The sequence below is a fragment of the Camelina sativa genome, chromosome 1, assembly GCF_030686135.1.
Source record: "Camelina sativa cultivar CO46 ecotype springtype chromosome 1, ASM3068613v1".
Lineage (NCBI taxonomy): Eukaryota > Viridiplantae > Streptophyta > Magnoliopsida > Brassicales > Brassicaceae > Camelina > Camelina sativa.
Window position 1 is genome coordinate 13287571 of NC_141880.1, and position 54125 is coordinate 13341695.

Genomic DNA, 54125 nt, shown 5'->3' on the forward strand with positions numbered 1-54125 from the left:
CCTAAACCTTCATGCCATAATATATAAGGGAAGTCTAATATTCGTCTCTCGGGTTGCCACCCTACAGCGCGCCCCCGGATCTCAATTCCATCGAGATGACTAAAAAAAACATTATCTCGAGGGGGCGTGACGGATTCTGTTGAGATTAATGGCTAGAAGAGCCATTATCTCGAGGGGGCGTGACGGATTCTGTTGAGATTAATGGCTAGAAGAGCCATTATCTCAAGGGGACATGTGGAGAAAGATCCCACATTGGAAGATGTGATGTGACTTAAGTAATATATAAGGGGTGAGGGTCAATCCACTCATTGTCAATTGGTTTTGAGTTGGAAGTCCACCGTAAAGTCCGAATTTAACATTTGAAACTTTATAAGTCTCTTGCAAATCCAATTACAATGGAGATTCTTAAAAGTCTACTCGATCTTTTGAGTCGTTTTCTTGGCTTGATATTATCAGCATCTTTCTGTAACACTCCGACCACCACCTTTTAGTTGGCCCCATTTCTACTCCCAGTCTATATCCAACGGTCGGTTTGCTACGTCCAATAGGGTTTAAAGACTTGTTTATTGTCCTTACAAATCATCACATGATCTTTCCCTGTCTTTTGTCCTCACTCGCACAGTTCCAAAAATTACTTCCCGGAAGATCACCCATCCTGAGACTACTCCAGCATAAGCACGCTTAACTGTGAAGTTATCTGAGGAGCTTTGACCGAAAAGACAAGTGCACTTTGGTGACATAGGTGACCAAATCAATTCTTCTAAACCTCTCCCTAAGACGAGGTGTCAAGACTTTGTTATAAAAAAACATTTGAGTTCGAATCCATTCATTCATTACCAAAAATAACTCAAGTTTCTCTCAAGGTTTGTCTCTTCTTTTACTCACATTTGAGCTTTCCAGAGAGACATTGTGTTATGTTCATAACATAATATTCTTTCTTTCTACATCATGGAACTATGGAAGGTGGAACTCAGGAGACCCTTTTACTTCAATGGGAATAAGAGAAACAACACATAGGTGTTAAGGTGAACTTGACAGAACCAATGACTGTTGAGCATTTTGTCTTAGCACTGAGGGCTTCACTTGTGGAATGGAGGAATCTGGTTGGTATTCATTAACAGACCCAGTTTAGATTTAGAGATGTTATGTTTAAAGCTGGTTAATGGGCTTGAGAATCTTATTCCACCTGCGAAAGCGATAATTAAGATGTTATGTTGAAACCTTTTTGTTTGTTTTGGATTTGATTCTTGTTCAGTTTTGTTGATTCCAGTTTTTGTTTGTCAGCAATGGTTTGAATACAACCATACCGAGAAGGAATACATAATGCTAACATCTTGGCTCGGAGAGTTACCTAGCACTCTTCCTGCCAATGCGTCTCATCGTATTGGAGTCGGTGCTTTTGTACTAAACTGTCGCCCTATTACTTTGAACCTGAACTGAAAAAGATCCAAATGGCTAAAGGTGTTAGTTATTATAATTTCATATCTGCTAGCAAATAATTGGACTAGACCACTGGATTAATTTCTCTTTGATGTATGTATCACTTTATTGAATAGCTAATTCTTGCCTTGTTCTTTGGTAGTTACCATTTTTTTTCCAGTTGCAGGTGCTCGTGGTTTAGGAGACTAGTGGATATTTCAAAGATAAAGATGTGTGGAAAGCTGCTTACCGGTGTTATTAAAGAGGTGAGTTTGTGGAATCTATGTTGTGTGTGTAATTTGATCGTTATTTCCCTAAATGAATATTTACAGTCAGAAGAAGTGTTAAATCTTAGTAAGAACAATGATAACACCAATTTTAGTACAAGTTAAGATCAAAGCAGACTAAACAAAAGAACCCTTTTACGTATATTTTCTACAATAGTTGTCTACTAGTATTTAAGTAGACTTGGTATGTATCGAAATACGTCACTACTACATAGAAGTTAATGAATGCTATAACTTCATTGCGATATAGCCATCTAAGCATGTCAGCTTAGTATAGAGTTATATTATGATCACATGTTAATCCCATAGGCTTAATAATATCAAATGCGATCCATTAGCAATTAATTAAATCTTCGTTTGGTTAATTTGAACCAATAAGCCTAAGTTTCTTAAGAGAACCGTAATGATCTTCTTCTTGGGACGTCCGGGAAGGTGGGGGAGGGGGGGGGGGGGGGGGGGGGGGGGGGGGGGTCGCAGCCACAAACGAGAAAAAAGGGAAAAAAGAGATGGATTCGTGGTGGTGGTTGTTGCCTCCATGTGAGCCGTGAAAAGGTTCGGTTGTGATGAGGGAGAGAGGGAGATGAATTTGGCATGAGAACGAAAAGCAGAGGCGAGCTTGGTTGTGGGGATAAAATCGTAGATGCTGTTGGTGAGAGACAAGATTGCCGTTTTGGTTTCTGGGGGCGAGCTGTTACATCGCATGAGAGGAGAAGGAACAGATTGGAGATGAATGGATCTGATCGTGTTCCATGGAGGAAGATAGAAAAAGAAAGAGATTATAAAGATAGAAGAAGTAAGACGTGAAGGATGGAGTCGTGACGGAGGTGAGAGAGAGAGAAAGCGGTAGAGGTGGGGAAGCCTCTTGTGGGTCTGTTTAGTCATGTTATGGCTGTGGGAAGCTTTGTTAGTGGTAGGAGAACAAAGGTGAAGAGGAGAACGAAATTGGAGGCAAGATGGAGATAAAGGCAGTGTGCAGGAGCCAGCTTTGAAGGCTCCTCGGCGCCGGAGCTAAGGATGTTCCAGAAATATGAAGATACTCCGATAAATTCCATCAAGCCAAGAGTCCATAGAAACTGATAGAACTCCATTAGAAGTTAATCTCGAAGAGTTATGAGCGTTGCTTCCTGGCCAAATAATTGTTGGGAACTGATATGAGGAATAAGTATAAACCCTCGCTCTTTCTAGGCGACGTTTGGAGGTCCAAAACTAGTCTGATCGGGACGGAATTTGGTGGAGAGACTGGTGGTAGTACACGATCCATATTCAACGGCGGGATTGCAAGTTGAACTGTTAGTTTGTGTTATATTCGAGTGTTATTATGAAGACATTGTATGGATTGAATGGTAGCAATTTGTATTGTTGGGTGAGCCAACGAGTTCGGTTTGAGGTGGAACATTGCAGGAGCTTTCATTGCTTATGGTGTTAGGTCATGGGGGGGTTGGAACCAAGACAAAGCTCAAGGGTGCGGGGTTAAAGGTGAGATGGTGAATCGGTGAGTTCATTGGAGAAGTGTTTCTCTGGCTGGACAAAATAAAGTATTCTACCCCGCTTCTTTTGTTACTTGGTCACTAGGGATGGTTGGTTGTGCGACACAGTAACTAGTTAGATGAGATGGTGTTTGAGATACGTGGTTAAGTGAAGTTTGTTATGGAAAAGGAGTCAAGTGTTCTAGATGATATTGGATGTTAAAGAAAATTTAAGCACTGTCATCATATTTTACGAATGTAAGGTGCTTGCGGAGCTTAAGTATGTTCGTATGAATGTGTTTGGTAGCTGTAAAGTATGGGTTACGCGTGGAAGTTTTAGTAATGAGGAGTTTACGCTAGTTGTTTTGTTGGAATTATGGAGTTTCGATGAGATCGTTTCCTGTGTGTTCTATAAGAAGATTGGAAATCCGGATACACTCGTTTCACATCTTTGTGCACTCTTGAGTTGTGTTTCTATAACTCACAAAAATAAAATCTTGTGTTCACTTTCTACCCACACGTAAATAGGTGTGGTTTTTAGAAAACCGCTTCAACTGAGTATTTCAATAATAAAACTCATTTATATATGTATATATACATAAGTGTTAGAGTTTTTACTTAGTATATACGTTTGTCATCTATTTGTAAGCTAGTGTATGGTAATCGGTACGTCTAGAAAGAGTTTGTACGTACAAAAGATAACATATAATAATATTATACTAATGTATGGTTATTTTTTTTTCTAAAACTTTTTGTTGCTTGCATTATATGTTAACTTTTTTTCAAACTCTTAAATATATTGAAATTCTTATATAATTATGTATTAAACTGTTTAGCAAATATTATTGAATAATTTTATTTTATTTCATATGTAAAACCGCACTTATCCTGCATAACGCTTTCCCCGCAGTTGAACCGTACCGCACTTTCAATTTACATTATCCGCACTCTAAAAAACGCAGTTACCATTTGAAGCCAGATCTTTTAAAATAAATGGTATAGTGGGGTCATTACTTGATTGCTTAGGTATAAATAATATGACAAGAATATGAACTAATGGCTTAAACCTATAGAAATACACTAATTCAGCAATATCCAAAATCAAACTTGACTAATATGGACTAAAACAAATTTACACTAAAACCATATTATATGAGTAATTTTTTACTGATTATCAATACATTATTATACATCAAATATTAATCTACCAATATTTGTTGTGACTTTATGTTTTTATTTTTATTTTGTTGCTTAGACAATTTCTGATCTTAACTGAATATTTTATATGACGACATGTTTTATTATATTTTCAAACAGTGTATACACTACACGAAAACAGGTTATTCCCGACTGCGGTAGTAATCGTTAGTTAGTCGCTAATTTTCTGTTTACGACTCTGTTACGACTAATACTTGTAGTCGTAAATTCTTAGTCACTAAAAGAATTAGTGGTATAAATAGTCGTTATTTAACGACTACTGTACGAAAAAACTAGGTAGTCGTAACAGAGTCATAACTTGTTACGACTATGATACGACAAGGTTACGATTAACCAGCAGTTATATAGGCAGTTGTAAAGGAATCGTGGTGTAGTCGTAACCTATGGAGACTCGGTTACGACTGATTTACGACTAACCATTATGTACAGTATTTTCGCTTGTAGTCGTAAAGAAGTCGTAAAATACTTGCTATTGATTTACGACTATTTGGCTACTATTGTTTTATGCCCCATATTACATCTGTTTAGCAACTAATGTGTTTTGGAAAACAAATTTGTGAATGTTTTAAATTGAAATTGGAACCTGTTTATCAAAATATTATGAAACCAATATTGTAAATACAACAAAAACTAAGAATTGAGACAGTAACGTCATATTAACCGAAGATTCATAATAACAACCAAAAAGATTCAAAATGCATACCAAGTTTCTCACAAGTCATATTTAAGTAGAGAGAAACAACAAAAAATGATATTGGTATGTAGCTCAACAAAAGAGACAAGTTCATCATGAGTTACGTCTAAGAAATTGGAGAGTGAAAATAGAACCTAAAAAGCATCCATGTTTGATGTTGGAGAAGGATCCGGATTTGAAGGTGGAGCTGTTGAAGGAAGTGTGGTTGAGGGTGGCTCGGTGGTTGCTTCAGCTGATTGAGAGTTCAAGAAGTCCATAAAGGCCGGGTCAGTTTTTTGCATGTACTTCTCCACTAAGGACAAGTGCTCTAGCTTGTCCTTCTGCTCAGCCACAGCTTGGAAATGAAGTGCTTCACGGGCAGCAAGCTCTGCATCACGAGCAGCAACCTCAACATCACGGCGAGAATTCTAAGCAGCCTGCTCTTCGATTTTACGTTGAGTTTCCTCAGTTGCTCTTGCAACGACTGAAACATTACTGACTCATGTCGTTGGTTGTCCTTGCCATTGAGAACAGGTTGAAGAGTATACTTAAGACTTCCAACTCCATACAAATTTCCTCGTGAATCCTTCTGAGTAGACTATGAAAACAAAGAGACAATCACTAAATAAAGAGGCTGTAAATATCGCAAGATAATTCAATGTGGGTTGTGAAAAGTGATACTTTACCTGAATAAAGATGGTTGTGTAATCATCTGCTGTGAGCTTTGGAGGCTGTGAAGTATCTTCTGCAAGGTCGGACAACTTCTCCTACAAGTTCTTCTCATAATTGAGAGTGATTTTCTGTGCCTTCCGATCAACATAAGTACCATCTGGCTTGGTATGTGTCTTAATAAAAGCCTCACCAAGACTCACCGATCTTCCTAATTCTGTTTCCTGCAATGTTACAAGAGAAGCAAGGATTAGGACATCATTTAAAGCTCCACATGTAAAGAAAAGCAAAATTTATGGATATATAAAACTTACTAACCATTTTGGTTTGGATTTGTTGATAAGAATTCTGCCCTGAAAAGTGGATGTGAGGACCAAGACCATTACGATCAGACAAAAGAGCTTTAGAGTAGGTGAGACTCTGTTGTTGTGTTCGCCAAATAGTATCTCCGATCCATTTAGGTCGCTCTCCACTTGTCTTGGCATTGCTAATCATGTCTTTCATCCGGCGTTGATAGATGAGCTCGAAAAACTGTTGAACTGTCCCAGTAATCAAAGGATCCCATGTGTGTGTTTTCTAGAAAGCAAAGAGAATAGAATGATGTTAGTGGAAACTCAACAAGTTAAGCTATATGTGAAAAGTTAAAGAGAGAAAACTGTACCGCAAACTCAATGAAATATCTCTCTTGTCTCTCCCGAGGCACACATGACCAGCTGTAGTATGGACCATCAAATTTATTTGTGAAAACTTTAGTAATCTTCCTTACCAGTCTCGATTTGTAATCGCTAGTAAACCTGCAAACACATGAAACAGATGTCAAAAAACGAGTATGCACAGAACCAACACAAAACAGAACCTATTATGAACAATCAAAACAGAACCTATTAAGAACAATCAAAGGTAGATTGAAAAGTAACTTCAGCAAAACAAATATCAATGCTCTAAAACTAACGATCACAGACATCAATGCTCTAAAACTAACCATCACAGACAAAAAATTAACAACCACTTAACATAAGTAATAATACCAGGTCGTGTTTGGCATCGGTGTGGGGGAGAGGACGGTGGTAAACTTCTCACAGTTTGGCACTCTAAGCAGGGCATTTAGAGTGATAATTGAGTCCTGGAGTTCCAGATTTGAAGCCGCATAATCATCGTGGTAGTTGTGACCGTGAGAAGATGGACGACTCTGAGCGTGAGAGTTATCAGCTGGAGTCGGTGGAGTGTCTCGTACACTACAAGAAAATCGTGTATTCTTAGCATTGGAAAAACGCTATCGAACGATATTATAGCATTTTCGTAAATGCTCTATCATCGCCCGCGATAATAGGTCCGACACATTAGATAGCGCTTTTTAGTGTGCTATTTATTGGTAATATAAAATAGCATTTGTACACGTGCTATATTCCTTTTTATAATAGCACTCTTGTTTTGTTATTTTAATTTTTTTAATAGCATTACTTTATGTTATAATATTTTTTAACTGATTTTGATTAATTTAACTGATTTTTCATTAATTTATTATTTATTATTTATTGTATTTAAATAAAAAAGGTTAAACCTTTGAAATCCTGAACACATTAATTGAAATCAAAGTTTACAATGTTCTAAAGGCATAAACTAATAAATCAAAATCCAACCACACAAGCTCAAAGTACACCACAATTTCACACAAATACAAGTTTATCATTAGGCCACGCAAATACAAGTTTCGATTTGTAAATCCTTCTTCTTCTTTCACACCGTTTCCTTTGTTGGCCCACTTACACCTAAATAGAGGAACATGAAACTTGTGGTAGTCCAGTATTATGATCTCTTGTATCACTCCATAGAACGCAACTATGTCCGCCATAGGTTTAGTGTCTCTCGCACTAGATCTACACATGCTAAAGGCTTCATATGTTACTCCACTGTTCTGAGTCTTACGCATTACATCCTCAGTGTGAAATCGATGCCCATTGATGACAAACCCTTTATATGTTTCAGCTGTATGTCTTGGTCCATAAGCTAACCATCTCAGTTACGCATTAAAAGGCTTAGTAAATATTTACCTTCCAATAAGGTAACTCGAATAGGATGGACCATTTCTTCCACCTCCAATTATCATTGTCTTCATCGTCTTCTTCGTCCAAAGGCACCTCATCTTCAGATACTCCTTTTCGTTTCTTTCTACTTTTTTCTCAAAATGGTTTGCCAAACTCATTTTTCAAATCCTTGAGTATGTTAAAAATTTCTGCTCCACTTTGAATTCTACTCGAACTCCCTTCCTCCACAGTGTTGTCAAACCATTTTTTTCTTCTTCTATAAGGATTTCCAGGTCTAAGTCTTTTTCTGTTTCCCAAATAAACATGCTTCCGACTGAATTTCAACCACCTGAAGGGTGTATCCTTTCCACACACATGTTTGCCTTTCACCTTACACCCAGCTAATGTTCCTAAAGCAGGATAATCAGTGATACTCCACAACAACATTGCTTTAAGTGTAAAATTCTCCTCGTAAACCACAAGCCCTTCATTCCACAATTCCTTAAGGTCATCTATCAATGGAGCTAGATAGACGTCAATGTTGTTGCGTGGTGATGTAGGTCTTGGGATCAACAGACTCAGCATTATATTCTCTGTTTTCATACACAATGTTGGATGCATGTTATAGTTAACTAAGAACACTGGCCATGTGCTGTATGTGCTAGACTGAATGCAGAAAGGATTCATCCCATCTGTAGAGATACCAAGGCAGAGGTTTCTTGGTTCAGCTGAAAACTCTGGCCATTTATCAGTCACATTCGCCCACGTTAAAGAGTCCACTGGATGCCTCATTGTACCATCTGAACTATTATTGTTGAAATGCCAACAAACCTCTTCAGCCGTCCTTCTGGATCTAAATAGCCGTCTCAATCTGTCTTTGATTGAAAAATATCTTAATACCTTGGCTGGTATCCCATTTTTCTCCTCACCAGTTTGCTTATCCCTCTCCCATCTTGAAACACTACACCTTGGACAGCTTTCCATAGCCTCGTATTCCTTCCGATATAGAATATAATCGTTCTTACATGCATGAATCATATCATATCGGAAGCCAAACATCTTCAGGAACTTCTTTATCCCATATGTTGATTGCAGGAGAACATTATCCGTGGGAAGCATATCGTGAATCATTGTCAGCAGCTGATCAAAATAGTTCTCTCACATTCCACTCTTCACTTTGAGGCGGTAAAGCCCCATAACTGCAGACACCTTCGTGTAGTTGGGAAATTTGGAGTATAGTGGAGTTTTTGCATCATCGAGCTTCTTCCTAAACTCAGACTCTTCTTCACTACCACCATCAACAACATCTGCCTGATCTACAAAGTAGCTCGTCGATTGAGAACAACCATCAAAGAAAGCTGTCCTAATCAAGTCATAAGCATCTAACTCAACTTTCAGATCTTCAGCTGACTTACAGTCTTAATATCCCCATGCTTACTCCAACATGAATTTCTCTTGTATTTCTGATCCACACCCCTAATCACTAAATGATCCAACACTGTAGCTATCGTTTGATGGCACATATTAGGGCAATCTATACAGGGACAGAACATGTCACTAGGATTACCCAATCTCAGTGCAGATGCATGCACAAAATTAGTTGCCCATGTCTGAAACTCAAGGTTGGCCCTTCAAGTGGAAAAAATTTCAATGGTTAATTCTTAGAAAACGAAAAACATATAACAGAAAAAAAAAAAAAAAGACAAGTTCATACCTTGGAAGCCAGACCCAAGACTTGTCCATCTTACAAAACCACCAAAACTCGACCACAAAAACAATGTTGAATCGACCACAAACACAGGGTTGTCAAACCATATCAATCAAAAACACAGATCGAAGAGAACAAGAACTTAATAAAAACTTAAACTCCTAAATAATTACTCACCAAACGAAAAGATCTAAGTCTTTGCGAACTTAAAAAATTCTCTGTAAAATTGAAAAAAAAATGCTAATTAGATCTATATTCCCACACATAACGCAAATTTAGAACAATATTAAGAACGAAAACGCAAATTTACAGTACCTTAAACACAAACGAATCCTGAAATCTGCATGCAAAAGAACAAAAGAAACGAATCACCTTCGGTTTGATAAGAATACCAAACAGTGATAACGATTTGATAAACGAATCGATTAAACAAAAGAAACTGACGAGAGAGGCTTCGAGTGAGGCTTGACAGATTAGATATGGAAAACTGAGAAATCCGACGAGTGAGGCTTCGAGTGAAACCAAACGAATGAGAAATCGACGAGTGAGGCTACGAGTGAGGCCAAACGAATCCCTTATAAATTGCGTGAGATTAGAGATTGAAAACTGACAGATTAGAGACTGAAAAAAACGGAGAAGGTGAGACGAGTGAGACGAAGTGAGAAGGTGAGGCGTTTGGAAGTGACTGAGTCGAGAGAAAATTCTGGATCTATTCCTTTTTTTTCGTAATGGCGGGCATTAAAAAAATATATTCCCGCTTTCCATTTCAATAGCATTTTTTAATGAGATATGCTATTAATTGATACCCACAAAAACTAAAAACTTTCCGCGTCAACATTTTTAAGTTTGACCGATGCATTTATAGCGTCTACTTATAAATAAATGTTATCTATAATTTCATGTTTATTTAACATAGCATAAAGGCGTTAAAAGACTATCTTCTTATGCTATAAATACACGATTTTCTTGTAGTGGTAGTGGAGGTGATAACTCTCTAATTTACATGTTTTTAGCATCCTTTTTTGTCCATATTTTGCATTGTTTATACCATAACCTTAGCATTTTTAGGTGATTAACTGTAGGAATTCACTTTTAGACCATTAAGGGTGTTGCATTCTTGCATTTGCATACTTTGGATGAAAACAGGTGATTTAGAGCCTAAAATGGGGAGAAACAAGGACAAATCCGAGCATCTACCCGAAAGAGCCATCGAGCTGGAAGAACAGTCCGAACCCCAACACGATCGAGGAGGATCCAAGAACAGAAAGAACAATCCGAGAGCCTACCCGAAGAGCAACCCGAGCATATCCTCGTGCACGCCATCGAGCAGACCCTCAGGCAGGACTGGGAAGCTAGGGTTAATGGGTTTCCATATATAACCCCCTCTTCTTCCTCTCGCCCTAGCACGCCGCAGACCCTCAGAATAGAGAGCGAGAGCTTCTGGGAGAGAACTGAGCGACTCAAAACTCTTTCTACACTTTTTTAGGATTTTATTTTCATTTCTTTTGCATTTTCGATTCTATACTCTTCTACTCTACTCTATATTTAATACAATGCAATTTTCTTTTATCTATACTTTTATGTTTTTTGCAATGAGATCTGAGTAGTGTAGTAAGGTTTCTAGGGATGGGATAGACAATTTTGTGTTCTTGATCGGTTAGGATGTCTTAGCTTTTATATTTATGTTTTATAAATTCCCTTATAGATTGGTGTTCTTAATGCTATCAACAGACTGAGAGGTTGATATCAGATCTAAGGTGTTTTACCACCAAGAGGTGTAGATGAAATGCTTGAATCAATCAATGCTAGAGATTTACTCACTTAGCCTAAGAGATTAGATGAGTAAGGGGTTTACTGACAATAATGGGTCGGTTTGTATTGCCTGCTTGGTCATGTTTCTCCAACGAGAGTTAGGTAGGGAAGTGATCAAGGTTGATTGTTTCTATCACGAGAGTGTTTAAACAAGATTTTAGAGATTCATTGTCTAGGGAATATCCGCTTGAGGCATGTAGGACATCCGTACTGGTTAGGAACACTTAGGAGTCGAGTACCCCATCCTTAGGAGCTTTCGTATTTAGATTGTTTACATTTAATTCATCACTCGATCCCTTACCCGAACAGGTACACGATCACCTGCTTCGAGTATACCTTCGAGCTGTTCTTGTTCATCTTGTTTACTCGATCACCCCACCCGATCGTGTGCTTAGGTCGTGTGGTTCTTGTTCTTTTGCTTTCTTTTTGTTTATTTTAGGATTGTTAGATCAACCCCAACTATTGCTTGGCTTGACTTGCTTGTTTCTGACTGCATCCTATCTGCTAGCATAATAACCATTTCGATTGATAACCCTTTGTACTACAACTGCATAGGGAATTGATATCTTGGGTGAAAATCCTGTTATCAGGAGGCTCAGCATCAAACTGTCGAGGATTGTTCTGGACCTCTTGTGACAAAAGAGCCTGTCGAGTCTGACGTTGTTGGTTCACCAAGGTCTGCAAAAGGGTCTGTGGCGGTGGATAGTTGCAGATCTGTGGTGTTGCTGATGGTGAGTGTCTCGGGAAAACGTTGTCTTGCTCTTGGGGTGACTCGGTAGAGGATTTGATCTTCTCGCTTCCTTGATGGGGGTCGACCCTTCGGTTCTTTGGAATACATAAGGAACCATTTTCCTCTTTCGTCCTCGCTTAACTAGAGATTTGGTTGGAGCCTTCGTTGGAGCCATCGTGAATGTCGGGAATCACCGAAGAATAGAGACGAAAGATGGGAGAATATATATGAGAGATGGATGAGAGGATTCAGAAAGCGAGATGGATGAGAGGATTCAGAAATTCTAAGAGAAGATGATAAGAAGATGGATTCAAAGATGATAAGAAAAGAGGATCAGAGAGGAGTGGAAAAGAGGATCGAAAAAATTAGGTTAATGAAATTTAGAATTAAAAATTAGGATAAAAGGGGCAAAATCAATTACCCGTAAACCAAATTAATTTTGGTTTCGTGGAACAATAGAAAATTTATGGGATTAATTGGTTCCTGGGTTTAATTCACTCAAACCATTGGGATTAATTGGTTTCCTATGTAAAATTAATTCATAATTTTTTAATTTAGTCGCTAATAGTCGGTAATTAGTGTCGAGGAAGAAATCTTCGATAACAATCAAACCAACACGTCTTCCTTCCATTAGGGAGATAAAACAACTTTGTATCTTCCATGCAAACTGGACAAGACAATTTACCATGGATTGTCCATCCTGATAACATGTCATACGCTGAAAAGTCACTTATCGTCCACAATAGCGCTGCTTTTAGATTTAAATTTTTATTCAAGGACACATCGTATGCATCGACTCCAGTAGACCACTCGAGACTAGCTCGCGGATGATTTGGCCCAGAATTCAAAATTGTAAGAAACAAGAACTCTTCATTCATGCACATACCAGGGGGTAGATTGTATGGATTCAAGATCACAGGCCACAATGAATAATTTCGAAACATGCCAAATGGATTGAACCCATCTGTGCATAATCCAAGATAAACGTTACGGGGTTCTTCCGCAGATCAAGGATTTTGTTCTTGAAAATATTTCCACTCCGCCACATCTGAAGGATGACCCATTTCTACCTCCTTTGATTTGTGCTCAGCATGCCATCTCATTGCCAATGCAGTCTTGTGGCTCTGGTACATCCTCTTCAATCTATCAGCAATAGATAAATACCAAATACGACTATATGGTACTTTGGTTCTACATCGGGCTTTCTTAGGCTTCCATCTTTCAGCACCACAAAACAAACAAGTCTTTTCCTTTTCGTCATCTTTCCAGAAGATCATACAATTGTTAATACAAACATCAATTGTATTATATGGGAGACCTAATTTGCGCATTAATTTTTCCGTCTCGTAATGTGAACTGGTTTCCTGGTTTCTTTCTGGTAAATACTCATTCAAAATTTCGCACACCGAATCCACTAACTTCTCACTCATATTATACTCCGCCTTATTTTGCATGACTTGAGCAGCTAACGATAATTGTTAGTGACCTTCATGGCAACCATCGTATAATGGATTTTTTGCGCCTTCTAACAAGTCGTAGAATTTCTTTGAATGATTACGTATTGGTTCTTCAACATTTTGATAACCCTCATGATAGTTATCATCTAAACCCATATTATAACGAAATGCATCATTCACCATATCCACATATGGATTTTCTACTACATTATCCACATCTACATTACCCACTTCTTGATCACTACCAACATAACTTGTTCCTATATCCATATTGATTTCTTCCCCATGCTTATACCAAATATAATAATCAGGCATATATCCTTTGCTAAAAAAATTATTCCAAATTATTTTTCCCGACATAAATTGTTCGTTCTTACAACTACTACAAGAACAGTGGAACATACCCCCCCCCCTCCAATTATTATGTGCTAGAGATTGCCTATTTACAAATGCCATGAATTGCTCCATCCCCGTTGTAAACTCCGTCGAACAATTGTCCGTCTCTTCATCGAACCTCTTATAAATCCACTCTCGAGAATTACTAATTGTAATTCCCAGACATTATATATGAATTTTTTTTCCCTTTTGACAATTGTGTTTGTTTTGAATGAGTGAGGAGAGAAGTTAGGGTGAAGCTGGTATATATAGAGCCAAATGTGGCGACTACTAAGCGACTAACCAAAATCAGTCGCATTATAAAAGTATACCAACCCCCGCCCCAACCACCAAACGAAATAAATGTGATTTTTTATACCGCCTACTCTACGACTCTGCTACGACCCGCCGAAAAGGTCGCTTCGTAGTCGCCAAATGACGACCACTATACAATTACCATTATGACACGCCAAAAATGTCTCTTAGTAGTTGCCTAGTTGGTGACTCATATGCGTCTACAACATTAGTCGTATATGAGTGTCTATATAACAACAATGCTACGACTACATATATAATTCTATATAATAGTCGTACGTTAGTCGTTCAATTGCGACTACAGTTACGATTATTTGTTGTTGTCGTAATTTAACGACTACGTTACGTTCGATTATATTTAGTCGTAACCGTGTCATATCTTAGTGACTAAATAGCCGGTATTTTTAGAGACTGCAGAGTAGTCGTAAAATGTAGTCGGGAATTGCCGGTTTTCTTGTAGTGATAATATTTATAAAAATAAATAAAAATTCAGTAACACATGCATGTATACTCTACATATGATTTGTGTATTTCCATTATCACTCGCTTTGTTTATTTGATAACACGCATGCAAAATATACATGTCAAATTAACTATCAGCTTGGGGTTGATTTTACAGCTTCAAAATTCAAAATATATATTTAGAGACGTTAAATAGAAGGTAGTGCAACATTTGAGTAATTCTTGATGCTCCTTCTAGAGCTTAATACTTCTACAAAATTATCATAAATGGGATACAAACTTAACTTACTGGTTGCAAACATTCACAGATTAAATTAAGCTATTATTTGCATCAAATAAAATAAACTTACTCCAAGATCATATTATTATTATTATTATTATTATTATTATTATTATTATTATTATTATTATTATTATTATTATTATTATTATTATTATTATTATTATTATTATTATTATTATTATCATTATTATTATTATTATTATAACTTTAAAGACAACATGTCCACAATTCAATATCTTAATAACATTATTATTTAAGACTTAAGAGCAAGCGCATGTTTTTTCAGGGGAATCGGGTGACACTTGATAACATCTTCCGTGATGCAAGTTTACCTTAAGGCATTTTGTGATGCACTCTTGAGTTGTCTTGCAAGAACCTATCCAATAATCGATATTCGGTGTAACATCAGCATCCGCAACTTCTGTAATATTTAATAAAACAAATTAAAAACAGTATATATCATATAACAATAAGCATATCATATAGGTTAAAATTAAGAATGTAGATTTCTTTTGTTGCATACTTGGGATCGAGAGAACAACCAAACACAAGAATACAAAACAGATAGATTGGTATGAGAAAGCCATTTTTTTTTTAATTATTTGTTTTGTGAATGAAACAAATCTAAACACTTACGAGATATATATATATATATATATATATATATATATAGATATTATCTCTCCATAAAATACAATTCTTAGTATCTTTTTAAGAATAATTATATTAAATATTTTGTCAACTTTTAATTTCTAGATATTGTGGGATATAATTTCTAACATATTTGGATTCACAGCATAAGATATGATCATTTTTTGTATGGTAGTAAAGGATTGGAAAAAGATTGGTTTTTAAAATCTCCTATTTTTCATATTTAAATGGTAAATATAATAAGAAATTTTTCTATATTGAATAATTGGTCAACCTTTTATTTATGTTATAGATCTATCTATACTATTAAAAAGGACTATATATTAATAGCTTTTTACACTTTTTGTAAGTATTTATATCAAATTTCATTGGTCGTAAGACTATTTTAAAATTTCTTGTTAAGGGTAAATATATATATATATATAGATATATATATATATATATATATATTAAATTTATTAAAAAATTTAAACAATCATTTAGAATTAATTAGTTTCCAAAAAATAATAATTCACTTTCTCTTTCCCATTAAATACTGAAAAATATACTAATTAATTTTGAAAAATATGAACTAATTATACATAAAAACAAAGATTTAATACTATACTATATTGTTTTTTAGTTATTATACTGGGATAGATTTTCATTTAGAATTATGACTCTCTTAGCCATAGTGTATTGAAACTATGATTTTTGAGAATTTGATGGGATTTAGGAAATTTAGAATTTTAATAGATTTTAGGAAAGTTAATATGATTTTCTGTAAAATTCTTTCAAATCCCACCTAAAATCATGAGATTTGGATTTCTGTATTTTTAACTTAACAAATCCCCTCAAATCCTCCAGAATCCTAGAAATCATTAAAATCCAAATTCATAAAACTGTTTTGAATAACAGTGGATTTTAAATCATCAGTTCAATAACAGTGAATTTTAATAGATTTTTTAAAATCCATAATTGAATAACATAGGATTTGTAAATTTTACACAAATCACTTTTAGCATATTTCTTTGATTTTAGTTACAACTTATTCTTAATTATCATATAATACATATGATTAATAATTATATTGATTTTTTCTGTATATGTTGTGGTTTGATTTTTTTTTTTAATGAAGATATTACGTAGTCTATGAAAAAAATCGGTGTTCAATGTTCCACATCAGTGGATTGGTCAAACTAAAACTTTCGGGTTGATAAATTAATAATTTTATTTGCTCACAATTACAATAATATAATTGCTACTTTGAAATAGTTTTACAATAAGTTTTTTTTACAAGTAAAAAAGATGATGCAAATATGAGAAGAAAACATTATAGGACAAAAGCATACATCAAATAAATTAAAATACTCTCATCTTCTAAACCAAACGGTATAGTGGGGCATTATTTGATTGCTTGGATATAATCCGACAAGAATATGAACTACCGAGTGATTAAACTATACAAATACAATATTTCAGCCATATCCAAAATCAAAATACACTAATATGGGTTAGGATCAACTGCTTGTATAAGTGGAAAGATCGCATGAACTATGATAGACTTATGGTTCAAAACATAAGTATCCTCGGTAAAAAATAAGGTGCACAAATTAATATGGCACCGAGGAAGCAAAAAGTTATAAAAAATCTATAGAACAGATCTAGAGACGTAGACATGAGTAAGAAAGAGATTCAGGTACCTAAGTGTAACATCCGCGAACCAAAATCCTAAAGTTTGGGGGATGCATCGGTCGATGCAAGGTCGGTTTTTGCGAATGAGTTTAAGTTTAAACGTTGCGTTTTGGGGTTAGAAAAACCCTAAAATCACTTATAAAAGGGGGAACTCGAGGGTTTTGTATAATTTGGGCGTTTCTGGAGAAAAAGAAAGAGAGAAAGAAGTTTTTGGTTTTTCTTGAGAGTTCTTGGTGTTTTGAGGCTGTTCTTATAAAGATCTGTAGCTGGGATCGTTGTACGAGCTTCCTAGGAGTGTAGATCTTCTTGTTTGAGTTTCAGAATCTTCTTGAAAACGGTGAGTGCATGACCATGACTTATCTAAGCTTGAGATTTTCACTGATCTGCTTGTTTATGTGTTTATTTGGCTTGTTAGAATGATGTTGTGTCGTTGAGGCTTTGAGAAGCTTATTGTAGATTTGGTTTGTGTGTTTTGTTGGTTCAGGGACGGAGATCTGGCGAGAAGCTTTTGGGGGAAAACGATGCTCGGCATATGCATCGGTCGATGTCATGTGGAGACGTCGGTCGATGGAATTAGGGATTTTGTGCAATGTTAAGCATGCATGGGTCGATGCAGTGTGAGTGTCTGTCAATGCAAGTCAAGCTTGCATCGGTCGATCAGAGCTTGTGTCGGTCGATGCATACCCAATTGGTGTCGGTCGATGTGTGGGTTGGTGTCGGTCGATGTAGTTGTCTGGTTTGTGGTTTGGTTATTGATTGTTGTTTGATGGTTAGAGATATCTCAACTGCTTGTGTGTATAGCCAGTAGATGGGAGGATTGCCTCACTGAGTGTTTATGAAATACTCATGCATCTCATATGTGTTGTGGTGCAGGTAAAGGCAAAGTGTGATAGTGGAATCAAGGCGATGAAGAGGAGGATGTTCTAGTGGCTCGTTGTTTGTGGTCTGACTTCCGTTAGGTTGTTAGATTTGGGTCATTAGAACATTGCTAGGTTGCTGGTTTTATGTTTTATATGAATCATTGGTTATTGGTGTATTATTTTTTGGTTATTGGTTTTATGGTATTTGTTGTTCTTGTTCTGCTGTTTGGTTTTTTGTGGTTAGGCGGCTAGTGCGTATGGGACCACTATCTAATTAGCTAAATATTATGATTATTATTATTATAAAAAAATGGGCCGGTTCGTCTCACTAAGAATCATAACAACAGGAAATCTCAACAAGTTGAGTCATGTCTAGATTGAAAAGGAACCAAAAAGCAAATCGACGTTGTAAATATGTTTGCATGCAGTATTGCAGTTAATGATGTTATAGATAAACATTAAGGATCATAAACCGTGTTTAATCAAAAAGTTTTATTGAAAAGTGTACACAAAGAATGATTGGTTAATCATTGAAAGCAATTAAACTAGCTATAAAATAGTTCAAATCTCTTGAGGAGATAATATTTGGACTTGTAGTTCTTACACTAGAAAGTGTAAAATGAGTGGAACATAAGTGGATGTGTATGAGAAAATTAAGTACGCGTAGTATTACAATGATTCTCAAAAAATACTTATGCGAGATGTACTCTGCTTTGGTGGAAGCAACTACTCTAGATCCCTTATGAGTGTTACAATAAGAGTAAGAAATAATTTAGTCTAGAGAGAAGGTTTTCAAACTGTTAGAATTTTCTCTTAAAGTGATCATATTCCTAGAAGCACTATTTTATAGTTTTCGAGAAAAGGTTTTGTAGATTTTTGACACCTTTGAGGAGAAAAGGGTGAAAGTTTATCTCTATGAGAGAATCTTGGGTGTAGATCATCGTTATTGATCTTAGGGATTACATATTGGGTTGAAATTAGATCGGGAACAAGCTAATAGAAGATCTTAAAGTTGTGTAAATCCAAGATTGAACATTGACTGTAATTGTGTTCAAGAAATATTTTCAATAAAGTTTAAAGATGTATAAAAGAAAAATTGTATATGTCTTTTCTGCACTTACAAGTGGTTCTTATTAAAAGCAATCTATAAGAAAAAGTGCAAAATATGTTGATGATGAAAATATCATCTTATTTCCGGTAGAGATTTCACATACCAATGAATATATAGAGAAATAATCAAATGATGAAATATTACTCTTGGAAGATGGAGAAATCAGATTGTATAAGATCAGATATTTTATTTCACGAGGTTACAGATTTGACATCTGATGAAAGAGATGTTATCTCAAGATGCTTACATCATCTTACATAGAAAAATGTTCTTTTAGTATCATACTAAGAAGAAGAGTTGAAAGATAAAGTTTTACAAGGATAGTATGAATAACTTCTATGTATAAGATGATTGTTTGGATGATTGTATGTTAAAAATATTTGGGTTTAAAGTTCAAATAGATCTTCTATATGAAATGGGTTCCAATGACATGAAGTTCAGCTACCTAGTAGAATATATGATGATCATATGAGTTTGTCCCTTAAAGGACTGTTTATGACAGTCCAGAACGTTGATATATGATCATTAATACATAACCTGAAGATGATGCTTTCATGGGGAGATATATGATCATTTGTGTGGTTGTACTCTTTTTCCCTTATCATGATTTTTATCCCATTAGGTTTTTCCGTGAACCGTTTTTAACGAGACAACAAAAGAACACGCGAAAGATAAACACTTGAAGAGGAATATTATGTTTTCAATGGTGAAAAACTATCATCTTCAAAGTATTTTACATACATTGATGAGATCGTGAGAGACAAAGTTAATGGTCAAGATGAGTAATTTAAGATACTGATAGCCTACAGAAAAATAGTGATGTACGGTGATATACATATCCTACAAATTTGTTCAAGTGGAGATTTGGCGAACCATTTACCAAGACGTTTTCTACCACTACATCAAGAAGTTATTTCTTCATATTGGACTGTGACATTTTGAAGATTTCAAGTGATGTACTCAAGAGGAGGAGAAAAAGCGCGCTGAACTGTTTTTCCCTTAACCATGGTTTTTCCCACTTAGTTTTCTTGGTAAAGTTTTTAACGAGGAAGCATCTCATATGTAAATTTGGGACTACATTTTTATAATGGTCATCCAATGGAGAATGTTATAAATCATTATATTGTTGTATGGATGCCCATTATTGGTCCATTAGTGTAAATCTTACATTCTAATATTGTATCCCTATATATATTTTGTATCCTATGGAATAGAGAATAATACAAGAGAACAATTCTCTAAACCTCTTGTTTTCTAACAAATAATAATTTGTTTTTTTCTGTTGAAATATTTAAAAAAAAACAAAAAACAAAATAGTAAGCAAAATAGTAAGCAAATATTGATGCTAAATTATGTTGGGACTATTATAGTTGCTTAATTTAGGAAAACACTAGAATTGAAGCAATTCACGCAAAATTTCTTTTATTTCTACTATCTGAATTATCTTGTATCCAAGGTGCTTGATAAAACGTTTAAACTAATTTTAATTGAGATTTTTTTTTTACCACCTCGCCTAGTGAATTGATATAGAGTAAATCACTCAGCGTCAGCGATGTGACAAAAGTCTCAGATTAATGAAGTTTGTAATTGTAATGAGCGAATGGTGGATGGATTATATAAAGAAGTCTCTAGTTTTTGTATACACTAGACTGATGCTTTTATTGAACAAAAGACATGAAACAAAGAAACAAAAACATGTTTCTGAAGAGGTTTTCAACGAGGTGTGGGAGTGGAGGTCGAGGCTAGGCCACGCGTTGCGTTGAGGAGGTTGGCATGATCAGAGCTACAGTAAAGATAGTTCTCCCTACCCTTTGTTCGGACAGTGGAGAAACCCATGTATTCCATCTCCTGCGATCTGTTCAAGCAGATTTTAGCCATGATGTATGAGGATGTTTGAAGCTGTTGGGCTGCTGAAAACTGTGTCTGAGTTAAGCCTTACATACCCAAAGGTATATGAGTTTTGTGGGCTAATTTGTCACTTGTCAGGGGTTTGATCAAGATAGTGAATGTTCTTGTGAGGAACTATGCATTTGGAGTCTCACATGTACGATCAATTCTCTGTTTGATTGTGGTAGAGTACATTGCTAGGCTGGTATTAGACATATGAGACTGATGATAGTTGAGTTAACAGATGATCACATGTTTGAGTTCCCTATAAATGACGAATTAGAGAAGTGATATGTGCTTAGCTCATCTGATTAGGTAAGCGTAACAAGACACTGTGTAGAATTGTTCAAGAAAACTGTTTTAGATGCAGAATGAAGATTATCTACAGTGAAGCAGAGGTTTGAAAGTGTAAAACATGATACACAAGGTTCTGTTTTTTTTTTGCCAAGCTTGTGTATGGTCACATTCACATTGTGATTTGATCAAAGAGCTACTTGCTATTTGAATTCTCGACTATCAGCATCCGATTGCCCAACATCCAATTGTGGTTGCAAGGAGAGTCAAAATGCCTACAAACATGAAGTTGTTTCAATAGGCGACGAGACTGATCATCAAAGTGCTTACAGATGTGAAGCACTGTTAGTAGGTAGGTGATTCCCATAACTCAGTATGTTGTTGTGATACATATGTTTGTTTTTGACTTAGTTGATCACTCAAGCTGGGGGTGAATGATTATGGTTCTGGTTTTTGATATAATTCTAATCAATGCCTAGTGATAAGGAGTTTTGTACTTATGGGGGAGAATCACTGTTTATGGGGGAGACTTAATTGATTAATTGGTTGATCTTAGGTTGGTGGTGGATATTTACTTTAGGTTGTTAATGATTGAGAATATGCCAATTGGTTGATCTTAGGTTGGTGGTTTGATCTTACGTTTATAAAAATTGAGAATATGCCAATTGATTAAGTCTGATTAGAGAGCTATTAAGAACATGGTTTCTGCTGCAGCCCGCTGGGGTTTCTGATTATTAGGTTCTTAATCATAGTATTGTTTGAACAAGTTGTTAATTGTTTTTGCTAGATAATGATTGTTGTTTTGTCTTGTTGTTGCTTGTTCTATTTTTGGCTTGTGTTTGTTGGAGTGTCTTTTCAGGATGAACCAGAGAGATGCTTGAGTATCAAACTCAGTCAAAAAGGGGGAGATTGTAAATGGAGATTCTAGAAAAAGTCGTTGTGAGGAACAATTCGTTGTGCCAAACAGACCGTTGTGTCAATCAGGAAGCTGCATCAGATCACAGACGCCCGAGTTGCTGACATGGATGTGTGAGCTGACGTGGCAAGACATGAGTGGATGTGATGATGTGTCGAGGAAAGTGGATGACTTGGCATTGAAGATAGAGCAAGATTGTTCTTGGAGATATGAAGAATATTCTCCACAGCAAATTAAGGCAAAGATAAACTTGAGCAGCAAGCAGCTTCATTATCATTGGAGATATGAATAATATTCTCCACAACAAATAAAGAAAAGATAAGCTTGAGAGCAAAAAGTTTCCTTATCCCTTGATACTTGTATATTCGCTTTATAGGGTTTCTCAAGTTGTGTATATATATTTTAGGAGTAGGACACAAGCCAATTTGAGCACTCTAGAATATTGATACGTTTGTAAACTTCGAAGCCACAAAAATAAGGCTTAGAAGGTGAGTTCTCAGTTCTCTGTGACGTTAATCAGGGAGGTGATTGCGCAGAGAATTGTTTTTCTTTCTTCTAGATCTACATAGGTGTGTGTTTAGATAGAAAAGAGAGAGTCTTAGATTCATTCTTACTCAGGATCAATCTTATTGGGTAGAATAGGTTGAGTAAGGGCCGAGACAAAACTTTATCATTATAAGAGATAAATTTTGTTAATAAGATTGAATAGAAAAGCGTTGGCTTGACGCTTTCCAAGTGTAAATCAGTGTGTTGTGTTTCTCTATACCTTAACATTTTTATGCCACCATGACGAGAAGGAATACACAATGCTTACATCTTGGATCTCTTAGCTACCTAACACACTTACTGCCAATGCGTTATGTCGTATTGGAGTCGGTGCTTTTGTCCTAAACAAGATTACCAGAGAAGTAACAACTTATTAGGGTCTACTTTTGTTGGTCCATCTCTTTGAATCCCAATGGCTCGATAAAGACTCAAATCAATAAAAAGATGTAAGCATTTTCTTTTGGAATGTAGCCAGTGATTGGACTACAGAGGCCGTTAATTTCTTCTATAGTGAATAGGTCTTCTTTTTTTCTCCTTCTGTAGCATGATGTTTGTTTATTTCCGACTAGTATTTTGATCTCTGGCACTATTACAACAAACTTGAACCAGATATTTCCATGTGAAGGTGATCGTGGTCCAGTAGATTGATGGTCATTTCAAAGGTACAGTAGTGTGGAAACTACCTTATGGGATTCTCGCACATTGTTTTTAGTTTAATCTGATCTTATACCTAAACGAATATTTACTAGTAAAAGAAGCTAGGAGTTTAAATCTTTAAAGAATTGACAAAAACAGCCTAAACAATCTCGGTTTCTTTCTTTTTGCTTATGATTTTGCACTTCCCTATGATATCACAGGGTGAGAATATTTGGGAAGGAGCACTTAGGGAAGTGGAAGAAGAAACTGGTGAACGTATCTAGCTTCAAATCCCTAATAACATCTATTGTTTATTGGTTTTATGTCGATGTACTGGAATCTGAATTCTTGTTTTCTATTGGTATTTTACTTCAGATTAAAAATTTGTAGAAGTCTTGGTGTAATACCTGAACTCGATACCCAGAACTGGTCAACGGGTTGACTCTTTGGCCCGGCTCAAAACGCTCTTTAAATTCAAAACCACCAGCTAACAATGAAACAAACTCTTAACTTAACCAACCTGCAAAAGAGAGAGGAATGAGCAATTGATAATTACTCAGTGAGGGAAAACCTCATGGCTCCCGAAGTCTCCACACCCAAATATGCTTAGACAATCCCAAAGTCTAAACCTAAGACAAGCAGCAATCATTGTGTCCTAAATCCTATGACACACAAACATAAGCACATATCACACAAATGGAACTACGTACGTCCCATGATACCAAGTGTCAAACACGCCAACCCGTGCATTACCGGATTCCTCATGGTTTCACACTTCTTCCTTCACGTTATGCATTACCGGATTCCTCATACTTTCGCACTTCTTCCTGCACATTGTGCATTTCCGGATTCCTCATGCTTTTCACTTCTTCCTGCACATTTTCATTTGCGTATCCGGATTCCTCGTGCTTCTCGCACTTCTTCCACGCATAACAACGTGTTGGCTCGTCAGCCAATCCTGATCTACCCGCATTCGCGCGCCCGTAGACCACCACACAACTACAAGGATCTCTCCTTGCATGAATCTCTGCGGCTCACCGCACCTACGTGCCCTTGGCACCTATCTCCTCACACACAAGCACTTATTTTACCACAACAAAACATGCATTCACGCAATCATGCCATCATCAATCAACACGCATAAAATATCCATTTTAGTTCAATCTATAACTCTAAGATACTAATTCTCTTTCTTATACTTTATATAATACGATATTTCTATACTTATAAATATTAATACACTCAACAAGCAAATACGGTTACTGATAATATATGCAACTCGTAAGTATACTCAGCTTAACCTTAGACTAAGCAACTATCCGAACACATTTGAATACGTAGAAGACACCAACTAGTCCTCACCTTAGCCACATGAGTCAAATCCTTTATAAAAGACCAGCAACAACAAAACTCCGATTCGATGCCGATTTCAAACTGCAATGACGTAGATTAAACGATCAAAGATTATATTCCAATAATAATTCATGATTTAATCTAATAAGCAAACCAACCTATTTGTGCTGGTATTTTCCAAATAAATTAATTAGATGTAGTTTAATAAATAAATCAAACAACCAATCTAATAATTCATAACCCACAATTTAGTCCACGTACGATCACATGCTCCCACAATACCAATTCCTAAACCAGCCACAATACACAATTCACCAATATTTATATTAACCAACGTTGTCGACAACGTATGTAACCATGCATGACACCACAAATCAACTCATGCACGTTCCATAAACAAGTTTCGGTTCTGGAACTAAATCTCCTGGTTTAACTGGTTAGCAATGAACGAACAACACAACAACAACAGCACGAGACGTTACGCTTTAACGTTTACCTCTCACGGTGATTAGTCTCGACGCAATGTTAACACGGCGGCAATACTCGTCTACGGACTACGGCTGATCAAGCTCACGGTGGTTAGGTCCTCATGCCACAACAATATACAACAACACAAAGCGACAAATCAGACAAAGCCAATAACTTCCTGCACAAGTTACAAAGAAGATCTAGGTTTCCTTACCTTTAATGGTTTAGACGATGACTACAACTACTCCGGTAACAGTGGTTGCCATCTCCGGTGACACGGTGGTGTCGACGGCAAAAATCTTGTCTCGCTTCTCAACGTTCTCGGATTCTTTCAAACACGACACCACGACAGAGCAATAACAAAAACCATAGTGGCTCAGCTGTCTCTCTCCCACTCTCGGTGGCTGCTGGTCTGGTTTTAGGGTTTATGTTTTGGTTTCTCTTTGACAGCAAATGAAGAAATACATGATGCACAAATACAAACGACATGACCTTTGTCGTTTCACATAATTGATTCTTAATGCGCTTCAAAAGAAACAAACTGGCCCAAATCCCAATTATAAAACCGGGATGTTATACTTGGCTTTCACGTAACAAGTTACAATATCTTCATACCATCTTCCTTGATCGGTTTAGTTAATCTTGACTTCATTTTATTGTCCTCTCGCAGGGAAAGCCACCAAGCATTCTTGGAAAGAAAAACGGATATATTTTTCTTATGTGAGTTAGAACCAATCACTTTTGAAATCAAGATACAAGACTCTGAGATCTTGGCTGCTAAGGTAAATCCTCTTATATATTTTTTTTTAATGACGCTGAACCAATTAAGGATGATTTTAGTTATTGTAGATGTTTTTGATCTCTTGTTGTGGGGTTTTCGCAGTGGATGCTGATTGAGGAATATGTAAACCAACCCTGGAACCAGAAGAAAGAGATGTTTAGGTTTATGGCTAACATCTGCTTAAAGAGATCGCAGGAGATGGAATACATGGGTTTCTCCACTGTCCACACAACGGGTAGGGCGAACTATCTTTACAGCAACTCTGATCATGCCAACCTCCTCAACGCAACGCGTGGCCTAGCCTCCACCTCCACTCCCACCCCTCGTTGAAACCCTCTTCAGAAACATGTTTATGTTTCTTTGTTTCATGTCTATTGTTCAATAAAAGCATCAGTCTAGTGTATACAAAGACTGGAGAATTCTTTATATAATCCATCCACCATTCGCTCATTACAATACAAACTTCATTTATCTGAGACTTTTGTCACATCGCTGACGCTGAGTGATTCACTCTATCAATTCACTAGGCGAGGTGGAAAAAAAAAAGCTCAATTAAAATTAGTTTAAACGTTTTATCAAGGACCTTTGGATACAAGATATTCAGATATAGTAGAAATAAAATAAATTTTGCGCGAATTGCTTCAATTCTAGTGTTTTCCTAAATTTAGCAACTATAATAGTCCCAACATAATTTAACATCGATATATGGCCAAAAAAAATTGCCATATTTGCTTACTATTATGTTTTTTTTTTTAATTTCAAATATTTCAAAAAAAAAAACAGTTTTTTTTTTTTAATTTGTTTGCTCGGAAAGAAACCATTGCGAGAGAAAGTGGAAGTCTAGTCCTTGAACTCAGTTATGAAAACTTCACGTGGTGAACTATTTGGATCAAAAACTTGATAATACTTCCATCTAAAATGTAGTATCGCAGCCAGGTCCACCATGTATCACGTAAATTATTGAACTACTAAGAAAAATTAAATCAAACTGTTAGGGGTGGGCTTACACCCCTTAAAAGGCCTATCCAATCAGCTTCTAGGCCCAGTACAAAAGAAGGGTATTTTGGTCTTTTGATAACCTGACATTCCTCTATAAATATGGGGTACAACATTGGGAGGAAATAGAAGGAAAAAGAGGAAAAAAAGGAAAGAGAGACCCGACTCTCTTGATTCGTCACATAGTCATTCGCAATACGGGTCGTCCATCTTGTCGTCTATCTCTATAGGTCGTCCAGATTGTTGCCTTGCTCCACAGATCGTCCAGATTATCGCTTACTTCCACAGGTCGTCCAGATTGCCGCCTACCTCTGCATGTCGTCCAGATTGTCACCTGACTACCTAGCATCTCACTCATATCACTTAGTTTCTGATAATGGCCTAGCACCCACCGAATGAAATATGAACTACGAATGGCTTGATCCCTTTCTATTGGTATGTAGGCAGCCTTTTCCAAGGCACAACTATAAAACAACTCAACTTTCTCTCTTGTGAGAACGAACTACTCTAGAGCTTCAAAGTTACGAGAGTGTTTTTCTCTTATCAAAGAACTTACAAATACTTTGTTGAAATTCATGCAGCAACACAAACTTAATTACTCCGTTAAAAAAAAAAAGATAGTAGATTTGATATTTTTCACAAAGGCATATATCATAAACCAAATTAAATTACCAACATACATATAACACAAAACAAAAGAGAGAGCACAGTGAAGTGCAAAAAAAATCAAATATTAATTTAAACTCACGAGTTATTAATGTGTTACAACGAAATCCCGCATGGGGGAAAAAAAAGAGGTATAGAAGAAAGCATTGCAGTCATTAAATGTATATAGATCAAGCTTTGATCTCAAACCTTGAATACTTAATGGATCCAATGGAGATATCGATTTCAATGAGGTTATCTTCTTCCATGAAATCGTTGAATAGATCAAAAAGCCTGAAATCTTGGACTTTGTTGTTTTGGAGATAGAGATGATTCTTATTACTGGTGTAGTGGTGACCAACGTAATGACCACTCGGTAAAGACAGCTCTATGAGGCTCTCATCATCGGGGATTGCGTTGTCTTCATCCTCACCATTGGTGGTTTCGAGATTTTCCTCCGATTTTGGTGTTATATCTTCAGTGACAACATAGTCTCGATCTTGATGTTGTTCTTGACTATGTTTTGATGATTGGAATGGGGGAGGAGGAAGTGAGACTGGGAAGAAGAAAGAGGAGAAGAACAAAGCAGCACAAGTAAGGATGAGATGCAAGAAACGAAGTCCAAGGATGTGAAGAAGCGGAGGGGCGAGGAGAGAGAGCCATGAAAAAGGTCTCTTCAACAAAATTGAAGCCAAACTCATTAAGCAGTACTCTTCTTCTCTTTTCTTCTCAAGATTCATTTCTAAGTACTCTCAAATAATATTAGATAGATGAAACCCTATAAAAGAAAGAAAAAAACCCTATAAGTGGGTTGATGTAAGAACTTAAGTACGTAACAGGGTTTGGATTCTTAATCAGAAAAGGCTCTGTATCTATATTTAGGAATAACATCAAAATGGAAAGGCTATTAATAGTAATACCGCCCGGCTATTAGTAGTAAAACCGCTCTAGGTAAATGCAGGATTGATTATATTAATGCAAACACTAAACCAGAAACCAGTCCATTGTTTGTTTTGCTTCGAGATTTGAGGAGCAACAGCTCCAACCTGCACTCACTACTCCCGATTCTCCAATATTTCGGAATTACCGACTAATTATATAATTTCGAATAGTTTTACTCTCAAGTGGTACTACTATGCATAGTTTCTAAATAAATAAATAAAATGCATCTAACTTGTGAAATTTTTAAATAAATTTTGTCATGATCAGGATAATCAATCCACATTGAAACTTTTGTTATATAAACCTTAGAGTGCTATTTGTTCCCCATAAGAATATAATATTATAATGAGATGGCCTAAATAACTTTTGGACAATTTATCTTTCATTGTAGTACTCTTATATGTAGACTTTAAATTGCCCATTAATTTACTTATCAAAATAAGTAGATGTGTGTAATATATCCAACAAATAAAAAACCAGAATAATTTGAGCATATGAAATTGATTCTCTTGGAGAATTCAAAGGCCAAAAGCCTTGAGCTTTGAACTTGTGTACATTGTCCAAGGCATAGAGAGTTGGTAAGCCATGTGCCACCATCTGACGTCATCTCACTTACTTCTAAACTGTAAACTTTGAGATATAGTAAAACCAAAGATAATGCGTCCACAATATAATCCTTATTAATATTTGTTTGTTTACTTATTAATATTTAAGTGTGTTAAAATTATTCGCTACTTTGTTTTTGATTCGTTCATTTTCATTTGATTAGAATTTTGGAATAATGTAATCTTTTATAGAGGATTAATAATCTCTTAAAACTCACCGATTCTTAAAGAGTTGATATCTAACTTTTGTAAATTTTCTTGAATTACTTTGAAACTCACAAAATAGCAAATTGGGCTCAAGATCACAAATAATTTATCACATTGATGATTTAGGATGTACTGTTCATAACAAACGGACTGATGATTAATTATGGTCGTCAACCAATGGAACTAGCGAGTCTAGTGTACAATGTAGAGTTAAGTTTGCCCCAACGGTCAGAACTAGCGTTGTTCTGCAGATAAAAACCTCAAAGTCGCTATTTTCGTAATTTATCTTCTATCTTCAAATATATTATATATAGGTCAATTTTGTAAAAGCAGAAATAGTACGTTATAAGTTATAACCCGTTATTATTATCCGGCAAATTTGTAAACTGTAGTATATATCAAATCGAAGCCTTCACAGGGAAGAATCCAAATCTATTTAAATTAATGAACATCTGAAGTATGGGATTGTAAAAACATTTAGAATGTACGTATAAGGATTCTACTTCATATTTTAAATATCATAAAACTAATTTGTATTTTATGTAAATAGAAAATAAAGATGAAAAATAGCAACTTTGAGATTTTTAATGGAAAACTCTCAAAATTACAGACTAGTGCCCAAGAGTTAGAAGCATCGGCCTTGCTCCGCACCATCATGGCAGAAGCATCGGCCTTGCTCCGCACCACGCCTTAGTTTTGATGTAATTGCATTTACTTACATTCCTAGAGCTCTCTATCATGCAGAAGGTACGTGAAAGAGATTCAATGTAACGCCTCGGCCACCATCTTAAATGGCAATAGTATAAGCATGCCCTTGACCTTAAACTAAGTCTAAATTCAAACTTGTTATGCTTAAATCACCTATATTTTTGTGGAAAGATTATCGAAAACAGTAATAATAAATTGTCATGAAGAAAAAGAATTTTATCAAACAAGATGGTATAAATTTGATATAATGTAGCAGTAGACATATCACTTGTATTTGGAATTTATATATATATAAAAGCTCATAGAAGTTTTGATAAGAAAATAACAAAACCGAAGTTCATATATTGATTTGTTTTTTTTGGAGTCTTGTACTAAATCTTATTATATAAATCTTGGTTCTCAAAGTTAGTAACTCACCAGATCGTGACACGTGTTAGTTTTAACGATTAGAAATTAAAGTTAAAAATTCATCAGATCGTGACACGTGTCAATTTTAACGATTAAATATCAAAGTTAGTAACTCATCTTATCGTGACAAGTGTCAATTTTAACGATAAAAAAATCACAGTTTCAAAGTTTAGTAAAACAAAACGTAAGATAATTGCAATATTATTATATTTTTAAAAAACAACTAAGATAAATATATTACGTGTCATCCATATCTTCACTGTTACAAAGATTCTCAACCACTACATGGTAAAATAAATATACTATTTGCCATCCATATTTGGTCGTATAATTATACTATATATCCTAACACATTAAATTTTATGTCTTTGTTTGCAAAAAAATATAAATAAATAAATTTTATGTCTCTTTGGTTAGCTAATTTCGAACACTGAGTACTGCAACAAGATTTATGAATGCACATGCGAAGAAAACGAAGAAAACCAAGATCATGAAGAACCGATTGATAATCTTAGGAAAAAAGCTTCAATTAAAGTCTGAACTAATTTTTTTATTATATTAAAAATCTTATTCTATAAAGTAGGGTTTTCAAATTAGCCATTAACATGATCATGACACGTGTCAAGTACACTGATGAGATGTTAACACGTGTCAAAAAAATTATTATTTTTTTAAACAGCTAATTTAGAAAATAACATCAAATCTAAATAAAATTTACAAGTTTATATCTAAAAAAAAAGAAATCAAAAAAGAAAATTAACAAAACTAATCTATTTTCCATTATACGTTACTTATATTATACGTGTTATTTCAATAAGATTTTGACATGTATAAACCAAAAAGTAATTCACTAAGCATGTATATTATTATTAATAAATAATACGTGAATAACAAATTTAAAAAGAATAACATAATTTATGTCAAAAAAATTATTATTTTGAAACATAACAGGACAACGAATTAATAATATAATATTATATCTACATAACATTACATGTTTATATCGAAAGCTTTTGATCTTTAATTTTTTTTTTGATATAATTTTGTCGATCTATTGCGTTGGTCTTTGATTCGTGCGGGTTTTTCAATGGAAGTTATCAGATGCAATGAAATCGAAGTATATAAGCCCGCTAATTTAATCGAGGATGGAGACACTGATGGAGGTTCCAAAAGTGACTCTACAGTTAGTAGCATTATAAGTTTGGAAGACAAGTCGGTGGTTGATGTTTTTGGTCATAATTTAGAGTTGTCTTTTCTGAATAATGTTGATGATTCCGGTAATGAAACAAGAGCTGCTTGATCGTGTAATTGAGAAGTGGTTTCAAATTTGGGAAGGAAATAAAATTTCTTTATATATTTTCAAAAAATTGTTTAAAGTTTAGCATTTATTTTTTTTACAATTTTTAAACCTGCACGATATGTGGGCCCTTATCTAATATATGATATAGAATAGTAAGACTGGCTAAATTTTTGTGAACTTCTTCTATATCTAGTAAAAAACATCATCTCTTTTTAGTAGTAGTATAATAAAAAAATTGAATATGCATTTACATTAAAATAAAACTTCGGATAAACTTACTCCAGTCATCTAGATTTCAATAAAATATGACTCAAAATAAAATATATTAAGTAGAAAAAATCATTAAAACAGATAATTGGTAATAAACGCATAACTAAAAAAGAATATGTAATCTTGTTTCACCGAAGAAAAAAAAAATTTAACGAAAAAAAAAGAGAGAAAAATAAAACTAAAAAGAATATATAGTATATATAATAAAAATTCCTACAAAAAAGATGGTGCCACTTGTCGGCTAGATACAGACATATAGCTAGGCTACATATTGTTTGCAATATAGGCTACAAAAACCCTTGAAACCATGAATCAATATTTTGATTAACTATACTTATCCAACTAATATATTTGATTAACCAAAGATTTAGTAAATGGTCTCGAAAGAAATGTTGTTCACCTACACGAGTATGACTTTTTTATTTATTTATTTTTGGACAAATTGGATATATAGTCACTTTTTATATATGCATATCAAAGTGTTTAAAATCACCTAGCTCCATCAAACCAAAAAATATTATTATTAAATTTAACTGACCAAAGAGATGAATTGAGCAAAACTGAAAAGTTTTTTTTTTCTTTTTCACAAAGAGTCGGTTTCATTAATTTAGAATGAGAAAGCATCCCAGTTTCAGAAATATGTATAGTGGTTTAGAAAATTTGGGCATTTATATTATCAAAGTGTGTTTATCTTTTGGTTTAGAGTCATGAGAGAACTACAGAGTTAAGCGTATGTATGCTGGACTAGTTTCAGGATGAGAGACCTTCTGGAAAGTGATTGTCGAAACGATGCAAATAATGACAAAACACATGAAAAAATCATCTAGTGATTTGAGGAACAGTAAACAAGTTTTTATAAATTTTCGGATGATCAAACCGATCATCAAAAATGGGTGGGCTCACTAAGAAAGATGGTGGTCGAGGCGTTACATAGAATCTCTTTCATGACGTACCTTCTACATCATAGAGAGTTCTATGAATGTAAATAAATGCAATTACATCAAAACTAAGGCGTGGTGCGGAGCAAGGCCGATGCTTCTGCCATGATGGGGGGTAAGATGTTTAAAGCTATAGCTGATCCTTGATGAGATTGGGTGCCTGATTTTTCGAAGATCCAGTCGAATACTGCCAAAAAATCTTTCCACCATGCTGCATTGGTGGTGCATGTGATTTGGGGTGATGGTATGGGCAGAAAACTTTCATTTAACAAAAAAAGAATTTGTTTGTCCGTTTTGAAGACAAAAAGGATGAACATTACTTGACTAGTTAAATACCAAAATAAAAAGGTTTTGTTCAAAAGAACCCTCTAAAGAATTTTTTTCTTGCAACTTTACTCTCCAACAAAAAGAAATGTATGTCAATGCTCTAAACTCAAAATAATAAGAATAATATTATGATATTATTTATGGTAATTTATTTAATTCGATGAAAATAATAAAGTATGTGGTTGCTAAGTATGACAACACTACTAAATTTTTTCACTTTGAAGACGTTTTCTTTAAAATAACAACAATTATGATAATAGTTAATTATGGGATAAACATTTTTTTGGAAGGGTATTGTTTAATAGAGATTTTTTGTCCGTGATTATAGATTTAGGCATTTTTTTACTACAGAATGACGAAACTAACCTGCTCACAAAGGACATCAACTCTCTCTCTCCATACTGCTGTTCTCTCTCGCTTCTCCCAAATTCGGATAAAAATTTCAGATCTTGAGCTACTTTCAAAGAAGATAATTATTTGGATCTTTGTTTTTTTTTTTTCTCTTGGTCTCTACAATGAATGATGGAAATCGGGTGATGAGGAATATAATCGATGATGGTGATGATGATAGTCGATGTTGGCAAGGTGTCAATGTTGGCAAGGAGTCGATGTTGGCAAGGAGTCGATGATGGAGTCGATGTTGCCAATCATAAATATGTAATTTTGATATTTAGATTAGATCTGAAAATGTATTGGAGGATTTGATTCACTTTGTAAACAATCACATAAAAAGTTGAGTTTGTTGTTATAGTCTTATAAAAAAAAAATTCTTAATTGATTCGATCATTCTCTAAAACTAGAGCCCTTGGGTTCACAATACATTATCCCCTTAGGGTTTAGATTTCTTTATTCAAAACACATTAAACACCTTGGGTTTATTGGAGGAGATAATGTTTTCGACGGAGATGTATTGTGAATCGGGGGTGAAGAAAATGGTGTTGATGGATTTGACGGAAATGGTGTTATTGAAGCGAACCAATTAAAAGCAAGCAGAAAACGATGAAGATGATGCAGACAGCAAAGCACGAAGAAGATGATGCAGAACAAGTTTAAAGATATAACTGTCATTTCGCGTAATGGAAAAGCCTAAATGCCCAAGCACGGACAGGTATAATTGTCATTTCGCGTAATGGAAAAGCCTAAATGCCCAAGCACAGACAGAAAGGCTCTATATCAATTTTTTTACGGCACAAAGGCCCTTTTGAACAATAGCCCCTTATGATAATATACAAGACAATTTTACTTTATATGCAAAAAATAAATATATTGTTTAATCGTGAATGGCTTACTACCAGCAAATTGTAGTCCAATCACAATTTTATAAAAAAGTTAATACTACTAAAGAAACAATCATATATGTTTGGAAGTAGAATTTGTTGTCTTTTCGCCTTTTATATGAGTGGAAGGAAAATAAATTGTGACAAATACACAAAAGCGAGAGGACTCGATTGCCACACAATAGTAAAGCTTGTTTTAGGCATTTATTTTTATTTTTAAGGAGTACAATGACATGGTCTTGTAATATTAGGCTAAAGTGCTATTACATAATATCATACGTGCTATATTCACTAAATCCGCAAATAAGAGTACAAAACAGGTATACAAAAAAAAAAACATACATCGCAATCAAGCTTAAATTCTAGAAAGAACATCAAGATGTTGCATTGTTTTTTTGGTGATTAATAATATCTTGATTAATATTTAACATATAAATTACATCTTTATTTATTCTAATCAATTTAGTATGTCTAGTATTATAATAAAAACATATATAGGATTGATATTTAAGTTACAAATATTTTTCAGTTTATGTGGCTCACCCATATCCGACGGCCGGTATGCCACGTCCGAGAGGGTTTAAAGACCTGTTTAACATCCCAACTAACACCACATGATATTTCCTTGTGTTTTGTCCTCAATCGCACAGTTCTGAAAATCACTTCCTAGAAAGTCACCCATCCTGAAACTACTTATGCATAAGCACGCTTAATTTTGAAGTTCTCTCAGATCCTTTACCAAAAAGATAAGTGCACTTTGGTGACATAGGAAACCAAATCAATTCTTTTAAACCTCACTGCATGTCCCTAAAACCGAGGTGTCACAATTAACCCCCACTAATTGATCGCAATGTCCTCGTTGTGCACCAAAACCATCACAACTGTGACCCTTAGCCAGGAGTGAATGACCAAGAAAATTCATCGTTGAAAAAGCTTGGAAGGACAATAAAAGATAAAATACGAGGAACGAGGAACGACCGAGAGATGCCGAGGAAATTCGAAAGCAGCACATTACTAAGGCAAGGTTGAATACCATGTGCACTGAAACAACGAAGGTATGGTTCGTTAGCTGTGAGATTTCCATGATAGAAAGTGTTAGAAACTATAAGGAAGAAGAGCCAACAAGTTAGAAGGAAAAGAGAATGAGGAACCAACGAGTTAAAGGGAGAAGGGAAAAAGGAACCAACGAGAGAAAATCAAACGGTACACAAAGTGGACGCAAAGGTTGAGTGGTGCCAACCACAAGAGAAAAGGCGTAACATCCGCAAACCAAACTGTGAGATTTTTGGGGGAGTGTTGATCGACACCAAGGTTAGTGTCGATCAACACCATCAATTTCTGGTCTGACCGGTTTGTTTTAAATCATCGGAATGGAGTGGTTTGGTTTAAGTGGAACCCAACCGGGTTATTTAAGGGAAAAGTCGACCTAGGTCGTGGGGATTAGTCTTGTTTGCTGTTTTCCGAGAGAATTAGAGAGAATAAGAAGTTCTAATACATTCTTGTGATATTTGAAGTTTTGGTTCCTTCCATTGAGCGATCTAATAACATCATTATTTTACTCATTTTAGCTATAGTTTTCATATGCATTTATTACTAGTTTGATAAGATTTCAAGTATAAAAGGTCTCTTACCAAGTATTTCAGGTTTTAAGAAGGTTTTACAAGTTTTATAGCAAAAATGACCAAAAAACAAGGAAAATACGTTTCAGGACAGATTCAAAGCTTTACAGTACGGGCCACTTTTGAAGACTTTCCAGAACTCACATTTTGACGTGATTTGTGTCTATGGAAAGCTGAGAGAGTCATCTTTCTCCTCAAAGTGGAATCAAGTTAATCCATTAAATCATCCAAAACATATGCCCATTTTACCGATACGTGTTATAAACCAACGTGAAGAGAAGCATCCAGCCGATGGGTTTTTATCCAAGGCCTGACCATCGACCATCACGGCGTCCTAGTTCAAGCCTCTTCCACGGTCTAGAAGCCTGTTTCGTCGCCCCTTGTCCTGCACTTAAGAAGAGAAAATGTTTCTACCATTACAAACCCTAAACTAGATAAAACCCTACAAATACTCTTAGGACCTAGGGTTTTGAAGTGTGTTTCCTTTATGACTCTAAGTTCTTCATCCACGCCACCAGCAGCCAACCTAGAGACGACCAGAGACTCCTGTACCGCCTTCGAAGCTTGTCCTCTCTCTCCTCCTCTTAGAAGCCATCGCCGAAGTCACCAATCTCTTTCTACTCTTTCTAGTTCGTCCATACTTTCATTGCTTTTGGGATCAAGTTACTTTTGTGACAAATAGAGAAGTTTACTTTGAACCCCTTTTGTTTATTGATTTATTTTTGATGCTATACTCTATAATATCAATGTCGTTTCTTTGCATCATGAGCGAGTAGTTTACTTTGTTGGGTTTTATGGGATGATTCAAGGGGAATTCATAGGTTCGCTTCAATTAAGTTGTTAGATCTTATTTTCGGTTTATATTAGAGTTATTTTGGGACATCTTTATCTTAATGCATGTGCTTGGATTGATCACCAAGTGCTGATCTAGAGAACGAGAACGCTAACCGTGTTATCCTACTTCTCCAAACTAGTGTTATACCGAAACCTCGCGTCGTAACCTGCGTAAGTTGAGCTGAGGAGTTTGGTGAATGTATCGAACTTGTTTTAGGATCTGGTTGACATGCATCGTTGCCTGCGAAAGTTGAGTAATGGAGTATGAAGACTTTAGACTTTCATTCTATGATAGTAGCTTGTTAGTTCATTAGTGTTTCGTAGTTGAGAACCTAGACCAAAATTAGTATTTACTTGTTAGATCTTACACTTAATATAGATTAGAACCATGAAGACCCTGAGATGACTCCCAAAACGCCTAACGCCTTCTTCTTATAGTTTTAAATCGCTTTTATTTACTTGCAATAGATATTAGGAAAACCAAAACCCCAATCTCTTATTTAGTCTTACTCTTAGTTCTTTCTCTTTTAATTCAATTTGTGTTAGCTATTACTCTTTGTGGGATCGATCCTAAAATACTACACTGATTAGCTGTGCACTTTCAGTCATTGTGTAGTCTTTTCAGGTAAAAGGTTTGGATTGAAATTCTACACACATCACTATCCTTAAATGAGAGTGAAGTTCAAGCCAGAACGCGTTTGCGGGGTCCATGTTGATCGACACCAAGGAGTTGACGGCGCAAGGAATTGGGCATGTGTCTTTCAACACCAGGTGGAGGTGTCAGTCGACACTAGTAGGGTTTCCGGGACAAGTGGTGTTGGTCGACACTAACCCTTTCATCAAGCGGTTGATACTTGTTTCTCCTGGTTGGTTTGTGTTGTTTGTTGGTTGTGAACATTGGATTCTCAGTTGCTTGTGTGTATAGCCTAGTAGATGACAGGATTGCCTCACTGAGTGTTTATAACAATACTCATGCATCTTAATTTGTGTTTGTGGTGCAGGTAAAGGCAAAGTGTGATCGTGGAATCAAGGCAATGATGGGGAGGATGTTCGAGAGGCTCGATGCTTTGTTCTATGCTGCTACTAAGTTGCTAAAATGGAGTTTAGGGGTCTAGAACTGTTGTCTAGGTTGTTGTTTCATGGCTTATGTCTTTGCTGGTTATTGGTTATTGAATTCATTGGTTGTTATTTCTAGGGTTTGTTAGAGTTTTAGTACATTTTTGAAACGTAATTAGAATTATAGTCACTTTACTATTTACAATTGGAAAAACCCTCTGTTTTGCACTTTTACACTAATAGAATGAGTTGTGTAATAGATTTTTGAGTGTGTTGTGTAAATTACGAAAGAGGGTTTTTATGTTTCTCTCTCCCATCTATTTGTAACACCCGCAAACCATTTTTTGGTATTTTGGTTATGGTGTCGGTTGACACCGTTCTCAGACGGTTTGATGGTTCGATTTTAATCGTCCGGTATGCGTGGTTGGTTTAGGGAAAGCCCTAAACTCAAGTTTATAAGCGAAAACTTGACTTCCTTCGTCCCTTTAGCCGTTTCTGTGAGTTTTAGAGAGAAAAGAAGAAAAGAGTGTTCCATAGCCTGTTCTTGAGGTTTTTGGGAGTTTCCTTTGATCTGTGAGAGAGCCTGGAGAGTGTGGATCCAAGGCTAGGGACGTGGTGGGAAGGTTGTTGTGGTGGTAGCTTCGTCGTTTGGGCTTAGATCTTGTTGTTTGGCTAAGGTGAGTGCATGACCATGGCTTATCTAAGCTAAGATCTATGTTTCTGTGATATTGTGTGTTGTTTGATTGTTTGTGAGTTTTTCGTAGCTCTTGAGGCTTGGATTCGTTCCTGGGATCGTGTGGGACGAAAATGAGAAGTGTGGAGGCGAGATTCGGAGGTTCTTTTCGAAGGAAATCACTGCTCGTCAGTGGTGTCGGTCGACACCAACGCGAGGAAGACTCAGGGACTTAGCAAGCATCGGTCGACACCATGAGGAGGTATCGGTCGACACCAGATGTCCAGGTCGACACCTTATGGTATCAGTCGACACCTTTCTGACACCTTCTGGATTGTGTCGGGTCGCTTGTGCATGGTCCTGGTTTGTTTTATTATTGTTGTTTTTGGCATGAGAGATCTTATTGCTAGTGTGTCTAGCCCAGTAGATGGGAGGATTGCCTCATTGAGTGTTTATCAAATACTTATGCATCTCAATTTGTGTTTGTGGTGCAGGTAAAGGCAAAGTGTGATTGTGGAATCAAGGCAATGAAGAAGAGGATGTTCTAGGGACTCGATTGGATGTTGTCATGCATTGTTAGGTTGTTAGAGTTGGGTCTTTAGAACTTGCTAGGTTGCTGGTTCCTTGTTTCCTGTTGTTTGTTATTGGAATGGTTATGTTTTTGGATATTGGTTATTGATTATTATTGGATATTGGTATATGTTATTCCGCTGTTGGTTGTGATTGTGGTTAGGTGGCTAGTGGATATGGGACCACTAGTTATAGTTTATTATTATTATTATTATTATTATTATTATTATTATTATTATTATTATTATTATTATTATTTATTATTTTAAAAAAAACGGGTCACGTCGTTTCAGGTTGGTATCAGAGCCCTTACGTTCCTAGGTTTGGGTTCACTAGGTTTCTGTTGTTGATGTTGGAATTGCATGTCTTGATTGATTATGGGAGTTACTCAATTGTGTGTGGCATGGAGTCCTAGAACATCCTCTTCGAGCCTACAGTGTGATTCCATGGTGAGTTTATGGCTCTGTGTTATATTAATTGTGTGCTTAGCCTTCTGTTCATGATAGTGCAGATGGTTAAAGAGGATGTTGTTGCTGGTCATGGTCGTTGACGTGGATGCGGATGTGGTCGTCGACGAGGACGTGCTCGTGATAGGGGCAGAGTCCCATCGGTTAGTGAGGCTGCGGACCAGAGTGTGACAGCAGAGGTTGTTGGCGAGTCGTAGGATGTCCATGGGGATTCCATGAGTGTGGCCGGAGGGGGCGGTGTTGATGCTCCAGTAGCCGGTGATGTTAGGGCCCCAGGTGTGGGAGTCCCAGTGGGTGGAGTCCTGGGTGTCGATCTTGCGGGTTTGCTGGCACAGTTGATAGCGCGGTTGCCGCCTGTGGCACCGGCTCAAAATCAGGTGGTGCCACCAGTGGTGGCGGCGGAGCGGCATCTAGTGGGTGCGGATGTGGGGGTCCATTCTCGTTATATCAGCATGCTGACAGAGATGAGCCGTATTAGAACCGAGCGGTTTTCGAGAGGTACAGATCCTACCGCTCCTGATGCGTGGAAGACGAGTGTAGAACGTAACTTCCATACTCTGAGATGTCCTGAGCAGTTTTGGGAGGCTATGCAGACGTCAAGTGGTGCGAGTTGCTTCAAGTGTGGCAGCAAGGATCACAAGATTGCTACCTGTCCCAAGAGGAGTGCTCCGTCGACAGCAGCTCGTGTACGCTATCATTGCAGGGAGCCAGGGCACATCAGACCCTTGTGTCCTAAGTTGCAGCTGGTAGCAGTGGCAGCGTTGCAGCAGGTGCAGCCGGGAGCACAGCCTGTGGAACGGATTGAGCAGGCGCCACGTGTTTACATGACTGCAGAGACTGGTGGAAGATGTGCCGGCATGATCACATGTATAATTTTTGGTACTTGTCTTTGTGAATTCTTAGTAAGTTCAGTTTGTGTGTTGTCTTGTGATAAAGTGTTGGTGGGCGGGTTTAAGTCTCACGTTATGTTTGATTCTGGAGCTACTCATAGCTTCATTATCCCGAAGTGTGCAGAGAGTGCAGGTATCATAGGAGATGCCGGAGAGCGTGCGGGAGTTGTCATAGTTGGTGGAGGTAAGTTTCTGAGAGTTATTGGTCGAGCTAGGGGTATTGATATGGTTCATCTGGATTGTCATCGGGGTAGAGTGGAGTTTGAGCGCTCAGGAGGGAAGTTGTTTTTTCAGGGGATTAGACCGACTTCGGGGAATCTCATGATCTCGGCCATTCACGCTGGGAAGATGATCGAGAAGGGCCGTGAGGCTTATTTGGTTACTATATCTATGCGAGAGTAAGTGGGGAATACTATGGTTAGCAGTATTCAGGTTGTGGAGGAGTTTGAGGATGTGTTCCAGTCATTGCAGGGATTACCACCATCTCGGTCTGATCATTTTACGATTAAACTGGAACCAGAGACGACACCGTTATCCAAGGCTCCTTATAGGATGGCTCCAGCAGAGATGGCAGAGCTGAAGAAGCAGCAATAGGATTTGTTGAGTAAGAGATTAATCCGTCCTAGTGTATCACCGTGGGGAGCGCCGGTGTTATTCGTTAAGAAGAAGGATGGGAGTTTTCGCTTTTGTATTGATTACAGGGGTCTCAACCGGGTCACTGTGAAGAACAAGTACCCTCTTCCGAGGATCGATGAGTTGTTGGATCAGTTGAGGGGTGCTACTTGGTTCTCCAAGATAGATCTGGCGACGGGTTATCATCAGATCCCGATAGATGAGGCAGATGTGAGGAAGACTGCTTTCAGGACGAGGTATGGGCATTATGAGTTTGTGGTGATGCCGTTTGGTTGACTAACTCGCCAGCAGTGTTTATGAGAATGATGAACAGCGTGTTTCAGGAGTTTCTGGACGTGTATGTCATCATTTTCATTGACGACATCCTAGTTTATTCTAAGAGTCCTGAAGAGCATGCAGTGCATTTAAGGGCAGTTCTGGAGAAGCTGCGGGAGCAGAAGTTGTTTGCTAAGCTGAGCAAGTGTAGTTTCTGGCAGCGTGAGATGGGTTTTCTGGGTCATATTGTGTCTTCAGATGGGGTGACCTTCCGGGAAGTGATTGTCGGAACTATGCGAGTGAGGACAAAACAGAGGGAAAGATCAGGGGGTGATTTGTAGGGACGATAACAAGTTTTTAAAGCCTCTCAGACGTAGAAAATCGACTATCGTATATGGATGAGGTCACGGGCCTAGTGAGAGGACGTGAGACCCATTAAGGAAAGTGGTCACATGGACTAGGATTGGAACAGAACTTCTAGTCTGTCAAATGTCCTTAGGAATATTGTGTGAATATAGGGGTTCACAACTTTGTAGACAATGCTCACTTGTGGTGGAGGTCGGTGGCTGCAGAGAGGGAGCTGAGTGAGATGGCTTGGGATAACTTAGTGGAGGAGTTCAACCGCAAGTATTTCCCTCAAGGGGTGCTAGACCGGAAGGAGTTGCAGTTCTTGTAGTTGGCGCAGGGGACTCGTTCGGTTTGTGAGCTCAATGTGGAGTTCAGTAAGTTTTTGGTGTATGGGGGTAGAGCGATGGAGTCTAAGGAGTCTTAGGTTAGGATATTCATGAGGGCGCTTCATGACAACTTGAGGGTCCATTATAGAGGGAGGAGTTTTTCCATGAGAGCGGAGTTGATTGATACCGCAGCTGAAATTGAGAAGGATATCTAGGCACATGCAGTGGGGGTCCGTCTAGTGGTTCAGCCGAGGATTGCTTAATTGAATGGAGGTTCTGCCAAGAGGAAGTGGGAGCCTACGCAGAGGCTAAGTGTTGCAGGATGCTACGGGTGTGGTAGCATGGATCATAAGGTTCCTAGCTGTCTTCGGAGGAATGCTTTGCCGACAGCTCAGACGGTGATTCGTGTGTGCTACCATTGCATGGAGCCAGGACACATCAAGGACAAGTGTCCCAAGTTGTAGCAGATGGCGGTAGCGGTGGCACAACATGGATCGAGCAGGCATCACAAGTGTACTCAAAACACCGAATATCCCTTGCCCGATAGTTTGTCTCGATTGCCTTTCCTTTATCAAGACGAGCAGGAACATTAGTCTTAAATACTGAATTTGATGGGGTTGGAGACTTACCTTTATCTTGGTAACTTGGTTTTGGAGAAAAGGAAGGTTTAGAGAAACCCCTCCTCTTGGTTTGTTGTTCGATTAGAATTTGACTTGTGGAATCTTTCCTCCAAGCTTTCATATTCTTGAAGCTCCATTCTGTCTTGAATGTCCCAGTTAAGGCCTGCAAGTAATCTGGCCATAGTAGCTTCTAAGGTTTCATTTACATCCGCCTTGATCATTAATCTTTCCATTTCATGGAAATAGTCCTCCACAGATTTGGTTCATGGAACTCCTCTTCTTCAATTTCCTCCTCGGGTCGGTAAATCCTCATTGAACGTTCTCTCCTGGTTGTAGGTCTAGAACGGGCTTGTTGGCTGTTCAGAATCTCGTCCAGCCTGTGATGTAGTTTCTCTATACCTGTATTCATAATGTTAGTATTAGTGTCATTCAATGCCCTCATTTGCAAGTTAGATAGTCCGGGGACAGAATTTCCTGGCTGATCTCTTTCTCCATCACTTTCCATGGTTTCCTGAAAACTTAACACCAAAAGTTAGCAGATAAAAAATTCTCACACACTCAAGTGTTTCTCTCAATTTAGGTAAGTCACTCAAGAGTTTTCTCCCTAACTTCTATGAGAAAAAATCTAAGCAACCCAATGGAATTCCCAAGCAACAAGGGAAGAAGGAAGATAGAAAGACAAGAGGATTTTGTGAAATATGTTTTAATCACTCCAAGGCTGGATTTCTCCTCAGTCCGCAGCCAAATGCAAATCTTTTTTTTATCTGTCTTCGGATTTTTTTTTTTTTTTTGAAAATAGAAATGACCTAGGTAAGGAGATTACCCAGATTTAAAATAGAAAGGAGAAGAAGTATTTAGAAATGGAAGATGAACAGACAATTACTGGTTGAGTGGCTCTGATACCACTTGATACGCCCAAATTCGAAGATCACTCAGCCGGATTAGAAAGGATATAAACTCGCCAAGGTGCAAGGTGCAAAGAGAGAGATTTAATGGATTGAGGGGTCACACAGCAGTTGCGGAAGGCTGCTGATATTCCCAACTCCAATCGCTGCTAAATATGGCACACTAGTCCAGCAAGAGGAGGTTGTTGCTTAAATATTACACACCAAGAAACAAGGAAGTCTTCTAGACAAAGAACAAAGAGATAGGCTCATAACAGACAATTACATTTGTTTATATAGGGATTAGAAACTTGGTAACAAGGTCAAGTTTTAATTGTTCTTAAAACTAAAAGAAAATAAATATAGATAGTTGAATGGAGACCCAACTCTTGAAGTTTTCCTTCCCAAGGTGAGTTGAACTCCATCGTCACTCCTCTTTGACCACAAAATAAATTGATTATTTTGGGCTTTCTTGGGCTTGTATTAGAATCAAAGTGGGTTGGACTTGATAGGTATCATTCCCAATAGATTTTCCCATGCTCTCTTTGGCATAAGCTCTTGAATTAACCCATAAAGTGAATTCCTTAGCTTCCTAGTTTTTGTTCTAGTCATTGGTCTTTCAGGTACAAGCAATGGTTCTTCAGCTACAAGCTCCTCTGGTTCAAGCTCAACTACATATTCCTCATGTTTAAGCTCAGCTACAAGCTCATCCTCCTTAGCTCCATCCATGTTCACATGAGTAGGACATTGTGTTTTTCTACGCAAGCCATTGAAGGGAAACCTGTAAGGTATAGGACTTAGACGTGTTCATAATTGTCTGCTCTAAGGACAGTTGGTCCTGAACCACTCCTTGGGAAAAGTTAGTTTTCCTTGTACTGTCATATTCTGAGACTCTGTGGCTTGAGAGTGTTTCTTGTATACTGACTTCGGATGACGATCTGGAGGCGCGCTGGAGGGTGCAACCTGATAGACGAATATTGGACTTCCCTTATATATTATTGCACGCGGGCTTATGCCTAATGAGGAGCTAATAAAAACTCAAGGTTGAGACCTATCTGTAAGGGAAAGTTGAAAAGTCGAGAGAAAATAATGTCTGAAATGTGAGTTTATCGCATGAAGGTAACCTTTGTAGATTAGTCGGATGAAGTGCGGCCCGTAAAGACGGTTGCACGGGAATTCTCGGCTGATGGTTGTTCGAGATTCGAGGATGAATCTGTGTTCGTGGGGGAGAATTGTAACATCTGCGAACCAAATTGTGAGATTTTTGGTGGGAGTCTCGATCGACACCATCAATTTTCGTTTTGACAGGTTTGTTTTAAATCGTCGAACTTGGAGTGGTTTATTTTAAGTAGAACCCTAAAACCGGGTTTTTAACCGGAAAGTCGACTTAGGTCATGGGGATTAGTCTTTTTTGTCGTTTCTAGAGAGAATTAGAGAGAAAGAGAAGTTCCAGTACGTTCTTGTGATATTTGGAGTTTTGGTGCCTTCCCTTGTGAGGTCCTATGGTGGGAGTGAAAATCTGGGGCTAGAGGCTTGTTAGAAGGCTTCTTGGGTGTTGGATTCGTCGGTTTTTGGTCAGGACTTTCAACTAAAGAGTTGAGTGCATGACCATGGCTTATCTAAGCCTGAGATTCCTTTCTTTGCTTAGTTTCTTGCATGGTTGTTGTTGTTTCAGGGTTCCTACCACTTTATTTGGCTTTTGGAAGAGCCTAGGTCGCATTGGAGGAGGTAGAAGACGGAGAATCGACTTTTGACTTCAAGTAGAACGCGTTTGCGGGGGTTGATGGCGCAAGGACTTGGGCATGTCTTGGTCGACACCAGGTGGAGGTGTCGGTCAACACTGCTAGGGTTTAAGGTTGAGGTGAGCTGTTGGTTGACACTGCTAGGGTTTTCGGGTCAAGGAGGGTTTCGGTCAACACCAGGAGGGTGTTGGTCGACACTAACCCTTTTTGGAGGCGGCTGATACTTGTTTCTCCTAGTTTGTTTGTGTTTTTTTGTTGTTTATGAACATTGGATTTTTATTATTTTGTGTTTATAGCCTAGTAGATGGCAGAATTGTCTCACTTAGTGTTTATGACAATACTCATACACCTCAATTTGTATTTGTTGTGCCTATAAAAGCAAAGTGTGACTGTAGAATCAAATCAATGAAGAGTAGCATGCTTTAGAGGCTCGGTGTTTTGTTCTATGTTGTTGTTAGGTTGCTAGAATGGATTGTAGGGGTCTAGAACGGTTGTCTAGGTTGTCGTTTCATTGCTTTATGTCTTTGCTGGTTATTGTTTATTGAATTCATTAGTTTAATGTTATTGATTATTTTCCGTGTATGTTGATTGAGCTTAGGATGTTAGTGAGTATGGGATCACGAGTTTAATATTATATTAAAAGCAAAAAAAATAGGCCAGGTCGTTTCGAAAGGAGAAAGAAAACATTGTCTAAAGAACAAGAGAAGAGGAAGAAATTGAATGATATTAAAAAGGCTTAAGAAAAAATTAGGCCTTAACATAAAGAAAATTAACAAGGTTAAAGAAGATTTAAGGCCTGTTAAGATGAGAGATTGAAAGCTAAACGGACGACAATGTCAAGGTTAAACAGTGTTAAAAAGAAGTGACGGAAGGGATGTGAGCTCGAGTACACGGATTCTAGACTCTTCAGTTTCCCGACCAACTGTCGCGTGTGAAGCAACGATCGGGCAGAAGAGAGAGAAGGGAGATTTAGCAAACAAAGCTCCTTATTTCTTGGGGTAATTTCATATGTATGGCTAAGTGCTTATGGCAACCTTGTGAAACAAGTCTCCTGTGCCACATGGTGATGCATGCGAAGGGCTAAAGTGACCAATGAGAGATCGGGCTCTTTGGCTATAAAAGATAGCTAAATCTTACTTAAGAAAAATAAGAAAAAACTCTCTAAGCTTTGGTTGATCAATGCAAGGGAGGTGCTATTGGAAAACCTGATGGAGGCACTGGAAAAGACACGAGAGAACAAGAAAGATGAGAGAACCGTTGGAAGTCACGAGAAGGAGAACAAACAGACTTCTCAGTTCAAAAATCTATGAGTTGTGGGATCTTGCATAGACTCTCGAGTTTATGTACAGATCTATTGTGTGATTGTGTGACTTAGAGTAGAAGCTGCATGATAGGTCTTTAGAACTACATTGGTTTGCATGATGAGAAACCGGACTTGTTCTTATAGAATCAGACCTTAAAATGAGTAGTAAGCACCTAGATTTACATTGCTCAGGTAACTCTTGATCTCATGTTCTTGGTGAACGCTTGCATGCACGCACATAGATCTATTTGCCTTTGTGGTTTAATCATTCTTGAAGCTATCTCAATGATTTGGTTCTTTTAGAACTTAAACTTCTTATACTTGTTGATTTTGTGTTCAAATCTGAAGTCATATTATAAGTAGAATTTGACGATTTTGTTCCACTGGAGTGGAGTTTCCCTGAACTACCCTAGTGATACTTACAATCTGGACAAGCTCAGTGTGTAGTTCACGACTAACCCAAGGAACGCATGATGATGTAGCCAAGTGTTTGTGTTGGTAACCTTTGTGGTTTCTGTTGGAGTAAGCTTGAAGTAAGCTTGGATATCAAGCTAACCAAAGAGAAATGGAAATTGGAGATTATATTTAGGAGATATCTAAATATAATAGGAAGTTGAAGAATAAGAGTTCCTATTAGGATTAGGAAAATATACTTAGAAAGTTTTATATATAAGGAGATGCTAAGATGTAGCATAACTTATGAGTTTTGAGCTTTAGAGAGAAAGAGATTGAGAGATTGTGCGAGCTTAAAGTTTTTGAGTTATTTTTTTTTAAGCTAATAAAAGAGTTATTCTTAAACATCTTTTGTTCTTAATCTTTTTGCTAAAACAACATTTGGTATCAGAGCTAGAAGACACGATGGCAAAGAATGAAGATATTGAGGCTACCACATGTTCGAAGAAAGAAGGAGGCGGACCTTCGTCAATTAAGTGCCCTTTGTTAACCTCTAGCAACTACACTGTTTAAGCTATGCGGATGAAGATTCTTCTTAGAGTTAGTAAGGCGTGGGATGTCATAGAAACAGAAGACGATGATGCTGATCTCAACGACATGGCTATGGCTTTGTTGTTTCAATCGATTCCTGAATCTCTTATCCTTCAAGTTGGTGAGTTAGATAATGCAAAGAAAGTCTGGGAAGCTATCAAGACAAGACATGTCGGAGCAGATAGAGTCAAAGAAGCTAGGCTACAGACGTTGATGGCAGAATTTGACCGATTGAAGATGAAGGATACAGAGACCATCGATGACTTTGTTGGGAAGCTATCAGAGATCTCATCAAAGTCAGCTGCTCTAGGAGAAGACATTGAAGAATCCAAGCTTGTTAAGAAATTTCTTAAAAGTCTTCCTCGGAAAAGGTATATCCACATTGTGGCATCGCTTGAACAAGTGTTGGATCTCAACAAAACAAGTTTTGAAGACATTGTGGGGCGTTTAAAAACATACGAGGAACGTATCACCGAAGAAGAAGAGACACAAGAAGATCAAATCAAGCTGATGTACTCAAATTCGGAGCCCCAAGTACCACCAGAAAATCGTGACTTTAATGGAGGATACTATGGAGGATATCGAGGCAGAGGTCGCGGAGGAAGATTCAAGGGGAGAGGCCGTGGAAGATTCAATGGAGCAAGAGACCAGTCTGAAATCTCTTGTTTCCGATGTGATAAATTTGGCCACTATGCTTCAAAGTATCCTGATCGTTTGCTTAAGTTGCAAGAAACACAAGAGAACGACCATAAAGATACGGAAGAAGCAGACGAGCTCATGATGCACGAGGTCGTATTCTTAAACGAAGAGAAAGTGGTGCCAAGCAAATATGAAACAAGTAATGAAGAAGACAATACTTGGTACCTCGATAATGGGGCTAGCAATCACATGATTGGAAATCACAGGTATTTCTCCTCTTTGGACAGTACTATCACCGGAAAAGTGAGATTTGGCGATGATTCTCGCATAGACATCAAAGGAAAAGGATCTATCGAGCTTGTTGATATGAATGGTGAAGCAAGAACAATGACTGAGGTATATTACATTCCCGGCTTGAAGAGTAATATTATCAGTCTAGGATAAGCTACTGAAGTTGGTTGTGATGTAAGAATGAAAGGGGATCACTTAATAATGTATGATCGTAATGGAAGACTACTTGTCAAGGCCTCTAGATCAAGGAATCATTTATACAAGGTTTGCATGAAGATAAATGACACACTATGCCTGAGCTTAACAACAATGAGTGATTCTAGTAGGTGGCATGCACGACTAGGACACATAAATCATGAGACACTGAAGTCAATGATGGAAAGGGAGCTTGTTGTTGGAACACCTCTTGTAAAATTTGAAAAGGAAATCTGCGGGTCTTGCCTCTAAGGCAAGCAAACGAGAAGAGTGTTCCCTAAAGCTTCCTTGTATTGAGCAACAAAAGCACTTGAACTTGTTCATGGTGACTTATTTGGTCCTATCACACCAAGTACAACGGCTGGGAATCGATACATCTTTGTTCTCATAGACGACTGATGTGTGTAGAATTTCACTCCAAATCTTTTACCTGAAAAGACTACACGACGACTGAAAGTGCAAAGTTAATCAATTGTAGTATTTTAGGATCGATCCCACAGAGAGTAATAGCAAGCACAAATTGAATTAAAAGGGAAAGAACTATGGCTAAGACTAAAGAAGAGATTGGGGTTTTGGTTTTCCTAATAACTATTGCAAATAAATAAAAGTAAATAAAAGCGGTTTAAAACTGTAAGACTAAGGCGTTGGGCGTTTTGGGATTCATCTTAGGGTTTTCATGGTTCTAAGCAATATTAATTGTAAGATCTAACAAGTAAATACTAATTTTTGGTTTTGGTTCTCAACTACGAAACTCTAATGAACTAACAAGCTATTCTCATAGAATGAAAGTCTAAAGTCTTCACGCTCCGTTACTCAACTTTCGCAGGCAACGTCGCATGTCAACCAGCTAGTTAAACAAGTTCGATACATTCACCAAACTTCGCAGCTCAACTTACGCAGGTTACGAGCAAGGCTTCGGTATAACACTAGTTCGGAGAAGTAGGATAACGCGGTTAGCTCTCCCAATCTCTAGATCATTACTTGGTGATCAATCCAAGCATAAGCATTAAGATAAAGATGTCCCAAAAGAACTCTAATATAAAACCGAAAATAAGATCTAACAACCTAATTGAAGCGAACCTATGAATTCCCCTTGAATCACCCCATAGAACCCAACAAATAAAACTACTCGCTCATGATGCTAACAAACGACATTGATATTATATAGAACAGCATCAAAAACGAATCAATAAACAAAAGGGGGTTCAAAGTAAACTTCTCTATTTGTCACAAAAGTAACTTGATCCCAAAAGCAAAGTAAGTATGAAAAAAAAATAAAGAAGAGTAGAGATTTGGTGTTGTGGAAGGTCTTCAAAAGTGGTCCGTACTGTAAAGCTCTGAAACTTTCCTAAAACATATTTTCCTTGTCTTTTGGTCCTTTTTGCTATAAAACCTGTAAAACCTGTAAAACCTTCTTGAAACCTAAAATACTTGATAATGGACATTAAAGCCTTGAAATCATATCAAACTCTTCCTAAATGCATACTAAAATTATAGCTAAAATGGGTAAAATAATGATGTTATCAACTCCCCAGACTTAGTCTTTGTTTGTTCTCAAGCAAATAATCAAACTAAATCATGGAAAAGAGGTTTTGAAAATACTGGGAATTCACTTATCTTTGGGGATATTGTCTTTGCACTCTTCTTCGCCTTGACATTAGGAACTTCCATTTATAATCCACCATGAGAGTCATCAACTCTCATTGATCCCACAATTCTTTCGAGTTTCCAGAATCTCCATTGTCATCTCTTTATATAAATTAAGCAATAATAAAAAGTGAAAACTTACCATGGGAAAATCGATCAATGGCTTGCAGACTCTCTTCAAGCCAAGACTTTCTTCATATGATTCCTTTCCTCTCCCTTTTCTCACGTCTTCTTTTTTTTTTTTTAAATCAAAGGTGTAGGCGAATATCGGGGTCATCGGTAATTTACCTACCCCTCGCTTCCAAGATGTGTGTGATCATTTAACTCAAGAGTAGAATAATGAGGTCACAGGTAATTTACCTACCTCTCTAAACTGATCAAAATCATCTCATCTTTTATTCTCTTTTTTTTTCTTTTTTTTTTTTAATAGTATTGAAGGGAAGAGAGAGGGGAACATACTCTTGAAGAGTGTTAATCCAAATCAAATAAATCTTTAGAATAAGATCATAATCCCCTACTAGTTTTGACTCAATAAAAAAAAATGTGACTCGATAAAAATGTCAAAATTATTCATGTAAAAAGTGGAAAAAGGTCTCACGTCAACAAAATAGAGAGTAGCATTAGTATAGGATGGAACATCCTTCCCCCCAGACTTAAATCACACTATCCTCGATGGGAAAAAAGAAAGAGATGAGGATTAAAAATCATAAGGAAAAGTGTAGTGTTTAAGAACAATGTCAGCTTGATGGAATGATGTTGTGTCGACTCTAAAACATTTTATGGTTGCCCAAAAAATTGTCTAGAGGTCGGCTGTGGAATGAAAATGTGGTGACTAACCATTTGTACTTCCTTTGGTTGCTTGACATCGAGTATGCACTAGGCTAAGTTCAATCGAACTCTGTTTGATATATCTCTAAATGCATCCTCCTTGAAACAAAAACCTAAAACCATCAATAAAAATGAGAAAATAAAAATAACAAATGCATACCTAAGTAAAAGAATGGTGATGGTTGGTGGTAAGGATGGTGGTGGTTCGGAGTTGTCTCGCGGTACACGGGTGAACGGACGCGGACGTAAGCAGCAGGTACGGTCATGGTACACGGGACATGGCATCGGCTACAAGTGGTACGGCTAGTAGGGACTCTCAGCATCGATCACTCAAGGATGGTGATGATCCGTCGCCTTAGGCATGCTTCGGTCACATTGGAGGTGGCTGGTCAGTAGGTGGTACTTGCCACTAGACATAGTGTATGTAGATAATCAATGGTACTTCTTCTTCCTTCTTTTTGGCTTTTCTGTTTTCAATTTTTTTTTGTGTTCTTTTTATAAACCTGAAACTAAAATGCAAAAATATTAAAAGTAAAAGAAAATAAATTCTAAAAATAAATACTTACTAGCTTGGGTTGCCTCCCAAGAAGCGCACTTTTTTAACGTCGTTGGCTCGACGTTAGCTCGCTTTCTCAAGCGTAAGGATGAGAGCCGGTTGTCCTCAGACAAGCTCTCTTGGATCTCTCTCCATTGATGTCATCAGGTGACTTCTTAAGGTCATCTTCTTCTTTTATTTTGGCAATACAGCTCGGGGTTGGCAGCTCCGCTTCTCCCTTTCTTAGACCTTCTAGGTCTCGTGGTGGTGGATTAATGACAAGAGGAGGCTGGTGAGGAGGAGCATCGAGGTTGTCTCCCACGCCTAAAGGCTTAGCATCATGAGGAGCTTGTTGATTGTCTCGGCCAACCAATGGGTCAAGTTGCGGATCAACGGGTGCAAGGATGGGGTTGCCACCTAGTTCATGAATTGGTTCTCCTTGCTCGTTGAGGGCAGGAGGTATCAACGGTTGGTCGAGGTTAAGGAGACCTTGGTTCTGGTTCCTTTCTTCGGCCATGAGTTGTTTTTTTCGAAGTTTCCTAAGCTCACGTTCTAGTCGATCAATGTCTTGAATTGGAGATACGGTTCCGGAGGGTTGACTCCTAGTCATGCACTATGAAATCCTAAAACAGAAACTAAAAGGGAAAATAGAGGTTATCGAAAAATAAGAAAATTAAAACTGAAGTTGAAAAATTCAAACGAAAAATTCAAAGTATCTTAGACGAAAGTTCTTATCAAATTCAATGGGCAGCTAGATACTCCACGGAAACGGCGCCAAAAAGCTTTGATGTGTGTAGAATTTTACTCCAAATCTTTTACCTGAAAAGACTACACGACGACTGAAAGTGCACAGTTAATCAATTCTAGTATTTTAGGATCGATCCCACAGAGAGTAATAGCAAGCACAAATTGAATTAAAAGGGAAAGAACTATGGCTAAGACTAAAGAAGAGATTGGGGTTTTGGTTTTCCTAATAACTATTGCAAATAAATAAAAGTAAATGAAAGCGGTTTAAAACTATAAAACTAAGGCGTTGGGCGTTTTGGGAGTCATCTTAGGGTTTTCATGGTTCTAAGCAATATTAAGTGTAAGATCTAACAAGTAAATACTAATTTTCGGTTTAGGTTCTCAACTACGAAACTCTAATGAACTAACAAGCTATTCTCATAGAATGAAAGTCTAAAGTCTTCACGCTCCATTACTCAACTTTCTCAGGCAACGTCGCATGTCAACCAGCTAGTTAAACAAGTTCGATACATTCACCAAACTTCGCAACTCAACTTACGCAGGTTAAAAGCAAGGCTTCGGTATAACACTAGTTTGGAGAAGTAGGATAACGCGGTTAGCGCTCCCGTTCTCTAGATCAGTACTTGGTGATCAATCCAAGCATTAAGATAAAGATGTCCCAAAAGAACTCTAATATAAAACCGAAAATAAGATCTAACAACCTAATTGAAGCGAACATATGAATTCCCCTTGAATCACCCCATAGAACCCAACAAATAAAACTACTCTCTCATGATGCTAACAAACGACATTGATATTATATAGAACAGCATCAAAAACGAATCAATAAACAAAAGAGGGTTCAAAGTAAACTTCTCTATTTGTCACAAAAGTAACTTGGTCCCAAAAGCAAAGTAAGTATGAAAGAAATAAGGAATAGTAGAGATTTCGTATCTTCGGCGATGGCTTCTAAGAGGGGGTGAGAGAGGACAAGCTTCGACGGCGGTAGAGGAGTCTCTAGTCGTCTCTAGGTCGGCTGCTGGTGGCGTGGATGAAGAACTTAGAGGCACAAAGGAAGCACACCTCAAAACCCTAGGTCTTAAGAGTATTTATAGGGTTTTGTTTAAGGTTAGGGTTTTTGAAAGGGTAGAAATGTCTTCTCTTGTTAAGTGCAGGACAATGGGCGGCGAAAGAGGCTGGTTGCTTCTCTTCACGTCGGTTTATAATACGTCTCGGTAAATCGGGAATAACTTCCGGATGAATGAATGGATTGACTTGATTCCACTTCGAGGAGAAAGATGACTCTTCCAGATTTCCATAGACATCAAGCATGATATATTTTGAGTTTTGGAAGGTCTTCAA

General features: G+C 37.2%; 2 protein-coding genes, 2 long non-coding RNA genes and 1 pseudogene across 4 annotated transcripts; 3 read left to right on the plus strand and 2 right to left on the minus strand.

The window, feature by feature from the left end:
* The first annotated feature begins 1043 nt into the window (after positions 1-1043).
* LOC104707984 (nudix hydrolase 6-like) lies at positions 1044-26405 on the plus strand (annotated as a pseudogene).
* LOC104790476 (uncharacterized) lies at positions 15065-15714 on the minus strand. The gene is made up of 2 exons (XR_768693.2): positions 15422-15714; positions 15065-15319 (listed from the first exon to the last, which is right to left on the minus strand). It is a non-coding gene; the product is annotated as an uncharacterized LOC104790476 (long non-coding RNA).
* Positions 16263-18394, plus strand: LOC147949869 (uncharacterized). The gene is made up of 3 exons (XR_015595973.1): positions 16263-17560; positions 17708-17959; positions 18097-18394. It is a non-coding gene; the product is annotated as an uncharacterized LOC147949869 (long non-coding RNA).
* Positions 26406-27804: 1399 nt separating the features above from the next.
* Positions 27805-28623, minus strand: LOC104790481 (uncharacterized). Its single transcript, XM_087509036.1, has one exon. The coding sequence runs from the start codon at positions 28454-28456 to the stop codon at positions 27908-27910; it is 549 nt and encodes a 182-aa protein (XP_087365162.1). The 5' UTR covers positions 28457-28623; the 3' UTR covers positions 27805-27907.
* Positions 28624-47887: 19264 nt separating this feature from the next.
* Positions 47888-48985, plus strand: LOC147949870 (uncharacterized). Its single transcript, XM_087510998.1, has one exon. It carries the CDS (start codon positions 47888-47890, stop codon positions 48983-48985), a length of 1098 nt encoding a protein of 365 aa, XP_087367124.1.
* The last annotated feature ends 5140 nt before the right edge of the window (positions 48986-54125 follow it).

Coding starts and splice junctions, on each gene's coding strand:
- LOC147949870 (XM_087510998.1), top strand. CDS start 47,888: ATGCGGATGAAGATTCTTCTTAGAGTTAGTAAGGCGTGGGATGTCATA.
- LOC104790481 (XM_087509036.1), bottom strand. CDS start 28,456: ATGAATCTTGAGAAGAAAAGAGAAGAAGAGTACTGCTTAATGAGTTTG.